Source organism: Adiantum capillus-veneris, chromosome 29, assembly GCF_014529385.1.
Source record: "Adiantum capillus-veneris isolate H3 chromosome 29, ASM1452938v2, whole genome shotgun sequence".
In the NCBI taxonomy this organism is placed as follows: Eukaryota; Viridiplantae; Streptophyta; class Polypodiopsida; order Polypodiales; family Pteridaceae; genus Adiantum; species Adiantum capillus-veneris.
Genome location: NC_140959.1, coordinates 65,106,247 through 65,178,335, shown reverse-complemented (window position 1 = coordinate 65,178,335; position 72,089 = coordinate 65,106,247). Strand labels below are relative to the sequence as shown.

Here is a 72,089-nt window from a genome sequence, read left to right as displayed (position 1 = left end):
CCAGTAGAGGGTGCATTTTACAATAAGGTTAGTGGTTAGTAATTATCACTAGAAAATATTTACAAAATTATTCACCAAATGGTGAGATATATGATGAGAAAAGTTAGAGAAGGGATGAGCTTGTAAAGAGAGGTTGAAGCTTTGGAGAAGTTAACATTCACCTCTTTACAGCACCGGAAGAAAAATCAGTCAGCATGACGAAGTAGAGCGTGTTGCTGAAGCTATGTTATCTTCAAACCTTGGAAAATTCATGATAAAAGCCTTCATTTACAGAGGTTATCCTTGGATTTTTGCTGATTCACCAAATGATATAGCGTGTCATAGTCTCTCAATGCTAGAACCACACAAAGATTAGTTCCAAACAATCATTTTCTCTCATGACATCAACTAACTACACAAAGTTTTGAAACTTTCAACATGAATTCTAGATTCTTATATGAAAATGTTTTTTTTCCTTTCTTATGTTATGCTAATCCAAACCATATTCTAGATCAATTTTTGTTGCCTTGAAATTAAACTCGCTCATACAAGTTCTCATGATTCATATAATCTACTTGATTACGCTAAAATTCTAGCATTCATGCAATACAACAACAATAAGCACAAAGTCAGTTCCTCCGTGGGGGGCACCAATTTGAGGCGGTTCGGGCCAGGCAACAAGAAGAGCGGCCTCTAAACACCCTTCGAGGCTCCCATGCTGCTCAATTGGGGCTGGGGCAAGCAAAATGAGAGACAACAACAACCCACGGTCAGAAACCAAACAAGAAAAGGGGCACCACCTAGTTGTAGATGCGAACTAGGACGCACGTGATATCTCCTTGTACTCAAACGCACAAAGAGAGGGGAATGCAAGATAGCCACACACACCAAACACAAATATTCACCACGCCAGAGAGAGGTAAAGAGCACAAATCAACTTGAACAACTCAGTCTTAGCTTTAAAGACTAGATGCACACAAAGCTTGATGAGAAATAGAGAGACAACACAAAAATTGACTTTGTTGCCAATACACAAATTGTCTTAGGGTCACGGGAGCCCTCTCACCGAGCACCCTCTTACAATTTACCTTTTAAGAAAACAATTCAACAAGCCCTCAAACAACCAAGCGTGAAATGGCACAACAAACCTCAAGGACAATATACCTTCAACCACCTGATGAGGTAACTTATCAAGTCAATTTGGAGAAAAGAGTCGTAGTTGCAGCATACAATTGCACCCAAAACTATGAATCTTATTTATGGACAAGGGTAGGCTACAAGTGTGATTTCAGAGTATAGTATCACTCCACTCCTCTAGATGGCATAACTAACTTGAAGCTTCTCTATGCACCTATGTGTAGTGATGGAATAGAGCACTCACAATGCACACACTCTACACAACTAGGCTTGAAGAGTGGTGTGTTATGTGTTGAGAATGGTGTGGTGTAGTGTGATCATGTGATGATTTACAAGGGAGAGAAGGGCTCTATTTATAGGTTTTAGAAGCCCCGATTTGGATTAGGCCTAATCAAGTTTATTTGAAGGAATAAAAGATTATGCATATATATATATATATATTTTAATGAGGGTGGGTCTCTCTTGTCCTTTGAGTCACATGGATGTGGGATCAAGGGAAGAGAATTATTGAGGATGAAAGGAGAGAGGATGGAGTGAATAATTTTGGAGTGCCTACTCTAGTAGAGGGTGCATTTTACAATAAGGTTAGTGGTTAGTAATTATCACTAGAAAATATTTACAAAATTATTCACCAAATGGTGAGATATATGATGAGAAAAGTTAGAGAAGGGATGAGCTTGTAAAGAGAGGTTGAAGCTTTGGAGAAGTTAACATTCACCTCTTTACAGCACCGAAAGAAAAAGCAGTCAGCATGACGAAGTAGAGCGTGTCGATGAAGCTATGTTATCTTCAAACCTTGGAAAATTCATGATAAAAGCCTTCATTTGCAGAGGTTATCCTTGGATTTTTGCTGATTTTTTTGAAGTTCTTTACAAAGTTGAAGAGAGTATGGTAATATGGATATATATGTAGAGAGAAAGGGGGACACAAAGGGTGTAGAAATGGAGGATGAAGGCTATGGAGGTGTGAGAGATGTGGCAATGGTGAAGAGGGTGAATTAGGACATGGGAGTTGCAGGTTTGGGAGTGGGAAGGAGAGGGAGGAGTGTGTGTGAAAGAGGAAAATGATAAAGTGGAAGAGGGAGTGTGGCTGCATAGCATGGGCAAACTGGGGTCCACCAATAAAATCATAGCTCACAGCTCGTAGCTCAAAAAAATATGAAAACATTTGAGGTGAATGTTCATCTCAGGAGCTACAACTTTTGTTTGTATCACCTTTTCAAATTCGGGGAGCATGTGATCTGTAAAAATTCAGCAAAACCGACTGTTCTTTCCACTACACAAAGTCCTTGTGAGGTCTTTCTTTGGATGATTCTTTTGAATACCTCCAAGAGTGAGCTCCCCATGGGGCATGCATGCATTCCACATACCCTTGACCTTATTTGGTAGGTCTATAATTGAAGATATTGTTGAGATCATGATATAAATGAATAGTACAACTAAGAAAATCAAATATTGAGGGGTCTAAAAAAATATGTACATGTCAAATATAAATAATATAGGTGGAAAAAATATAAAGGGGTCAAAATAAATCTCTCTCATTATAAGTCTACCATAAAAAGATGAATATTTTTTTGTGGTCTAATTTATGAGAGTAATAAAGAATAGATCGAGGAAGGAAAAAATCGCAATAGTGAAAAAATATACACATAAATAGAACTAGTTTTTTTGGATTTTTGTTAGGATGGAGTTACACCAAAAATAAGAGAAGCTTGCATGAACTATTTTTATATGGAATAAAAAGTATGCAAAATGGTAAGAAAAAATATGGTAATGGTGAGTCAATGTACATAGCATAAATAACACACCATAGGTAGAAATATTTAAATAAATATCAAAATAATTATGAAAAATCCTTTTATTTAGGCCCTATATACAATGAAATATTTACACACAAATGGGCCATAATATACTTATATATTTTGGCTCAACTAGCCCAGTGACTAGCTAATTAAGGGTTTTTAAGAAAATATGGAGAAAGTTCCCTAACTCACACACGCCTATGTACAGTGAAATGGTAGGGATAACCAAAATGTTTGAGTGATTTGATAGGGTGAGGTAGCTTACTATGGCAATTATGGAAAGCCGAAAAACGGCTATCATTAGTCCCCCCCTTAGATAATGGTACATTCATGTACCATTTATCCGATCATACAACATGTAGATTGTGTAACCTCTGTCTTTGTCTGCTCTCATCTTTGAAGAACCTTTGTTGTATGATTAAGAAACCTTGTGTGATATGAAAGGTTCTCAGAGCCAATAGCAGAATGTAATGAAGTGACTGAGTAAACCTCCTCCATTGAGAAAGTTTCCATAAGCACCCCCCAGGATCAAAGATCTTGAAATAGATTTCCCAAAGAGAGATGTATGGTATGGAATCACTTACAGATTTCGGTTGAAGAAACTTGTAGATTTTATTGTTGTCCATCATTGCATCTATCACTACGAATGTGATATAAAAGATTGGTTGCTCTTCCTCCTGTGTAAAGTTGATGTATCTGCTACGATCTTCAAGAGCTTGTATGAGCAAATTCCTGAACTGTAGCTCATAAAATTCATTCAACCTGGGTAGGCTCATCAAGTCAAAAAATTCTATGACCTTCATGATTTATGAAAGCTTGATCCATGCTTCCAACCGCTATTGGAAGATATTGCAAATAGTTTACCACATAAGTAGATAATAGACGAAGGTTTCTATTGCTTCCAACACATTGGAAGAGAATAGATTTTGGTACTGATCGATGAAATATCCACATGTAGCAATCAACAAGTTTTTCATCTATGATGAAGACCAGAAGCATCACAATGTGTGACCTCCATACACCAAAGAACCAAATGTAGAAGGTCTGGAAACATCTGTTCATCACCAAGTATTCATGTCCTCTTCCACTTAAGAAGGTATGGTGCCCTCGATGAAAGGTATATGTGAAGAGGGGAGAAGTTGACTTTGAAGAGGTGAAACCCAATGTGAAGATGATTGGGGCATCAAAAGCTTGGATTTTCTTGCTAAGAGATTGTCCCATGAATGGAGAGCCACCCACTAAAACACCATTGGAGAGAATGATACCCTTCTGATAGTTTCCTTTTATGATTTTATTTTTAACTACTCTCCCATGTTCTTCATCCCCTTCTAAGCCCCCCCTTTGGCAAGGTTGTAACTCCTCACATTGTACCACCTCAAAGGTTGATGAATTACTGTTTGATTTTGTGAAAACTTTGGCTTCTTGCATGATAGGTTCCTCCATGCTTAACATACATGGGTCATACCAATGCTTTTCAACATCCTCAAACACTTCTTGAAGATTATCCTCACATGGATTCAACTCACACTCTTCTACTTTGTTTTGGAGTTGGCATTCCATGTACACAATCATCTCTTTATGATCAATGTGGTATATGATCTCTTCACCTATGATTTCATCTTCTTCTTCACTCTCTTCTTTTAGACAAGATACACTCTCAGAACATTCCATAAGATCAAGGTTACCTTCAAGGTCTTCATTCTCCATAGAGTCATGTTGCACAAAAGCTTCGTTTGCTCGGACTAGAAATTGATCCTCCGCCAAAAGGTTGGATGTATCCATTATTGAATCATCAATGCCATTTGAGATATCTTGTGTCGATTTTTGCATGCTTGTGATAAAGGTAGAAGAAAAAGATTCCACATTTGAATCTTGGCCACACACTTTAGCACTTGAATAATCAGATGGCATGTAAGTAACTTCTTCAACATTTGTCGGAGTAGAAGGAGACAAGTATGGCAAAGGAGATGACTCCTTGATAGAAACACTTTCATGATGGTTGGTTCTTCCAGCATGATGGAAACCATGTTTGATGTAGAAGTACTTGTGGAACTTCCTTCGGGCAATAGTGACCGCTTCTTCAAAGGTAGAGGGTCCACTACAAGTAACCTTAGTCTTTAACAAAGGAGACAAACCCGAAATAAATTGCTCCATTTTTACATAATCAGGAAATGTAGAACTAAACCCATATCCTCCCCATTGGCGAGAAACAATATCCTCATAAGCATAGTAGTCTTCACCATGTTGTTGAAGTCTCCCTAATGAAGCCCATGCTTTCTCCGTTGTTGGAAAGTTAGAGAATCTGGTCTTCAAAGCTTTGGAAATTTGGGTATACCCATATTCAATCTGAGAAGACATACTCCAAAACCATTGCTCAGCGTTGCCTCTAAGGCATAGCAATAGAAAATCCCCATTTTCAATGTCATCCCTTTTACCAAGGATACGACAAACCATTCTAAAATCAGCAAGAAAATCATCAACATCTTCTTCTAGATTCCCGAAGAAGATTGGGATATCATCAAAGGTATAGCGTGTCATAGTCTCTCAATGCTAGAACCACACAAAGATTAGTTCCAAACAATCATTTTCTCTCATGACATCAGCTAACTACACAAAGTTTTGAAACTTTCAACATGAATTTTAGATTCTTATATGAAAATGTTTTTTTTCCTTTCTTATGTTATGCTAATCCAAACCATATTCTAGATCAATTTTTGTTGCCTTGAAATTAAACTCGCTCATACAAGTTTTCATGATTCATATAATCTACTTGATTACGCTAAAATTCTAGCATTCATGCAATACAACAACAATCAGCACAAAGTCAGTTCCTCCGTGGGGGGCACCAATTTGAGGCGGTTCGGGCCAGGCAACAAGAAGAGCGGCCTCTAAACACCCTTCGAGGCTCCCGTGCTGCTCAATTGGGGCTGGGGCAAGCAAAATGAGAGACAACAACAACCCACGGCCAGAAACCAAACAAGAAAAGGGGCACCACCTAGTTGTAGATGCGAACTAGGACGCACGTGATATCTCCTTGTACTCAAACGCACAAAGAGAGGGGAATGCAAGATAGCCACACACACCAAACACAAATATTCACCACGCCAGAGAGAGATAAAGAGCACAAATCAACTTGAACAACTCAGTCTTAGCTTTAAAGACTAGATGCACACAAAGCTTGATGAGAAATAGAGAGACAACACAAAACTTGACCTTGTTGCCAATACACAAATTGTCTTAGGGTCACGGGAGCCCTCTCACCGAGCACCCTCTTACAATTTACCTTTTAGGCAAACAATTCAACAAGCCCTCAAACCACCAAGCGTGAAATGGCACAACAAACTTCAAGGACAATATACCTTCAACCACCTGATGAGCCAACTTATCAAGTCAATTTGCAGAGAAGAGTTGTAGCCCAAAACTATGAATCTTATTTATGGACAAGGGTAGGCTACAAGTGTGATTTCAGAGTATAGTATCACTCCACTCCTCTAGATGGCATAACTAACTTGAAGCTTCTCTATGCACCTATGTGTAGCGATGGAATAGAGCACTCACAATGCACACACTCTACACAACTAGGCTTGAAGAGTGGTGTGTTATGTGTTGAGAATGGTGTGGTGTAGTGTGATCATGTGATGATTTACAAGGGAGAGAAAGGCTCTATTTATAGGTTTTAGAAGCCCCGATTTGGATTAGGCCTAATCAAGTTTATTTGAAGGAATAAAAGATTATGCATATATATATATATATTTTAATGAGGGTGGGTCTCTCTTGTCCTTTGAGTCACATGGATGTGGGCTCAAGGGAAGAGAATTATTGAGGATGAAAGGAGAGAGGATGGAGTGAATAATTTGGGAGTGCCTACTCTAGTAGAGGGTGCATTTTACAATAAGGTTAGTGGTTAGTAATTATCACTAGAAAATATTTACAAAATTATTCACCAAATGGTGAGATATATGATGAGAAAAGTTAGAGAAGGGATGAGCTTGTAAAGAGAGGTTGAAGCTTTGGAGAAGTTGACATTCACCTCTTTACAGCACCGGAAGAAAAAGCAGTCAGCATGACGAAGTAGCGCGTGTCGATGAAGCTATGTTATCTTCAAACCTTGGAAAATTCATGATAAAAGCCTTCATTTGCAGAGGTTATCCTTGGATTTTTGCTGATTTTTTTGAAGTTCTTTACAAAGTTGAAGAGAGTATGGTAATATGGATATATATGTAGAGAGAAAGGGGGACACAAAGGGTGTAGAAATGGAGGATGAAGGCTATGGAGGTGTGAGAGATGTGGCAATGGTGAAGAGGGTGAATTAGGACATGGGAGTTGCAGGTTTGGGAGTGGGAAGGAGAGGGAGGAGTGTGTGTGAAAGAGGAAAATGATAAAGTGGAAGAGGGAGTGTGGCTGCATAGCATGGGCAAACTGGGGTCCACCAATAAAATCATAGCTCACAGCTCGTAGCTCAAAAAAATATGAAAACATTTGAGGTGAATGTTCATCTCAGGAGCTACAACTTTTGTTTGTATCACCTTTTCAAATTCGGGGAGCATGTGATCTTTAAAAATTCAGCAAAACCGACTGTTCTTTCCACTGCACAAAGTCCTTGTGAGGTCTTTCTTTGGATGATTCTTTTGAATACCTCCAAGAGTGAGCTCCCCATGGTGCATGCATGCATTCCACATACCCTTGACCTTATTTGGTAGGTCTATAATTGAAGATATTGTTGAGATCATGATATAAATGAATAGTACAACTAAGAAAATCAAATATTGAGGGGTCTAAAAAAATATGTACATGTCAAATATAAATAATATAGGTGGAAAAAATATAAAGGGGTCAAAATAAATCTCTCTCATTATAAGTCTACCATAAAAAGATGAATATTTTTTTGTGGTCTAATTTATGAGAGTAATAAAGAATAGATCGAGGAAGGAAAAAATCGCAATAGTGAAAAAATATACACATAAATAGAACTAGTGTTTTTGGATTTTTGTTAGGATGGAGTTACACCAAAAATAAGAGAAGCTTGCATGAACTATTTTTATATGGAATAAACAGTATGCAAAATGGTAAGAAAAAATATGGTAATGGTGAGTCAATGTACATAGCATAAATAACACACCATAGGTAGAAATATTTAAATAAATGTCAAAATAATTATGAAAAATCCTTTTATTTAGGCCCTATATACAATGAAATATTTACACACAAATGGGCCATAATATACTTATATTTTTTATTATTTTTATTTTTTTGGCTCAACTAGCCCAGTGACTAGTTAATTAAGGGTTTTTAAGAAAATATGGAGAAAGTTCCCTAACTCACACACGCCTATGTACAGTGAAATGGTAGGGATAACCAAAATGTTTGAGTGATTCGATAGGGTGAGGTAGCTTACTATGGCAATTATGGAAAGCCGAAAAATGGCTATCAGTACCATGCAATGTAGAGAATTTGGTAATGGGGATCATGTTTGGTACTATGAATTCAGGTTGTTACCATGCAATGTACAGAATTTGGTATTAGGGATCCTGTTTGGTACTATGAATTCAGGCTGGTACCATGCAACGTACAAAATTTGGTACGAGAGATCCTGCTTGGTACTATGAACTCAGGCTAGTACCATGCAATGTACGAAACTTGGTACTAGGGATCCTGTTTGGTACTCTGAATTCAGGCTGGTACCATGCAATGTACAGAATTTGGTAGTAGGGACCCTGTTTTGTACTATGGATTCGGTTGGTACTATGCAATGTACATAATTTGGTATTATGGACCCTGCTTGGTCCTATGAATACAGGCTGGTTCTGTGCAATGTATAGAAATATACCTACTTTGGTACTATGAATCTAGTTTGGTACTATCAATCCAGTTTGGTGCTTTTCTGCACTAAATTTGGTTTTATAGGCTGAAATCTGGCAATATAGTGCCAAATTTGGTATTTTAGAATGAGTTGGTGGTTTACATTACTAATTTTGGTACTGTAAACTACTTTGGTGCTTTGCTGTTTTATAGTAATATTCTGAGCTCTAATGTGGATCAAATTTTGTATATAGGTGGAGCTCTACAGAAGATTCAAAAGCACGTATCCTACGGTGGAGTTGTCACTTAGGTCCTTTGAGACACTCACATTAGGAGAAACTTGCACTCAATTTTGGGCCCTGTAAGAAACGCCAACTCAACATAGAGAGAGGTAATTATGAAAAATGCAAATTTTTTTTTTTGGAATTCTATTTCTCATAGTACATACATAAAAGTTTGCTCAATCACTTAAATGCATGCTCGTACAAAAGGCTTTTCGAGAGCCCAACTTAAGTGTACACAAAATTCCATGTCTGTGAATCTTAATGAGTGATTTGATGTGAGATGAGAGAAAACACATAAGAGTTGTTTTCAAAATACAAAAATAATGCCACGGAATAGAGGCACAAGTATCAATCACCTTTTTATGAAGTACTCGCAATTTAAATTCGAACAGATTGTACTTGATAGTGATTGATAGGTACTATTTAAGACTATGAAGGAGTCAGAACCAAGCGAATGGAGGCGCTTGAGGGGTCTCTGGGACCTCTATTCGCTTGGTTCTGACCTTATGAGGCCCTGGGATTAAGATATAGCACTTTTTAAGCCCACTTTTTAAGGCCCTTATGCATCCGTGGGCTTAAAAAGTGCTATATCTTAATCCCAGGGCCTCATAAGGTCAGAACCAAGAGAATAGAGGTCCCAGAGACCCCTCAAGCGCCTCTATTCGCTTGGTTCTGACTCCTTCATAGTCTTAAATAGTACCTATCAATCACTATCAAGTACAATCTGTTCGAATTTAAATTGCGAGTACTTCATAAAAAGGTGATTGATACTTGTGCGAGATGCACAAGTACAAGTACTTCACTTTATATGATAGCAACAACGGGTCATAAAAAGGCATTCGGCGCTTGTGCCAAATGTCATTATCAAGTGCCTTACTTTTCTGATGATAGTGACAATTTCACCAAAATGGTTTTCATGGACATTTTCAAAATGAGAAAAAATGTTTTTTCAGCATAATGTTAGCCTTCTTCCTATTGGCTAAGGAGCATTCTCTCATTAGAGTTAAAAGGCCCAAAAATGAGTCCATTTCTTTCCTAATGAGCCATTCTTTGTCCGAAATTTAAAGGATCGCTATACTTGCTGCTGTATTTACCATATCCAAATGGTATACTTCAGGGATGCTTTCAATCAAATGCGCCAGAACAAGTTTGGGAATCACGTAAAGGAACATCCATGTACATGCTCCACTTGTGGTACACAGTGTGAAGTAGGTGAGTGTTCTGCAAACCAGGCAGTTTTTCAGCACATAAGTATCTTGCTGGATTTCATATTGTGCCCTCGCCCTAAGGATCATGAATATCATGCACAGAGGTGCTTGCTGGGAGAGTGCCCTAGACGTGGTGTAAGGAAGTTGTCATTCTGCCCATACGAGATTGCAGCAGATAGCAGGGAGGTGATTGTTAAGATATTTAAGGATGTGGGTATTGGACAGGTTAATGCTAAAGGAAACAAGAAGAAGAGAAAAGAGTTAGTCGTGGAAAGGATGAAAAGTGCAACTTTCATTCATCTTTTTTCAGATCATCTGAAAAGCTTTGTCAAGCACAACTTTGTTTTTAGGTGGCAGGCCCAGCAATTTAAAGACTGCTTGCTAAAGTTTCCAAGCGATGTTGTGGTTTCTGTTGTTGATTTTGCAGAGAATTACAGCTTTAAAGTGCAGAATGAGATTCAGTCCATGCATTGGTGGTCAACATAGGTCACAATACACATCTCTTATATCAGAAATTTAGTAGGAGCCATTGAGAAGAATCTGCATTTTTACATATCAGACGATAAGCTCCATGACACGCTCGTTGTTCATCATTGTTTTCTCTTGCATGATAGTTGGATGAAACAACAAGGACAATGTTTTCGTTATCATTGGGTTTGGTCAGATGGTGCCGCTTAATAGATCAAGGCACAACGACCATACTATTTTGTAGCCAGGTATTATCAGTTGACAGGATTGCATATGATGCACAACTTCTCCGCTTCAGGACATGGAAAAGGAGAGCATGATGGTGCAGGTGCTGTTATCAAGAGAACCTTGATGCATGAGGAGCTAAAGCCCGATGACTGGCCCATGAAGTGTGTGGCTGATGTGGTCAATTTTCTAAACGCGAGGTTTAACACAGCGAGGGAAGATGGGGGTGCCAGCACAAGAAGGGTCTTCTGGTTGGTTTCATCAAATGATGTGTTGCGTTCTCCACTATGGGACTGCAAACCAATTGCAACGTCTCGCTCATTCCATTGTGTTGACGGCTACTCAACACACAATCCATGTGATGTGCATTTTCGGACGCTGTCTTGCTTTTGTGATCCTTGTGTGCATGGGCAATGGAGGAGATGCAATAATAAACAATGCACTGAAGAATGGAAATATCTCTCCATTGAGCCATTGACAGAGTCTGTACAAGTAGGTAGAGATGAGGACGAGGATGATGAGGAGAACTACAATGATCTGCTTTCCTCCCAAGTGAGTGTGGATTTAACCATGCCTATGTATTAAGGAGACCCTAAGGTGCTGAGCCAATTACTGTCCATTAGGGATAACTTTGCAGTGAAAGCAGCCGAGGAGAAAGAGGACTTCTACCTTCTAAAGTGCACCAAAACCATGTACCAGGCACCAAGAGTACTGAAGGACCTTTGGCATAACAAGATTGTAAAGGGTGGAATTCTCGTTGAGGGTTTGTACTATGCCCTGGTTGAGGGCAAAGTTAATACTTATACCCTATTGAATGAGAAGCCACCGGTCATGATCTACTCCCATCTTGTCAGAGCCATACGGTTCCCCATGGAGGTCAAACCGGGCCTGCATAACCATTTTAAACTATCCTCAAAGATATGAAAATATCTACAATAGTATGCCATATGACGAAGGGAGTGACCACGAGGGGAGCCATACAACGTAAACCCCAACTACAAGTCTAGCCACTGGCAGCAACAATTGTAATTCTCTTGAATAGAATCTTACTTGTGATCAGTAGTGTGTACTTGCTAATTTGTTTTCAGCGACTCTTGTAGTACCAAATTTGATAGCCAGACTGCCTAATCCTTGTTTGATAGCAGGATACTTTAATATGGTTGAAAATATCTTATGTAGGTGCAAGAATCCGGGTTTAGTTATCAATGGGACAGAAATTAAAGTGGGAAGGAGTAATCAATGCTCGTGGGTTATTTGACATTTCTGCTGATTCAGGTTTCACATGCAAATAGCAACAGAAAAATTACCAAAGAAGTGGCAAGAAAAAGATCATGTGCTGAAAAATTAAGTGCATGTGTAAAACTTTTGCAGATAAAGGTTCATGCCCAGCAATAATTTGTTATTACACGAAAATGCTAGTCTTTTATAGAATCTTTTACACATTAGGGGGGTCAAACCGATACGAGTACCCTTCCAAAGATACAAAGTAGTCAGCAACATACAGGGAGATGTCATCCTCTACATCAAATAGGGGTGTGCGCCAGCTATAAGCGGTGGGGAACTTCTCATCTAGCCATCCTGTGATCCATGGTAGAATGACATCCATGAGATACTTCGGCTTGTTCGGATCGTAATAGTTTGGCTCATATGTCCGAATGCAGTAGCACGACTCATAATCGTTCTTCAATGATTTGTATCTTGTGTCGTCCACAAGGAGCGTGCTGGCTTTATTAAATTGAGGATGCTTGCACCAAACTATTCGCAGGAGCTTCAGGAAAATGGGCTTGCCCCAAAAGGCCTGCCACATTCTTCATAGAGGAAGCCCATTTTTCACAATGGGACTGGTAAAAAATATATGTGTCAAGTAAACAAAGTTGTTAGAGCAGGTATACAGTTCAGAGTACCAAAGTCTGAAAAACAACAACAAGTTTTGTACATAACAGTACCAAAGCACCAAATTACTTAAGTACCAAAAGTACCAAAGGACTTAATCACCAAAGTCTGAAAAATAGCAAGTTTTATACATAACAGTACCAAAGTACCAAAGGACTTAAATTACCAAAAAAAAAAAACAGCAAGTTCTGTACATATCAGTACGAAAGTACCAAAGGAGTTAAATCACCACAGTCTGAAAAACAGCAAGTTTTGTACATAACAGTACCAAAGTACCAAAGGACTTAAATCACCAAAAAAAGAAAAACAGCAAGTTCTGTACATAACAATACCAAAGTACCAAAGTACCAAAGTAAGTTGTGCAAATAGTACCGGGTTTTATGGACAATATCAAGTTGTGCAAACAGTACCAAACGTACCAAATGTACCAAATGTACCAAATGTACCAAAGGACCAAAATGAATAAAAATAACCAAAAAGAACCAAAAGAAACAAATAGTACCCAATTGTGCAAGCAATACCAAATTGTGCTAACATTACCAAAATTGTGTGGACAGTATCAATTTGTACAAACAATACCAAATCCTATAGACGATAGTACTAACCAGTACAAAAAGAACCAATAGTACTAGAATATGTACAAATCAGTAGCAAAGGTAGATACAATACCAAAATCAGCCAAACCAGTTTGGAAGTTAAGGGATTCATACCTAAAAAGAGACTTTGCATCTTCATCAACTTAGGGAGGCAAGCATGCAATATGGTCATCAGATTGTGTCTTTGGCTGCAGGACCAAAGCATCACGTAGCATCGCCTCCTCAGGCTAAGGATGAAATCCTCTGCATCAGGTCTGACCACGCAGTATTTGTGCCGGGAGACCTCCACGCATCGGGGCCTACATCCCTCTGGAAATGGGATTTTCCACAAATCTTCGGGTTCTTTTTGACAATCCTTCAACAGAACTCCATTCACATCCAGAATGACAAGGCGCTTAGTGCTCGCCTTTACGTCCAGCGGCATTGATGTATCCGGTCGCTTTTCATTCAGCCACCACCTGTCCCTCACTGAAGTACCATGAAGCAAAATGAGTAAAGGAACACCCAGCCTTTTGGCAATAGAAAGTGTGGACATTTAGCACCATTAAAGGTTACTAATTGTTGACAGCATGACATAACAAGAACGGACACATTAACATCTGACTGACATGACACCAAACATTGACAAACGCAAAATGGGATCGTATTTCATGATAAGCCAGAAGCAAGTACAAAATGCTGTTAAATAGCTAATTCTTGGAGGGTCGTGGCTTGAGACCACGACCTTTGGGGCGCTTTTTACATTTCATATGGAAGAGTTCGGAGAGTGTGGCACAGTCAATGCTATAACCTGTTTCTAAGGTTGTCGCCTGCCCTGCACCTTCGGCCTCCTCCATGGCTTTCGTCTCCTCTGCAAAATAAGCTGCCTCCTCTGTGCCATACTCCTTCTCACCCTCCTTCGCACCCTCGGCAGGTTCCGCCTCCTTCGCACTGTCAGCAAGTTCCACCTCACTCTTTGCCTGCTGCCTCATCTTTCTGCCTACCTTCTCCTCTACATACTTTGGAGATGCATCCAAACACTCGGCCGCCGAGGGAACTTCCACTGTCACCTCCTCATCAGCCTGAATTTCTGCGTTGTTCTCCTTGCCTAGCTCTATCTCTATGTCATCAACTTCCTCAATCTGTTCACTTTCCTGTTTATCCTTCTCCTGCACTTCAGTTTTCAGTTTAGCTTGTGCCATACCAGAGCCCACACCAGCCTCATACCATTTCCCTTCCACTTTGCTGGCATTAGGGCCTTGATGGATTTCCTGCACTTCAGCTTTAGTGTTATCTTCCTCCAAAATGGAGTCTAGAGCAGGCTCACCCTTTTTGCCTTCCATCGTGTTGGCACCAATGTCATGCAGTACTTCATGCACTGACTTATAAGGATCTTCCTGGAACATGTGACTGGCATCTGACTTGCCATATCCAGGAAGATCCTTTCGATCCACAGGGGTGTTGGTGTTGTCATGGGTGTCCGCACCGAAAGATCCTCTCCCTACATATACACAAAGATGAAAGAGAAGATTAGATAATAAATTCAACTGATATTATAAGCATGTAGTGTCCAACACAAACACCTGACTTACTCTTCAATAATGACATCCCTGAAATCCAGGCCTTTGCCTCCAAAGGGATTGCAGTGTTGCAAAGTGCCTTCACACACGTATCTTCCATTCTCAATACACGTGCAAAACAGAGCGGATGGTACTGATGCCTGCAGGGAAGCATGAAGGTACCAACCACGTAAGAAGCCTCCAAAGCCTCCCCACAAGCAACACAAGAACCAAACACATGTATTATGTTTTCAGGGTCCACAACATGAGGCCTTGGAGTCAACGTGTGAGTCATCCCTCTCTTCACATCAGCAGAGAGATTGCTTACAAATTTGTATTGGGCTTGGGTTTTTAGGGACTCGTTGTAGAGCCTGGCATACTCTCTCTGCAAAACAGAATGCTCTCGTAATTTACTTACCAAAACAACCAAGATGCATGGAACAACACATGCAATAGCAATAAATTATTGAAAGAGTACCAAAATAGAACAAAACAGTACCCAACAGGCACCAAAACAGTACCAAAATTGACTGCTAGCAAGGAATAACACATGCAGTACCAAAATATTATTGCAACAGTTACAAAATAGAACCAAAACAGTACCAAATCAAACAATTAGCAAAGAAAACATTATTAGAAGAAAATACCAATGTAGTATCAACGTACTAGAAATACCAAAAGTACCTAAAGTTTCAACAGTACTAGAGCAGTTTCAAGCACCAAAAGTACCCAAGTCATACTCAACATTACAGTATAAGACAATAACTAGAAAGTACCAAAATAAGTAATCAGACTACCCAAAGAGTAGATAAATACCCAGAGTACCAAGGATTGTGCCACATAGCACCCAAGGAAAATATGTAACCTATATGAGTACCAAAATTCTCAAGGCAGTGCCAAAATGGTCAAAGAGAGAACCAAATAAAATAAATAAGCACAAAAGGTTACAAGGAAAGTACCAAAATAGGTTGAAGTACCAAATGTTTCAACAGTACCAAATCAGTATCAAGCACCAAAAGTACTCAAGTCATACTCACCATTACAGTATAAGAATGTAACTAGAAAGTACCAAACTAAGTAATTAGACTACCCAATGAACAGTAAGCATCCAGAGTACCAAAGATTGTGCCACATAGCACCCAAGGCAAATCTGTAGACTATATGAGTACCAAAAATTCTCAAGGCAGTACCAAAATGGTCAAAGAGAGAACCAAATAAAATAAAGAAGCACAAAAGGTTACAAGGGAAGTACTAAAAGTACGAAAATAGGTTGAAGTACCAAATGTTTCAAGAGTACTAAAGCAGTATCAAGCACCAAAAGTACCCAAGTCAAACTCAACATTACAGTATAAGACTGTAACTAGAAAGTTACAAAATAAATAATGAGAGTACCCAATGAACAGAAAAGCACCCAGAGTACCAAAGATTGTGCCACATAGCACCCAAGACAATATCTGTAAACTATATGAGTACCAAAAATTCTCAAGCCAATACCAGAATGATCGAAGAGAGAACCAATTAAAATAACTAAGCACCAAAAGGTTACAAGGGAAGTACGAACATAGCAGTTAGTGTTCGATTAAATACCCAAATCAGTTTGAAAAGTACCAAAACAGTCCAAAAATAAGCAAGCCACTTTCAAAAAAAAAAAGAAAAGTACCAAGACATTTAAAGAAGATACCAAAGCACTAAGTAGCATGTACCATAGCAGTCCCAAAAATAGAATTGAAAAAGACCAAATGATCAGAAAAGCACCAAAAGTACCATGGATTGTGCCATTATAGAATCCAAAACAAAACAAATAGTACAGTGTAAGACTCAAAAATTAGAAACAAGGAAGTACCAATATAGTACCAAGTAGTTCAAATGAGTACCAAATGAAAGGAAGGAGCAACACAAAGTACTAAGGAAAGTTCCAGCACTGTCCTTAGTGTTAAATAAAAGTACCAAAACAGTTGAGAGAGTACCAAACCAGTCCAAGATAGTTCTAAAACCCATAAAAATGTCAGCAAATAAACCAATCAAGAAGTGAAACATGCCAAATCACCAAACCTTGTGCATAATAAAAACTTTCAACAGCTGTACACAATGCAATAAGCCAGAAATACGATACCTCATGCTATTCAACCTCAGCTTGGAGCTTCTTGATATTTTCGAAAACCCCGTGCCATCGTAACAAGCGCCGACAGCTCAGCCTCCACCTCTCTGATCTCTTCATCAGGGATAGGTATTTGCTGCCGTAGCACACCGATGCGCACCTCCAGGGTATCAATATCCTCCATCAAACTTTTCGCCACGCCCTCTTTACCCTCATATACCAGTAGTAGCTGGTCCTTGTTTGCTTGAATAGAGGCCTTCAGGTCTATTAGTTTTGATGACCCTGGATGTGACACCTGCTTTTGGAGTCTTTGGAGCAATGCCTCTAAGTCAGGTAGGTAGTCAGCCACTGCCCCTCTGACACCTTGATCTGGTTCTGTGCAGATGTTGCTACCACTTTGAGTCATGTGGGCCTTCTTAACTGACTTCCGGACAGTTCCAGAGGAGGAAGCATTTTGCTTCCTCCATGTCTCAACTTTACGGTCAAGACCGCCAGTCCTAAATGATATCATCTGCAACACTCCTTCCCCAAACCGGGCCCATGCTATTCTATGCCCTGTTGGGTCTTTTCTCGCTGCATCACATTTCTCGAACGCATAACCCTTAGCAAATTTGGTGGTCAGTTCACCGCATGAAGGGGGTCCCTGATAAACTTTGAAGAATAGAAATCTGTAGTCATCCACCAGATGTGGCTGCAAATGATTTAAATAAATTTTGCTGTTCTTTTGGAACTTGTACTTGAAAACAGATAACCACTACTCGGATGGCAAGTCCTCATCCTTAGGGAGTTTGACTTCTAGCCTAAGGCCATACTCCTCATGCAAGTCCTCTGCTGTATAACAAAACCTGGTTTGTTGAGGGTACTTCTCCATTTTATTCTTACCTGAAATGTCAAACAAATCAGAAATTATTGTGAAACAAATCCAAAGTACCACATTTGTTACTGTACATTTAATAACTAATAACTAATGTGTTTACAATATGATTTATCCATACTCTATTTCCACGAAACCTCAACAATAGTTTGCAATAACTTCAGTTTTTATCCTTAGCATATGATATACAAAGCTCTAACATAAAGCAGGGAAACTATAGAATCATGTACATTGTCTCAACTAAACCTTTCTATCCACAAACATTGAATCTCCACAACCACTTTTCTAGAATATCCTAAAAAAATACACTTAATACTATAGAGCAAGCTAGATAATTAGCATGGTCCAAGTCAAATTTCTAATTTTTCTCTCATATGCATATGGATTACAAATGCGCTGCTCCAAGGTATCAATTTTACACTGAACATTTAAATTAATTTTACACCATCTAATTAACACAAGCCTGATTCCAATGAATAGCTTACCATGTCTTGACTTGTTGGCAGATTTTGATTCATCCTCATCGACACGGTGTGAGGTCCGTTCGAAGTCGATTTCAGAAGCCTTGAACTGTTTTGCACTAGCCCTTGTGTTGGGATTGCTTTTGTTCTCTAGCTCTGTTTCTTGAGAGACGGGGGTGGAAGAACCTTTGTTGTTGCTTCTCCCATGGGTGGGCATTCCCTCCTTGGCCTTCCCTTTCTGTTTGCATGTTGAAGGTGACGCTCTGCTGGCAGAAGCGCCCTTGGCCTTTGGGGTCCTCATGGTGGGAGAACTCACATGATAGCAGCTCTGCTACAATGCTGAGAGAGAGAGAGAGAGAGAGAGAGAGAGAGAGAGAGAGAGTAGCTCTGCTACGAGTTTGAGGGGGAGAGAGAGAGCCCTAGTGCTGGCAGAAAGCGCTCAATTCAAACGGACGCAATTCGGACCACTAAATCCACTAATTACACCACTACACTCACACGGGCTGGCCCATTGTGAAACTGCACGACTTGTACTTTTGAGATACAATTATAGCTAAAAAAGAAAAATTCCAAAACTTTTGGGCCTCAAAAATTTCCCTCCAAAGGACCAAACAGGTGGAAAAAAAATTGGCCCTTTTTTTGTACTACCATCCTTTACTTTCAGCCTGTTATGTGCATTGAAATTTGTATAAATTTTATTCTACGTAAAGTACAAAATCTGTAGACTTTAAAGTTGTATTCTATGCATAGTACAAGGTCTTTTCTTTTGACTTTATAGTTATTTCATGCAGCCCTATCCTTCACTTTTTCATTTTGAATTAAATGTTTTGAAAAGCTTTCTTTGAAGTGAACTTATGAGTGACACGTGGATGCCCTATCCTACCTTGAAAATTATATGTTCCACTAGCAAAACGGCGCCACCTTTGGCGGCGGCATGGCCCCTCTTACCCTCAAACCCTTGCCCTTGACAAATTTTATAAAATTAGATCAAGAAAAGTAATCTTTCTCTCTCTCTCTCTCTCTACCTACTTGAAGCACTCACACGAAGTAAATTTGAACGCCGTCCATCATTAGTTCTATCCATAAATTCCCTCTCTCTCACTTGCCGATTGCAACTCTTACTCTCACCCAATGCGGTCGTTGAAATTCGTACCACTCACCAAGTGCTCCTAAGAGTGCCGCATGTTAGGGGGGCAAGAATCACCCTCTCTATATCTCTTTTTCTTCTATCTATCTCTCTATTTCTCACTCACTCTCTCTCTCTCTCTATGTATCTATCTCTTTCCCAATATCACCATATCTATCCTCCTTCCATTCATTTCTCTCTCCATCCATATCCTTATTTCTCTCTTTCTATCCCTCTATTTCTCCCTTTCTTGCTACCCCTACCAGTGGGTCTCGCTGGCTCTTACCAATGGTACAATGGTGAGGCCTTCGACGATGGTCAACAACTCTCTCTATCTCTATGTGCCTCAATCTACAAACCATGTGACACCTCATGCTCTCTCTCTCTCTCTATGGGGTGAGTTGGTAAGAGCCACTCTAAAACACACTATGCCAACTACTCTCTCTGCCTCGACCTCCAAACCACACAACACATGACTCTCTCTCTCTCTCTCCATCCCCACTACCTCAGCTAGCCGCTGAGGTGCTCAGATCTCCATAGCTTTACCTGGTTAGCAAAGGATACTCACTAGTATTCAAGAAAAATGTGTGTTAGCCTACAATTGCACCACTTTGAAATTCAAAAATGCTTGTTGAGGTAGTGCTAAGCACAATGTCACATTTATTGAACATAACTGAGAGCTCATCGGCCCTGCCCAAGTTAGGCATATCCCGCAATCAATGAATTTCAAGAGACGACATCCTAGACAGGAAGCTCCTCGAGCATTTTTTGTGATAGAGTGTATGTGATTGCATCTGGAAGGACGCTCGTTTCACATCTGCTAAAAAACATCCAAAGCTCCTTGGCCTTGCCCAAGTTGGGCATATCCTGCAATTAGTGCATCCCTAGAAACAACATCCTAGATAAGAAGCTTCTCAAGCACTTTTTTTGCTTTATGAAGTGAAGCACATTTAGCAGGCATATTGACCAAGACAGCGCCAAGCACAATGGCGGCATCATGTTCGGCAATGCTACGTGGATTTTCTTAGCTTGGAAATGCCAACACTATCTACATGCCATTCCTCTGGGCAAGCTAGAGAAGCTGCCATGAAAGACATGGTTGTCATAAAAGCCCATGTGCCTAGGCTAGCTAACTTCCACTATGGGCTTTGATTGCAATTATCCGGTGGTGCTATGTGGACTTTCACCACCGACAAAGCTCTGTATCGATGTGGAACAATGCATCTGAGATTCTCTTTCCCCCCTCTTTATTCACCTATTTCTCTATTAATGATTAAGTTTCAGAATGATGCCTTGATTCCTCCTCCTCCTCCTCCTCCTAATTTTTAGAGCTAAGCCTGCTTTGTGTTTTCATGGCTCCAAGCCCATGCCACCCTGCCAAAAGATCGTTTTCACCACATGGGGGGAAGGGAACCGATGGTGGTAGTGGCAGGCACCTCTCTCTCTCTCTCTCTCACGCGCGTACATTGTTCGTCAGCTACATAGCTCACAAGTAAGAGCAAGTAGCTTGCAGCACATGGTAAGTGGGGATGGGGGGGGGGGATGATAGCAATGGTGGCCACCTCTCTCTTTCTCTGTCTCTCTCATGCCATTTTAAAGTTTTCCATTTCCTTCTTTCTACTCATGAATTGTTCTCTTTGTCGCTTCCCCTGCCAATCTCCGCCCCACCACTCTTCTCCAACCCAAGTTTATATGCTCCATATAGAGTTAGGCACCTTCCTTCTTCCCTTGTTTAAACCCTCAATTCTTGCTTGTTCTTGCCTCCAAAACTCTCTCGCAACATACATACATTGCATTTTGCATGCAGCTTAGCCCCCCCCCCCCCCCCCCCCCCCCCCCCCCCCCCTCTCTCTCTCTCTCTCTAAAGATTGTTATGGAGCACAAAGATCTTCTTCTACTCTCTCATATATGAGACTTGCGATCACTGTTCGGGAAAAATGTGTCTCGCCTTAATATCATGGCGTTTTCAATTTCAAAAATGCTGGTTGAGAGCGAGGGGAAGAGGTGAAATTCCACTCCAAAATAGAGAAAAATACTGCAAAAACCTTCAGTGATTGCATGATTTTCCATGCGGGGTCCTCGTTCAAGATGTATGAGTGAGAGATGCCAAGTGTATGATCATCGTCGATCAGAGAGAAAGTAGAAGCACATGGGCCATGGTCCAAACCCAACTCTATCACCATACCCATCTACAGTCTCTACACCACTGTAGAATTTCTCTCCCATCGTATTACAAAAATTTGCATCCTCTCTCTCTCTCTCTCTCTCTCTCTCTCATTCATCGAGTCCTACCAACTGGGCATTGCACGGAGCCATGGAACGTGTGACTATATATAGGAGCTACACAAAGGGGGGAGCAGCGCCATCCAAAGCACATGGAGGAGCCTGTAGCAAGGCAAGAAATCGTCGATGGGTAGGAAGGTAAGAATCTGCTCACATGTGCAATGTAGAAAAGGTTGTGTAAAGAGCTTATGTTTTTGGACCTTTGAGTTTATTGCCCTTCAATCCAAATCTATGCCAAGGTGGTGGTCTACCTGATCATAACCAACATACACATGCAGGGGTAGGCATTTCCTTTGGCACTGATGACACCTCTCTCTCTCTCTCTCTCTCTCTCTCTCTCTCTCTCTCTCTCTCTCTCACTGTGTGTCTGGGCTGTAGAAGAAACTTTTCGAAGCAAGGAGAGATCACCATGTGGAAAAGGGGGGGGGGGGGGGGGGGGGGGGGGGGGGGGGGGTATTTTTAACCGGCTAGATTTGCAAAATCCGAGCTAGATTTTGTGATTGCCTTGACACAAACCTGTGAATATTTAAAGATCTTAATGTAGAACAGACAAATCTTTAAGAATTTGACATAAAAACCGGCAAACTTTTAACTGTATCCTTAATTTCTTTGAAGTATTCAGGAAAAATATGTCTCAGCTTAATATCGTGCCATTTTCAATTTCAAAAGCGCTTGTTGAGGGCAAGGAAAAAAGGAGACATTGCCCCCCAAGATAGAGAAGAGTAGTGTTACAACCGGAAAAATAAACCTAATTTTCTTGAATTTCCTTTTGGCAAATTCAAGGAAATGAATTTTATATGTTTTACAAAATGATTTTTCCTGAACACTGTTTCTTTGGTTAGAAAAACGATTTTGGCAAGTCTCCTTCCTGCCCTTCTCTCTTGGCATATGAAACATACGATTGAGTTGCTTTCACATTTAAAAATGACAATCTAGAGCACAAGAAATGAGGAAAAATCTCCATGGATTCAGAGATTAAATAGTAGTTCAGATTTTTGGATTTTCATCTTTCAAAAGCCATGCACTTTATCTTCAATTCAAGAAGCACTGCAACCCAGTGACACAATAAGCGATTGCAAGCGACATAGAGAGAGACTCTCTCTCTCTCTCTCTCTCTCTCTCTCTCTCTCTCTCTCTCTCTCTCTCTCCCCTTCCTTTTGAATCACATTGGCATTCTAAAAAAATCTAACAAAAAAAAATTCGTTTGGTAAGATAATAAAATCAAAAGAAAGCTGTGGCATGTAAAGCTATGAGATGAAGTGACCCATTGAAAAACTAAAAAAAAAAAGGAAATAGAAAATTTCTATACTTCCCATTATATCACATGAAAAGGTAGGTCCAATCAACCAAAAAAAAAATTATGCCTAACTCTTTTCTTTAAATTAAAAAAAATGCTCACATGAACTTGAGTTGCATAAACATTAGAAGATTACAATATATCTAACTCTTTTGTTTTGGCTTTCTAAAAGAAAACCTTAGTGGGAGACTTTCATTGTTTTGTTTTTAGTGCACAATGGAGACATACCTTTCATTTCACATTCTGATATGTCTTTACTTTTCTTGCATTCTATAGAATGCTAAAGTGAAGCTTCACCTTTACTTTTCTTGCATTCTATAGAATGCTAAAGTGAAGCTTCACCGTGCATGATTTTAGTAAATTTTATACACACACTTCTGTGTGTTTTTTTGGCTTTGTTTTAGTGTTGTGTTGGGTTAGGGAGACTTTCATTGTTTTTAGTGCATGATGGAAACTTACCTTTTATTTCATATCCGGCATGTCTTTACTTTTCTTATTCTATTGTTTTAGAATGCTAAAGTGAAGCTTTATCTTTACTTTTCTTGCATTCTATTGTTTTAGAATACTAAAGTGAAGCTTTACCTTGCATAATTTTAGTAAATTTTACACACACACACACACATATGTTTTTTATACATTCTATTGCTAAAGTGAAGCTTCACCTTGCATAATTCTAATAAATTCTATACACACATATATTAATTAGTTCTTTTTATTTCACCTTTCATTTCACAACTTCACATGGCTTTACATTTCTTGCATTCTATAGCTTGATTTAAGTCAGTGTTAAAGTTCGAGAAAGTCTCTTTTATTAAGCGGCCGCCGTTGGTCGAGTTTTCTCCTCACAAAAAAGAAAATCGAAAATACTCGTAAATTTTTTGAGATTTGTAGAATTTTTGGATAACTTTCTCACATATTTCATCAGTGTTTCTTTCGTTTATCATGGTTTGTAGCTAACTAGTCTCGATTTTCAATCGGCTCAAGACTAAGCTGAGGCAATCCTTTTCCAAACACTGATACTAGTTTAATTCAACCTAACAATTTTATCACTTTCTTATTGTTTTTGAAAAGCCATCGTGACCCTTTCACTTATTTTTGCATTCTTTTGTTTTAGAATGCTAAAGTGAAGCTTCACCTTGCATTATTCTAATAAATTCTATACACACACACACACACACACACACACACACACACACACATATATATTTATTAATTAATTTTATTTCACCTTTCATTTCACAACTTCACATGGCTTTACATTTCTTGCATTTTATAGCTTGATTCCAGTCAGTGTTAACGTTTGAGAAAGTCTCTTTTATTAAGCGGTTGCTGATCGAGTTTCCTCTTTACAAAGAAGAAAATCGAAAATACTAGCACCAAATTTGAGATTTGAAAAATTTATGAACGACTTTTATCGATTTTTCTTCGTTTACCATGGTTTGCAGCTAGCTAGTCTTGATTTTCAATCAGCTCAAGACTAAGCTCAGATAATCCTTTTCCAAACACTCATACCAGTTTAATTCAACCTAAAATTTTTATCACTTTCTTATTGTTTTTGAAAGTTGTCGTGACCCTTTCGCTTGTTTAATTATAAAAAAACGCTCATATGAGCTTGAGTTGCATAAACATTAGAAGATTACAATCTGCCCTGGCATATCCTTGTTGGAATTAGGGTTGCAGAGAAACACACACAGGTTGGAGAAGATGAAGGAAGCTCAAGGCACACAATAGAGAGTATTACTTAGTATGCAATGGAAAGATAGATAGCCCTAGAGTGATGGGCGTATATACAATGCTCGGGGGAAAAAACCTCCTAAAGAGGGAAAAAATGCCCCGACGGTCCTAGTGTGCTCACACACATCACTACCACATGTATGGTAACAAATCCCCCCTGGAGTGATGCGGTGAATGAGAGCTCGCATATGAGTAAAGGGAAGTGCCATGCTCTGAGGACATGATCAGTCCACAAAGGGGAGTAACCCCAAATCTTTGCGGAAAGCTTCAAGCTTCTCACGAGACAATGCCTTTGTGAAAAGATCTGCAAGGTTGTCCTGTGTTGGCACATAAGCCAAGCTGATCTCTCCTGCTGAGAGCCTCTCCCTGACATAGTGGTAATGCACCTCAATGTGCTTTGTGCGAGCATGAAAAATTGGGTTTCTCGCAACTGCCAATGCACTTTGACTGTCAGTGTAGATAGTGTTGGTAGTGTCCTGTCCAACACCCAAATCAGCCATAAGGTGTCTGAGCCATACACACTTAACCATCGCTGTGAAGACTACCCTGTACTCAGCCTCACAACTTGAAGTGGCCACAGTAGGTTGCTTCTTGCTCAACCATGATATACATGAACTGCCAAGCATGAAACAAAAACCACTTGTGGACACTCGCATGTCAAAACAATCAGCCCAATCTGAGTCCGAAAAAGCATGTAAGTCTGGCGGCAATGATCCCCCCTTGAGATAAAACAAGCCAAGATGTAAAGTGCCACTAAGGTAGTGCAAAATCCTCTTGACAGCCTGCCAATGCTTAGACCCTGGGCTATGCATAAATCTGCTGACCTATGAGACTGCAAACTGAATATCTGGCCTCACGTTGCATACATAAATGAGGCAGTCAACAGCAGTTTGGTAAAGAGTGACATCAACAGGATCACCATCATCATGTAGAATCAACTTCAAACCTGTTTCCATGAGAGTGGCAATAGGTTTGCAATCCTCAAGTCCAAACTTACATAGCAATGTCTCTATGTAACTTTTCTGACACAAGGCAATACCACCATCACAATGCTTAAACTGTATACCCAAGTAATGATGCAACAACACCAAATCTTTCATCTTGAAAATAGCATTCAAATTAGCCTTAAATTCAGCAATATGTCTCTCATTTGGTCCAGTGATCAGCAAATCATCGACATAAAGAACCACAATGAGAAGTACATCACCCTCACACTTTACATACAATGTGCTTTCTATTGGACTGTTACGAAAGCCTCATTTAACCAAATGAGTGTCAGCTTTCTCATACCAAGCACGAGGAGATTGCTTCAACCCATACAAAGCCTTCTTTCATCTGCACACTTTGTCCTCTTGTCTTTTTATGACAAAATCGTGAGGTTGCATCTTCCTCAAATATGTCACCATTCAAGAAAGCAGTAACAATGTCTGATTGATGTACATCCCAACCAAAATGAGCTGCCAATGCACATACAAAAGGCACAGTAGTCATACGATAAGTGGGAGCAAAAGTCTCTTCATAATCTATGCCTTTTTGTTGTGCATAACCCTTTGCAACAAGTCGAGCCTTATGGCGATGGATCTCACCATCCAGCTTGCGTTTCAACTTGTAAACCCACTTCGTACCAATGGCGTTTTTGCCAGGAGGCAAATCACCGAAAGTCCATGTGTCATTTTCTATAAGTGCATCATATTTTGATTGCATGGTAGCCATCCAATTTTCTGAATTCTGTGCTTCATCAAAAGACAGAGGCTTCTCAACATCATGTACGCTAGACACAGCCAAAGCATAACAATCTGATGCATAAGATGCATGGCGAGATCCTGAACGAGTACGACTAGACAAAGGTGCATCCAATTTACTATCACGCAAAGTGTGCACGAGCCATTTTGGCATACCTCTAGCCTGCTCATTTTCAGCCCTTTCCTCATCAAGTACATCATGTACATCTGCATCAGTAATAGGCTGATCTGTAACATTTTTAAAAACCCCCATAGGATGTACATTTTCCTCATTAGAAATTACATTCGTATTTCCACCACTGAAAAGAGGCAACAAAGTGTCATAGATGTCCTGTGAGCTTACATTACTGTCTCTAGTAAATGACAGCAAGGGCTGAACATAATCTTCCACAAACACTACATCCCGTGAAACCAGAATACGCTTTTTTTGCGGATGATATAACCTGTAACCTTTGCTTTCAGCACTATAACCAACAAAAATAGATTTGACAGCCTTATCATCCAATTTTCTGTGGTGTGTTTGTGGCACCAAAGCATATGCCAAACAACCAAAAACACGCATGTGCTCAATAGAAGGCTTTCTATCATGCCATGCTTCATATGGAGTAATAGACTGCAAAGCTTTCGTAGGACACCTGTTAAGTACATAAGTGGCACACATGATGGCCTCAAGCCAAAAAGAATGTGGCAAAGCTTGACTTTTGACCATACGTCGTGCTATTTCCGTTAGTGACCTGTTTTTCCTCTCAGCAACACCATTTTGCTGAGGTGTATAAGGCACTGTACATTGGTGTTTTATCCCACGACTAGCGAGAAATGCGTTAAATTCATGAGACATATACTCCCCCCCTCGATCAGAATGGAGGGTGCCCATAGTACATTTCGAGACATTTTCAGCCATAGCCAGAAATTGTTTGAAGCACATAAAAACTTCAGACTTCTCTTTAAGCGGAAATACCCATGCATGCCTGGAGTAATCATCAATCAAAGTCACGAAGTAAAGGTAATTGCCCAAGGATGGAGTTTGCATGGGCCCACAAACATCACTATCCACAAGCTGCAACTTGCATGTGGCCCTAACTAAACGATCCTTTGGAAACCTCGAACGTTGAATCTTACCCAAAATACAACCTTCACAAACATGTTTGACAGGTGCTTCAAGAGGCGGCAAAGAAGCAACCATATCAGATTTTTGCAAACGCAGCAAATTGGCAAAATTCAGATGACCAAAACATGCATGCCAAAGTTTTGCATCCGAAATAGCCCTTGAATCTGCAACAGCATTTGCAAAATCTTGTCCACACTCGTCATACAAAGTGAGCTTATACAGCCCATGGCACAAAAGGCTAGATGCAACAATTTCATCACCAAAACTGAGATCATGAACTGTACATCTCTCATCCAGAAATTTGACTACAAGTCCAAGTCTAGCAAGTACGGATACAGACAAGAGATTCTTCTTGATCCCAGGTACATAAAGTGCATCAACAAGTGTGAAAGAACTTCCATTTGCAGCAATAAGCACAATCTTTCCAACTCTCTGAACCGGATAAGAGGCATTGTTGGCACAAGTGACTGAATTCCCATAAGGGATAGACTCAAGAGAGGTGAACAATTCACAATGTGAGGTAATGTGCTTTGTAGCACCACTGTCGAAATACCACACATGTGAATCTGCAGCAACTGAAAAGCATGCATCATGGACAGCAAGATTGTAAGTGCACTCTACGCTAAAATCCCATTCTGCATCAACATCAGCATTACAGTCTCCTTTTACAGAAGACTCAACAATGGTTGCATTTGTAGTGGAACCAGCATTTGCAGTGGAACCACCCTCTTTCTTCTTAGCCTCTTTGGCCTTGAACTTAGGACATGACTTGATCAAGTGATCATTAGCTTTACAATAATGGCAACGCATCTTCTTTTTGCCCTTATCACTAGAATTTCCAGACGAATTGCTGCTAGCAGAAGCATTAGGAACAAAATTTTTGCCACTCGCAGCAGAACCATAAGAAGTGGTTGCATTGCTGTTACCACCCTTTCTTTAAGAAGCAATAAAAGCCTATTCAAATGCACGCTGCCTAGTCGTTTTTTTTTCTGGAAAGTGACTCTTGCAACAGCAATGTGCATAATGCATCAAACTTGACAACTTCAGGATTTCCTTGGGTCATAAGTCTCCAAGTATTAGCAAAGTCTGGTAGGAATCTGGTAAGGCATCAAGAACTGTCTGCACAAGGGAACTCTCTGAAATGACTTCACCTGCAGAAATAAGTTGCTCATTGATATCCTTGACACCAGCAAGGAAAGTGTCCATATCATCTTCCTCATGCATAATCTTCGACTCCAGCTCTTTACGTAGCAAAGAAATTTTAGCCTCATTGCGGCTTGCATAAAGACCTGCTAGAATATCTCAAGCCTGTTTTGTAGATTTTGCTGAACGAATGTGAGAAACAATGGTGCGCTTCACAGACAACGCAATCAATGCATGAGCCTGTGCATCCTTTACATCTCAACGAGCTTGTTCTGCCGTAGGCAAAACGACTCTAATAGCAGCAATCTTTGCAGCAAGACCTGCAACATCCTCAACATCGCCTACATCCTCAGAACCAGGACGTACATCAATGCCTTGCACAATGTTGCAGACGCCCTTTGACACAAGAACATGTTGCATCATAAAAGCCCACATAGGGTAGTTGTCCCCATCCAAACTTTCCTCAGCAGCAAACATCTTGAACACATCTGTGTTGTTGTCAGCCATGGTAAATGCTGCACCGGATGTGAAAACTACCCGATAATAGGAGAAACGGAGAGAGAACAACACATGCTATATAGCACAAACCATAGAAGATTATGAGGCACCTGTTATGCAAAAAATGGCACTGACAAAAATTCTGCACAAAATGACAAATTAGCCAGTGCAATACTGCCTGTAGTGGAAACGGAGGCCGAAATGAGCCCGAATAAAAAATCTGAGCAGATTGAGCACTACGAGCATGTCCAAAATTTTTGTCGACCTGCGAACGCTTGCCAAAGCTCATTGAAATAGGAGAAAATGAGCAGGCGTGTGCTGGAGCAGCTGGCGACTAAGCCCAAGAGGATGCAACGTGCTCTGATACCAATTGTTGGAATTAGGGTTGCAGAGAAACGCACACAGCTTGGAGAAGACGAAGGAAGCTCAAGGCACACAATAGAGAGTGTGTTACTTAGTATACAATGGAAAGATAGATAGCCCTAGAGTGATGGGCGTATATACAATGCTCGGGGGAAAAAACCTCGTAAAGAGGGAAAAAATGTCCTAGCGGTCCTAGTGTGTTCGCACACATCACTACCACATGTATATGGTAACAATCCTTTGCATAGGGTACATCAACAGGAGAGTTCACTTACATTTACATACGAAGCTTACAACCAAAGCTCTCTCTCTCTCTCTCTCTCTCTCTCTCTCTCTCTCTCTCTCTCTCTCTCTCTCTCTCTCTCTCTCTTTCTTTTTACACAACAATTTTTACGAACACAATTCAAGTACTACATTGGGGTCCAGAGGACCCCCCTTCTTTTGAAAAAGAAATTCATTTTTGGAGATCCAAATTGCTCTCAACATAATAGCCTGGTTGTTTGAGAAAGAAAAAAATGCTCCTAGTTTAGGGTAAAAGTGATCAATTCATTTATGCTCCATACATAGCCTTCAATAGTCCGCTCCATAAAACTAGTCTGCTCCTCACGCTAGCAAGTGCAATTGGAAGGATTTCTTGAAACTAGTGAAAAGATTGTTATGGAAATATAACACCAAAGAAAATGCCTTGGTAGTGATCCAAATGGGATTCCATTTTGTGAGGCCAATAGAGCAAGGAGGCATCAAGATTCTCAACGTACAAAAGGAAGAACTCGGAGGAGTGGAACAGGGCCATGGAAGCTTTTTAACTAACATACATAGTTAAGGGGTGGACCCTCTCTTTGTCGCTCATCGTCGGTGGCTCCCTTGTCAGCCTTTGTACCTATGCTCTCTCAAAGATGCCATGGCTTGGTAGGAGCATGACAAGAAGTTGTAATTTCATAGGACAATGCCAATTAGCATAATTTTGAATGCGCCAAGTAGATTCTAGGATAGAGTAGATAAATAATGATATCTATTCTTTTTTTGCAAACCCACAGTACTTGGGTGATTGATTATATAATAAAATCCAAAAAAAATTACATCATCCTGTGTGCTCCACACGAGCCACAAATACCAACAGGATCAAAAGAGAAAAAGACTAGATACCGACAATAGACCCAACATCAATAGGTTGTCACCAACCCTACCCAGGCTATCACCCCAACCTAGGGTTTCCCTCAAGGTGAGAACCACATGGGGAAGCAAAGCTCAATAGACAACAACAACCGTACCAGGCTGGAAGAAGGGAGGCTAGCCCCGACAAAAGATACCAACACGACATACATACCATAAATTCGATAGGTGGGCCCCATGTCCCCATCATCAGAAGCAAATTCATGGGTTCCACCATGTCTCCACCCCTGCCACAAGTTGACGTCATGCTCGAAAAGAAGCTTCATAAAAGTCGAATAGAGATTCAGGATATTAGAGAATACCCAAAAAAGAAGCCGCTTGAACACTAGAGAGAGATGATGCCCAAGACCCCCAAGACAAGACTCGACATAGGGCTGCACCAAAACTGCCAATCTAAAAAAGCACCATCCTGAACCACTTTCCAACATCCAACAGGGGGATTAGAACCAACATGCAACACCTGAACGCCATTGATGATCGGGGGCTAGAGAAAGGGGAGCCTGGCCCCAACCACCCCAAGCCGACAGTGCTACAGATGGACTGCAGAGACCTCTCTTGTGAGAAATAAATGAGGGGGAGGTTAAGAAACTATATAACGAAAATAGCTAGGGATTCCCTCCCAAAGCACACCCAGCTCCTTGCACCTCGCCCTTCCCCCATCTCATCCCTAGCTCTGCATGCACAATAAACAAATCCGCCCTGCCACAAGACACCTGGAGCTCCCTGCTTAGGTGATCATCACAAGATTTCCCTCATGACTATTTACCTTAGATGGTGACAAGCTCGTTTGATGGCATCGGGGGTGCGCAAGTGGGGCATGAGGAGCGAGGGAATCTGGGCTGGATGCGTGGCAAGCGGCATGGCGGCTGTGGGGGGGGGGGGGGGGTTGCTCATTGCGGGATGTAAACTTGGGCATGTTGGGGGGCTGCGAAGTGTGCCGACATGGAGGGGTGACAAGGTAGGCCACAATGGACGAGGTTGTGGGGTAGGGGATGATGACGGGGTTGGCTGCCACATCATGCAATTTCAAAAATGACATGATTGGGGCTGTGGAGGTAGTTACACCATGGTATTACGAAGGTTCTCCATGCATGCTCCATAGGGGCGCGAAAGAAGAGCGTCGAGGGACAGGCATTGTGAGCCTTCTCTCCCCGTCTTCCAAATGGCATGAGCGGAAACAGGTAGAGTGGGTGATGTTGCAGCTCGCCATGGCCTTGTGTCGATGCATCTCTCCTCTCCCTCTCCTCTTCTGAAAGCGCTCGCCACTTTAGAGCCTTTGTCCCTGCTTACGATTGCCAAGGTCCCTGCTCTGGAGTGCCAAGCTGCATTCATTGTGGAGAATCGACATCTCTCCACAACCACCCACAATTGAGCTCTTTCATTGTAAACCCGGGCAAGTTAGGTTATTGCAATGCAAAAAATGGAGAAATATGATGCTTTCAGTAGGGCAACGGATCTTTCTTGTCATGGCTTCATGATTGGATAGTTGGGGAGATGTGAAAAAGTCTTTGTAAACCCAGGCAAGACAGGGAATAAGGGCAAAAATGGAAGGATATCTTGTCATTGGGACTTAAATGAACTTCCAACCGTTGAGCAACAACCACACTGGATAGACTCTTCAAACCAGATGCTTGGGCGACAAGTTCCTCTTGATATGTTTCTAATTTATAGCACCTCTAATAAGGAGATGGATGGGCGAGACTCTAGTGATAGCCGCAATATGCAAGATTTGTTTGAAATGGCTCAACAACCATGCATAGATGCTTTTACATTTACATCCAATTTGTATTTTGCCTTTGATAGACAAGCATACAACTTGATGATTGCTTCCATACAAAAAGGGCAAGGACCAACCATAGATTCTCTCAAAGTAGTGGACAAATGGGGCCTCCTGGACTTGAGAAAATGGGGAAGAATCCAAGCATCATTACACATGGTCCCCAATGAAGAAGGTGATATGTATCTTGTCAATAACATTGGAAAGAGGATTCCATGCATAGAAGATTGGGAAAGGATTGTGTTTTCATGCCACACAAGTGAACATCTTGATTGCATCGCAACCAAGACAACAATCGGAGAAACATGGTGCACCAACATTAGGATGCATGGTATTTCACTTGAATTTGGAAAAGAGGCCCTTGAACTTTGATCTTGTGGTACAGTTTTAGCTTTGGAGGATGGACATAGGCAGACACAAGATGTGACACAATTTTAGCTTTGGAGGATGGACATAGGCAGACACAAGATGTGACACATTGCCTGGGTTTACATGACAAGGGTGAGAGTGCTAGCAAGAGTGACATATGATTGAGAAGCACACAGTGGGCTTTGCTAATGTTCAAAAAACATTAAATAATGTAGTTGTCCACCACAAAGCTAGATTGGTTACACTAAATTGGGTAGTACAAACAAAATGGAAATTTGTGCGCCATTGATGGGGTGACGCGTATAGAAACGGCAAGGAGCATTGGTGACTCCGCACATCCAAGAAGTGTGGATGCCCCTTCATGGTTTCTGTGGTTTTTCCAAGACATGACACAGAGAAGGTCACCATACGGGTATTTGGAGGTCACAAAGGACATGTTCTAGGGTCGCGGAGTGATCTATATCACCTTCCTGTGCATCCTATGGTGAAAAAGTGATGGATGGAGGACTTGTTTGATGTTGATACATGTTGCCATGTTACAAGGATGAGTGTATCTAAATAATCCATCCACATCAACGTGGCATCTCTTGTAGAGCAAGTATCCTATAGATTCTTCATGATTCCAAAGGAAACCTAGATGATGTCCTACAAATTGTGCGTCAAAGGTATGACCTTTGTGTGGTTTTTCTTTTTGTGAAGTGAAATGAAACTGGGTTTACACTTGACCGGGTTTATATGTTGCCTACCTGGTTTATACTTACCTATGTTAACCATATTCATTACTGTAGGAAGGCTTGGAAGTGATGACTGGTCATCAATGTACATGGAGGCTCTTAAGTTGAAAGAGCAGAACAAGGTGCTACACTGTCAGCCCTACAACCTTGATGCACTTGAGGAGACATACCAACCCTTCATTCTAGTTATCCAAGATGATTGGATGCAATAGTTCCTGGGAAATAGACTAAACCTTCAAGAGAAATTAGCATGGTGCTGGCTTACCTGTGTGGCTCACGTGTTCTTGCAGGTCCCCAAAGAAATGAAGGACCAAGTGTATGGTGCAATGGAGAGTATGATGCAATGCCCGATGGAGGAAGAGTTCGACTTGAAGTACAACGAACTCCTTTGGGAATGCTCGAAGCATGATAACATTCTAAGATAGATTAGCAATGGATGGGCTGCAAAGACATGAACTTGGTGTTGATTGTGGCCAAATTTTGTCCGGCTCTTCCCTCATGGGCACGTTGACACCACAAACTTGGTGGAGAGACTTTGACAGTACATAAAGTACATCTTGTTGGATGCATGCATCAATTGATCAGCCTTGGAGTTGTTGCATGCCCTTATTGGCAATTCAAATACAGGGACCCGAATGGGTGGTACTGTTGTGGAGTTCTTTAGACAAAAACAGGAGATCGATAATGCCTCTTTATTTTTTGTATGCCATGGTCTACCTTTTGCCATTGCCTAGGTCTACATTTGGAGTATTATTGTCTTTATACTACAATCTGAGAAAATGTGTCCTTTTTTGTACTTGCCTGGGTTTACATTCTGAGTAACTGTGTCTCTATATTTCATTTTGAGTATCTGTGTCTTTGGTTTACGTCCTTGCGTGGGTTTACACACTCTGAGTAGCTGTATCTTTATACTGCATTTTGAGAAACTGTGTCCTTGGTTTAGTTCCTTGACTGGGTTTATGCTCTGAGTGATGGTATTTTTAGCGTGCATTTTGGGTAACTGTGTCTTTGGTTTAGGTCAGTAGCTTGGGTTTACATTCTAAGTAACTGTATCTTTATACTGCATGTTGAGTAACCGTGTCCTTGGTTTAGTTCCTTGACTGGGTTTACAATCTGAGTAACCGTATTTTTATCCTGCATTCTGGGTAACTGTGTCTTTGGTTTATGTCCTTGCCTGTGTTTACAGTCTGAGTAACCGAGTCTTTATACTGTCTTTCCTTTTGTAGTTGACTCAGGTAAACACAACATGTATGGGAATGACAAGGGGCAAACTAAATGCTTGTCAGGTGGAGAAAAAATGCTTTGCAGATATGTAAGTGACCCATCAACAGTTGAAGTGATTGAGGAAGCGGCCCTCCTTTTCAAGGTGTTGAGTATGTCATGCCACAAGATTTGGTATCATGTCAGCTTGCAATCCTCTTATTGTGATTCTGCAGATTGGGCAAGCATGTGCAAGCACCTACATGGCATGCGACTAGTAGTAAGAGACTTCTCCTCATTTGTGCCATATTCTCCCAGTTGTTGACACGGCTAGAGAAATGGCGATGGACAATACACAAGAGGACATAGGCTCCATAATTGAAGGGCCCGATGAGCCTCCCAATGACATGGTCATCCAATGGTCCTTTTTGTCACATATCCTCAACCAATGCATTCAAGATTTGAAGAGTAAGTTAAATGAGATTGAAAGACGTATCCCATCTTGTGATGAGGTGCAGGTACAATCATTGATAGGGCAGGTACGATTGGCTTATTCATGTCTTTTAGATGAAAGGGCTCCCAAGGAGAACAAATTTCCACAAAGGGGAAGCATTTCAAAAATTCAGGGGCATGTGAGAGCCACCCAACTTGGGCATGGACAACGAAGAGTTATAAATGATGAGCCAATCACAATGGTGCCCATTCAACCCTCGAGGATAACGGGCAAGCTTAAGAAGAAACATCAAAGGGGCTAAAAGCGAGTGCGCTTTGCAAAGAGAAATCAAGTGTATTTCCATCATTGTTGCACCAAGACCTTCTTGGTGGATCAAAGTGTGGAGTCATGCCAAACATGCCAAGCGATATTGCCACTCACTTCATGACGACATGGGGCACGAGTTACACGTGATGCTTTACTTGGTTGGAGAGTAGTCTTGTACGAGGACTCCAACTCTCATGAATGCCTTTTTGCATCAGTGTCGTGTAGCTCACATGAGGACAAAGAGCGTGCTTTCACACTAATCTTGTCAACTGGACATAGCCTTGAGAATGTGTGGGCATCAAAGCATCACATTGTACTTCTGTGCAAAATCTTTCTCAAGACTCACTCTGTGCTTTTATCTAAATATTGGGATTTAAGTTTTTTTGTAAATTTTTGTAAAGTTTTAAACAAACATTGTAAATTTTTGAAACCAAAAGATGCAATGTTACTCGTGTGTAGCCTAAAAACTTGTTTTTTTGCCTTAACTTTCCCTTTTGTGTGGACAATTGTACATATGCCAACAAAGAGAGAGAGAGAGAGAGAGAGAGAGAGAGAGAGAGAGAGAGAGAGAGAGAGAGAGAGAGAGAGAGAGATAGATTTTATTATCGTCCTCGGAGGTCAAATATGACCTATGGGACCAAAGTTACATGTGATGTAGTATGTGTATGGCTGATGAGTGACTCTGGATGCTCCAAAATTGTAGTGATGAGAGTCGCAATGGAGAGCCCACACTTTGGCTGGGAGAGGAAAGTGTGTAGGTCTAAGTTATGGCTGAAAATGTGTGTGTGTGTGTGTGTGTGTGTGTGTGTGTGAGAGAGAGAGAGAGAGAGAGAGAGAGAGAGAGAGAGAGAGAGAGAGAGAGAGAGAGAGAGAGAGAGAGAGAGAAAGAGAGAGAGAGAGAGTTTATCTTAATGAGGCTTTGTATCCCTGGGTTTATATCTTTTGTATTGAAATGTGAATTGGTTTGCTCCTACCCAAGTTTATGTCTAGCCTTCCTAGGCCTAGGATTATACCCTCGGCAAAATTGGGCATGCTTAGGAAGAAGCATCAAAGGGGCAATAGATTGTTGGTGGACCAAGAGTGCGGATTCGTGCCAAATGTGTCAAGCACTATTGCCACTAGCTTCACAACAAGGAGCACGAGTCTATGTAAATCATCCCAAGTTTTACTCTATGCTTCTCTCTAAAAATTAGGTTTCTTGTGTTTAGGTGTTTTGTTCCGTCAGACAACTCCAGTTTTCTAAAATTGAGAGATGTAAAGTTTCTTCAAGTTTACATAGACCAATGTTTCTGCTGGAACTTTCCCTTTTGTGAAGGCAGAGAGAGAGAGAGAGAGAGAGAGGAGAGAGAGAGAGAGAGAGAGAGAGAGAGAGAGAGAGAGAGAGGAGAGATGAGAGAGAGAGAGAGAGAGAGAGAGAGAGAGAGAGAAGAAGAAGAAGAAGAAGGAAGAAGAAGAAGAGAGTTTAATGTCGTAGGAAAACTATCTTAAGAGACCTTAAAAATCTAGCCGATGAGAGTGAGAGAGAGGAGAGACAGAGAGAGAGAGAGAGGAGAGAGAAGAGAGAGAGAGAGGAGAGGAGAGAGAGAGAGAGAGAGATTAAGTGCCAAAGAATTCAATATGGTCAATTTACCTCTCATTTACCACCCATGTGTACATTTCCGGTTCTTAGAAAAAAGTTCATCTCGATGTCATAGATGGGCAAGAAAAGGGAAATGCAAAGTGGAGAGCTAGTAGCTATGTTTGGTAACATTGGGACAGACATAGGGAAGAATGACATTGCCACAAACAGTGTCGAGTTTTCATATAAAAGCTAGCTTTATGCCATCTGGAAGAAGGGGGCACAAATAAAACAAACGTGGGCAATACACATCCTGTCACTCTTGTCAAGCATAACTAAGAAGTATTTCAGTTTGAAATTAATAGAATATTGCCTATCAATCTGAGAGAGAGAGAGAGAGAGAGAGAGAGAGAGAGAGAGAGAGAGAGAGAGAGAGAGAGAGAGAGAGAGAGAGAGAGAGAGAGAGAGAGAGAGAGAGAGAGAGAGAGAGAGCTTTTACCCAAAGCCATTGACAAAAACTCCTTAGCTCGTTAGAAGTTTCAACATAGTTAGGTACACCATTGGGGCAAAGACATTATCATTCAAAACATGGCAAAACTCATGTCATCCAAAATTTATATAACAATAAGTTGAGAGATGTGATACAAAAAAGCTCTATCAATGCATCGCGCCTAAACCGACCTCAGCAACACAAGGACAGTCGCTGTCCCAGTGGTGCCACCATCTCCACTCAAGTGTGATGTGGAATCCTCATCCATTGACACCTTCTCGCATGCCTCAGCTTCTCCATCCCCATCCGTTGATGCATCCTCGCCTTGAGTGTTACCATAAACATGTGGTAGTGATGTGTGTGAACGCACTAGGGCCGTCGGGGCATTTTTTCCCTCTTTAGGAGGTTTTTTCCCCCGTGCATTGTATATACACCCATCACTCTAGGGCTATCTGCCATTCCATTGCACACTAAGTAACATACTCTCTATTGTGTGCCTTGAGCTTCCTTCGTCTTCTCCAAGCTATGTGCGTTTCCTTGCAACCCTAATTCCAACAATTGGTATTAGAGGAGGTTGCATCCTCCTGGGCTTAGTCGCCAGTAGCTCCAGCACATGCCTGCTCATTTTCTTCGATTTCAGTGAGCTTTGGCAAGCATTTGCAGGCCGACAAAGCGTTTGGGTATGCTCATAGAGCTCCGTCTGCTCACATTTTTGATTTGGGATCATTTTGGCCTCCGTTTCCACTACAGGTAGTACTGCACATGCTATTTCGTCATTTTGTGTAGAATTTCTGTCAGTGCTATTTTTTGCATAACAGGTGCCTTACAGTCTTCTACCATTTGTGCTATATAGCACATGTTGTTCCTGCTTTGTTTCTCCTCTTTTCGGGCAGTTTGCACATCAGGTGCAGCATTTACCACGGCAACATGTGTCAAGGATAACAATGAGAAACTTATTTTTGTAGTCATTTTAGACAGTTCCCTTGTGCAGACTGTTCTTGATGCCTTACCAGATTCTTACCAAAATTTTGCTAGTACTTGGAGACTTATGACCCAAGGAACTCCTGAAGTTGTCAAGTTTGATGCATTATGCACATTGCTTTTGCAAGAGTCACTTTCCAAAAAAAGCAAGACTACCAGCGTGCAGTTGAACAGGCTTTTATTGTTCTCAAAGAAAGGGTGGTAGCAGCAATGCAGCCACTTCATATGGTTCTGCTGCGAGTGGCAAAAATTCTGTTCCTAATGCTTCTACTGGCAGCAATTTGTCTGGAAATTCTGGTGATAAGGGCAAAAAGAAGATGCGCTGCCATTATTGTAAAGCTAATGATCACTTGATCAAGCAGTGTCCTAAGTTGAAGGCCAAAGAGGCTAAGAAGAAAGAGGGTGGTTCCAATGCAAATGCTGGTTCCACTACAAATGTAGCCATTGTTGAGTCTTCTGTAAAAGGAGACTGTGATGCTGATGTTGATGCAGAATGGGCTTTTAGTGTAGAGTGCACTTACAATCTTGCTATCCATGATGCATGCATGTCAGTTGCTGAAGATTCACATGTGTGGTATTTTAACAGTGGTGCTACAAAGCACATTACCTCACATCGTGAATGGTTCATAATCACCTCTCTCGAGTCTGTCCCTCATGGGAATTCGGTCACTTGTGCCAACGATGCCTCATATCCGGTTTAGGGAGTTGGAAAGATTGTGCTTACTGCCGCAAATGACAATTCTTTCACACTTGTTGATGCACTTTATGTACCTGGGATCAAGAAGAATCTTTTATTTGTATCTGCACTTGCTAGACTTGGACTTGTAGTGAAATTTGTGGATGACAAATGTACAGTTTATGATCTCAGTTTTGGTGATGAAATTGTTGCATCTAGGCTTTTGTGCTGTGGGCTGTATAAGCTCACTTTGTATGACAAGTGTGGACAAAATTTTGCAAATGCAATTGCAAATTCAAGGGCTATTTCAGATGCAAAACTTTGGCATGCACGTTTTGGTCATCTGAATTTTGCCAGTTTGCTCCATTTGTAGAAATCTGATATGGTTGTTTCTTTGCCGCCTCTTGAAGCACTTGTTAAACATGTTTGCGAAGGTTGTATTTTGGGTAAGATTCAACGTTCGAGGTTTCCAAAGGATCGTTTAGTTAGGGCCACATGCAGAGTGCAACTTGTGCATAGTGATGTTTGTCGGCCCATGCAAACTCCGTCCTTGGGCAATTACCTTTACTTCATGACTTTCATTGATGATTACTCGAGGCATGCATGTGTATTTCCGCTTAAAGAGAAGTCTGAAGTTTTTATGTGCTTCAAACCATTTCTGGCTATGGGTGAAAATGTATCGAAATGTACTATAGGCACCCTCCATTCTGATCGAGGGGCAGAGTATATGTCTCATGAATTTAATGCATTTCTAGCTACTCGTGGGATAAAACACCAATGTACAGTGCCTTATACACCTCAGCAAAATGGTGTTGCTGAGAGGAAAAACAAGTCACTTATGGAAATGGCACAATATATGGTCAAAAGTCAAGCTTTACCGCATTGTTTTTGGCTTGAGGCCATCATGTGTGCCACTTATGTAGTAAACAGGTGTCCTACGAAAGCTTTGTGGTCTGTTACTCATATGAAACATGGCATGATAGAAAGCCTTCTATTGAGCACATGCGTATTTTTGGCTGTTTGGCATATGCTTTGGTGCCACAAACATAGCGAAAAAATTGGATGATAAGGCTGTCAAATCTATTTTTGTTGGTTATAGTGCTGAAAGCAAAGGTTACAGGTTGTATCAACTGCAAACAAAGCGTTCTGGTTTCACATGATGTAGTGTTTGTGGAAGATTCTGTTCAACCCTTGCTATCATGTGTACTAGAGACAATAGTAAGCTCACAAGACATTTATGACACTTTGTTGCCTCCTTTCAGTGGTGGAAGTTTGAATGTAAATTCCAATGAGGCAAATGTACAACCTATGGGGATTTCAGAAAATGTTACAGATCATCAAGCTTACATGATGTTGAGGAACCTTTGTCTTTTGATGAAGCATAGAATTCAAAAAATTTGATGGTTGCCATGCAATCAAAATATGATGCACTTATAGAAAACGACACATGGACTTTAGGTGATTTGCCTCCTGGCAAAAAGGCCATTGGTACAAACTGGGTTTACAAGATGAAACGCAAGCCGGATGGTGAGATCGATCGCCATAAGGCTCAACTTGTTGCAAAGGGTTATGCACATAAAAAAGGCATAGATTATGAAGAGACTTTTGCTCCCACTTGTTGTATGACTACTGTGCGTTTTCTATGTGCATTGGCAGCTCATTTTGGTTGGGATGTACAGACATTGTTACTGCTTTCTTGAATGGTGAATATTTGAGGAAGTTTTTGTAACGCAGCCTCATGATTTTGCCAAGAAAGGACAAGAGGACAAAGTGTGCAGATGTAAGAAGGCTTTGTATGGGTTGAAGCAATCTCATTGTGCTTGGTATGAGAAAGCTGACACTCATTTGGTCAAACAAGGCTTTTGTAACAGTCCAACAGAAGCACATTGTATGTAAAGCGTGAGGGTGATGTACTTCTCATTGTGGTTCTTTATGTCGATGATTTGTTGATCACTGAACCAAATGAGAGATATATTGATGAATTTAAGGCTGATTTGAATGCTACTTTCAAGACAAAAGATTTGGGGCTATTGCATCATTACTTGGGTATACTGTTTAAGCACTGTGATGGTGGTATTGCCTTGTGTCAGAAAAGTTACATAGAGACATTACTATGTAAGTTTGGACTTGAGGATTGCAAACCTATTGCCACTCCCATGGAAACAGGTTTGAAGTTAAATCTGTATGATGATGGTGATCCTAATGATGTCACTCTTTACCAAACTGTTGTTGGCTGCCTCATTTATGGATGCAACACGAGGCCGAATGTTTAGTTTGCAGTCTCACAGGTCAACAGATTTATGCATAGCCCAGGGTCTAAGCATTGGCAGGTTGTCAAGAGGATTTTTTGCTACCTTAGTGGCACTTTACATCTTGGCTTGGTTTATCCCAAGGGGGGATCATTGCCACCAGACTTACATGCTTTTTTGCACTCAGATTGGGCTGGTTGTTTTGACACAAGAGTGTCCACAAGTGGTTTTTGTTTCATGCTTGGCAGTTCGTGTATATCATGGTTGAGCAAGAAGCAACCTATTGTGGCCACCTCTAGTTGTGAGGCTGAGTACAGGGCAGTCTTCAGAGCTACTATTGTGTGTGTATGGCTCAGATGCCCTATGGCTGATTTGGGTGTTGGACAGGACACTACCAACACTATCTACACTGACAGTTAGAGCGCATTGGTAGTTGTGAGGAACCTAGTTTTTCATGTTCACACAAAGCACATTGAGGTGCATTACCACTATGTCAGGGAGAGGCTCACAACAGGAGAGATCAACTTGGCTGATGTGCCAACATAGGACAATGCAGATATTTTCACAAAGGGATTGTCTCATGAGAAGCTTGAAGCTTTCCACAAAGCTTTGGGGTTACTCCCCTTTGTAGACTAATCATGTCCTCAGGGCATGGCACTTCCCTTGAATCATGTGTCAACTCTTGTTCACCTCATCACTCCAGGGGGGATTTGTTACCATATACATGTGGTAGTGATGGGTGTGAACACATATACATGTGGTAGTGATGTGTGTGAACACACTAGGACCGGCGAGGCATTTTTCCCCTCTTTAGGAGGTTTTTCCCTCGTGCATTGTATATACGCCCATCACTCTAGGGCTATCTATCTTTTAATTGCATACTAAGTAAAATACTCTCTATTGTGTGCCTTGAGCTTCCTTTGTCTTCTCCAAGTTGTGTGCGTTTCCTTGCAACCCTAATTCCAACATTGAGCACCGGTAGCAGCCCCTTCTTTTCCATATGCATTGTCTGCATCATCCTTGCTATCCTCCCCATCATCCCCGCCATCATCTTGCTTTTACCACTCTCACTTTTACCACTCTCATTCCCGCCACTATCTCCATCATCCCCACTGCCCTCAGTCCCTTTGTCACTCCCGTCCCCATCTCCCCCTTCTTCATGATCCTCTTGACCTTCTTCGTCACTCCCTTGCTCACTTTCTTGGTCATCATCATCTTCTTCATCATCCTTGCCATCCGTGTACCATTTTCCTCACCTGTCTCTTCATCCTCACTTATATGACTCAAGCTTCAAACGCGACACTGCATAGACAAGTTATGTAAACCCGGGCAATGTTAGATAGTGTAGACCCGGACATTGATGGGCAACAAACAAAGAGAGAGAGAGAGAGAGAGAGAGAGAGAGAGAGAGAGAGAGAGAGAGAGAGAGAGAGAGAGAGAGAGAGAGAGAGAGAGAGAGAGAGAGAGAGAGTCACATGGCGTTCGTAGCCTTGCCGTATCTTCTTCATTAAAGCATTTTTCTTCATTTCTTGCACAACATCAGCCTTTCGCATACGAGTAGCCACAACGTCAAGGAGAAAGTCATCTTTGGTGCATATTACTTTCTTCTTGTTGATACAATACCAGGCTTCCAAGCCCCTTATGAGGGCCCTTGCTTGAATAGCCTTGCGACTCAACTCGTACTTGTGGTCCACATCTTCAAATCGCTCTATCGCACGTAACCTATCTCTCTGTGTAGACTTTGGAATGGGGTCACTAAAGAAGCACCAGTCACCCTCCCTACCACTCTATGTGGAATCTCTACCCTCAACCCATCTTACTTTCAAAGGTGGTCCACCATACGTTGCCGCTTGTCCATCTGTGTGTTTCTACTTGGACAAGCTAGATATGCTCGGCACATCTAGACGAGATTCCCATCAACATAAAGCTCTTCATATGGCCGGGATGACTTCAATGAGTCGGCTCTCCACACCTGTATAAACGAACATACCTGCATAACTTTAGAAATGGTAGGAAACCCTTGTTAGGCCAAATATAAACCCGGGCATGCCTGAGACTAAATGTAGACCCAGGTCAAAGAGGGACTCACAAGACAGACGCTCAATGCTTGGGAGGTTCCGGCCTTTGTTCACTTGGATATAGACCTTGAACTAGCCTCTTCTACTTCAAGAAGCTTTCTCTTACTACTTTCGGCTTCTTTTGCGGTGGCAATTACATCATTTTGCTTGGGCTTCTCTTGAAGTTGAAGCTTTCCCTTCCCCTTTTCACTCGCCACCTTGGATTGTTTCTCTACCTCACGACCCTTCAAGTGGACAATTGAGGGCTTTTGAACCACATCTGCACCTTTCTCCTTGGGCTTCACAAGAGACTTCTTTGCTTCAGAACCCTTCATTGGGACCTTCTCCTTGGGCTTCACAAGGGGCCTCTTCACATCGGAACCCTTCGTTTGGACATTTTCTTTGGGATTCACAAGCAGCCTCTTCCCATCCGGGCCTTCATCAACCTTCAGGTTTAACCTCTACCCACAAACAAAACCTTGGGATCAACCCACCTTATAAAGAGAGGCCATAAAATGCAACCTTTTAGCACCACAGACTTGACATATAAACCTAGACAATCTCGGCATGGCATGAAAATGTGGGCAAGCCCGATGTGCAAACATGGGCCTCACATGTAAACCCAAGCAAACCCGAGTTGGAGAAGGTGAAAATACCTGCATCCCTCCCTTTGTCACCAACTACACAACAACGGGATCCTCATGTGGCATTTGAGACCCGTCCTTGTCTGGAGGTATGGCTGTCTTCTTGCCCTTCTCAACACACTACATAAAGAGCAACAGTTAGAGTGCACCCCAATGGCCATGATTAGGCGTAAACCCGGACATACCTACATTTTCTTGGAAGTGGTCTCGTGCAATACTTGGACCTCTGTCTCCTTCTCAACACCCTACAGTAATCAGAAACATATTTCAATGAGCACTCCCATGGACATGCCTCTGTGCAAGTGTAAACCCAGACATATTTGATTTTGACGGACATTGGCCTTGATGTCATCTCCAGCATGCCTATCCTCACGAAACTTATATCTTTTTTCAGATTGCACCAAGCTTTGAGATCGCGTGTTTCTTTGTTGTGCAGGAGGTCGCTTCTCAACCTTACCCCCCTTGACAAGGAGCTTACTTGGGTTCTTTTTCATAGGAGGAGTGGGAGGGGAATCATCCTCCTCCCTTTCCTTGGACACCACCACCTCCGTCGTAACTTGCAATGTATTTTGTGCAAGGGTGAGAATCCCATGCCGGCGTCGTGCCCTAAATCCAGGCTAATTGAGAAGCACCCTAAACCCTTACTTGTTCACTATTTGGCATGCTTGCCTCCCCTCATTGTGAGGAAAGGTCCTCCTCCTCCTGGATCGTCACCTGCAAAAAGGGAGTCCATGTCAAAGGCCAAGCCTTAATAGCAACCCCATGCCTGTGAACCCCCTCCCCATTACCTACGATCGGGCTTTGCTTCTCCCAATGCGGGTTCCTCCTTTTGCAGCCTTGTGGGGGGGGGGGGGATAAGCACCCCGCATGCCGCCACCCTTCCCCTTCCTTTTCGTCTTTCCACCCGCCATGTGAAGTTGCACTCAGCCTTTGGCGACAACCTCCCACCCCCTGGCCTTGCCTTGTGCCTAGCTTGCAACCCCACTTTGAGCAGGGGAGCCCCGAGATGAGGAGAAGAGCTAGCGAGCGCCTTAGAGAGCATCAAAAAGAGAGGCAAAAAGAGCGAGACTAAATGTAGGCCCCATCTCCAAGGGTATGAGGTACTAACTAAGGTACCAACCTCGAGGAGCAAGTAGCCATCCCATACATCCCCTAATGATGTCCAGACACGTGGATGCGGACCCCACCTCGTCCATCATGGCCTGCCTCATAACCCCTCCATGTTGGCACTCCGTAGCCCTCCGACGTGCCTGGGTTTATATCCCACAGTGGGCAACCCCGCCCCCCTGCCGCCATGCGGCTCACCACACGTCTTGCCCATATTCCCTCGCTCCCCACGACCCACTTGTGGACCCTCGATGCCATCAAACGAGCTTGTCACCATCCAAGGCAAATAGTCCTGAGACAAGCCTTTCGACACAAGCCGATTTGTAATAATTCTACCAGATGTCCCATTTTTCTTACCCTAAACTTGCTATTAGGCAGAATTTATAGACATTTTTTTTTAAAAAAAGTGCTCAATCAAGCTTAATTGTATAAAATTTAGAAGGTTACAAACTGCTCTGGCATATCCTTTGCAAAGGGTTCTCAAGAAAATAATACATCAAAGGGGGTCGCGACAGCTTGATTACAATTACAAACGAAGCTTACATTTTAAGCTTCTTTTTTTTGCACAATAGCTTCCACTAATACAATTTTAAATCAACATTGGGGTCCAGAGGCTCCCCCTTCTTTTGAAAAAGTAGTTCATTTTTGGAATTCCAAATTGCCCTCAACACAGTAGCTCTTACAATGCAAATGTTTGTCAGTAGATCCATATTGTTGATTTGTCTAGACCCCATAGCATGGTCACGTCTAAAGAAGGCAGTTCCCAAATGAGTGTACACCCACTTGTAAATAGAGCTCGTGAAAGCTTTGATTTTCAAACAACCCCAGAACATGTGCTTGAGGCATTTGTTCGGGTGATTGCATCTGACACATATAACTTCGGCTAGACCTTTAGCTTTAGCTTTGTCCCCGGTGGGGATGAAACCGAAAAGAAGTCGCCAAAGGAACACTTTATCTTTCTCATCGCATTTGACCTTCCAAATGTTACCAATCACTTGGGAAAAAAATCGACGCTCTTAATGTGTTTTCACCTAAAAGCTCAACTTATTTAAAAGAGCGACTTTCACTTTTTACTTGTTAATGAAGGGTTGAGTGTAATTGCAACCAAAAAAAGGCTCAATTAGATATCCTAGATCCCTCAAATAATATTTATTTCCCCAACCTCATAATAATAGTGAGTGTATGTATTATATTCATCAAAATAATATACAAAGATATCTCAAGCTCGTGCCTTCAGATTATATAGGATTGTACCCAAAACAATTTCAATACCAGGATTGTACCCACAAGAAGTTCAATACCAGACTCCTTACATTCAAGAAGTTGCTATGTAAGGGATTGTATGCTCCCTTACATAGCAACTCCCTCAATTTATGCTTACTTCCACATGAAGTGTGAAAAAGAGATAGTATGGGCAATATCTAAAAATTATAGATACCCCCAATCTATGGGGGATACCTTGTGTATATAAATAAATAAATAAATAAATATATTTGTTTATTTAGAGAGAGAGAGAGAGAGAGAGAGAGAGAGAGAGAATGAGTTTATTATTGTCCTCCTCTGAAGCCAAGTATGTCATACTGGATCAAAGATACATGTGATGTATTATGTGGGGTTGATGTGTGTGTGTGTGTGTGTGTGTGTGAGAGAGAGAGAGAGAGAGAGAGAGAGAGAGAGAGAGAGAGTGCCTCGCAATGATTGTCATCAGGTACCTTGACATGAGATGAGGTAGAGATGTGATGTATTATATGGGTTTGACATGTGAAGTATTGTGTGGGGTTGATATGCTCCCCTCATCACTATCTCACACAAGGTCGGCCAGGGGGATCTAGGGCCCAAATTCGGGGGCGTTGAGTAGCTTTGACTTGAGCTATCTGATCACTTGGAGAACTAGGGGTGAATTTGGGGACAAAAATGGTGCCCCAAGTTCTCCCTCCTCGCAGGGTGAGGGTCAAATCCGAGACATCCTTGTAGCCACACGAAAGCCCTACCATCATGCTACCGCATGTCGCTATCCATGTGGGCATTGCACACAATCACACTTAGCTCATCTGACCCTAGTTCTCCCTAGTTCAGGGCATGATCTGACGGCCTAGATTATAGCCGTTTCACCTCCCAAATTTTTTGCCCTAGATCCCCTTTGAGCCACATCCCCGTGCCGTATAGTGACGAGGGGGTTGATATGTGTGTGTATGTGTGTGTGTGTGTGTGTGTGTGTGAGAGAGAGAGAGAGAGAGAGAGAGAGAGAGAGAGAGAGAGAGAGAGAGAGAGAGATACCCTCCCAATGATTCTTGAGAGAGGCCTTGGCAATCATCATAAGGCACCGTCGACATGAGATAAGGTAGAAATGGGAAAAGTTGATGTAGGACTTTAATGTGACTACTCTCACGAGACTCAAATTGAAACGTGATTGGGGTGGGGCATGTGGGTACCACATATATATACACAATGGAAGGAAGAAAGAGGGGTTTCTTTAGCATGCCTAAGAGAGCCATTAAATATTGGTTTAGTCATTATTGGCTTTCTCAAAGAAACCCTTAGTGTTGTGTTCGGTTAGCGAGACTCCTTTCATTTCACATCCTCACACGATGGAGACTTACCATTCATTTCACATCTTGAGATGTCTTTACATTCCTTGAATTTTATTGTTTTAGAATACTAAAGTGAAGCTTCACCTTGCATAAATTTTCGTAAATTTTACACACACACGTAATTTTTTCTTTTTTGCATTCTATTGTTTTACAATCCTAAAGTGAAGCTTCACTTTGCATAATTCTAATAAATTCTATACACGTATATATATTAATTAGTTCTTTTGATTTCACCTTTCATTTCACAACTTCACATGGCTTTACATTTTTTGCATTTTATAGCTTGATTCCAATCAATGTTAACGTTCGAGAAAGTCTCTTTTATAAGTGGTTGTTTGCTGATCAAGTTTCTTCCTTACAAAGAAGAAAATCAGAAATACTAGAAATTTTTTTGAGATTTGTAAAATTTTTGGACGACTTTCTCACATATTTCATCGGTTTTTCTTCCGTTTACCATGGTTTGCAGTTAGCTAGTTTCAATTTTCAATCGGCTCAAGACTAAGCTGAGGCAATCCTTTCCCAAACAGTGATACCAATTTAGTTCAACCTAATAATTTTATCACTTTCTTATTGTTTTTGAAAGCCGTCGTGACCCTTTCACTTGTTTTTCATGCTTTTGAAATATATTGCAATCTAAATAAGTCATTGTTACAGTTATTTCCAAAAAGTATAAGCCAGACAGAGAAAAAATATTAAATGCTAGTGTCACTATCTCATTTTTCCTCTCACAAAGAACCCTCTTATTATTAAATTCTTCTTAATAACATTATGTTATAAGAACCCTCTTATTATTAAATTCTTCTTAATAACATTATGTTATTATTAAATTCCTCTTAATAGCATTATGTATGCCATAGTTTAGTCTATTTACAATACAAATTGACATTATCTACTCCATGTCTTCCAAAGAGGAAAACGTGTCAAGGATTTTCTTTCAAGATTTTCATGAAAAGAATTTGATATTTGTGTTGTCTAAATAATACGCAAAATAACACGTGGGCGAAAACAAGGACTGTTGACCAATAATAACATTTGAAAATTAAAAAGATTTTTTTTCTTTTTTTTGCCAATGCTTACATAGGTGAGCTAAGTTATATTAATAGATTAAAAGAAGAATTTCATCAAGGTCCATGCAAAAAGGTTGCCATGGGTAGCAACATGACACAAACATCATTCACCACCATAAGCTTTGACTAGTTTTACTAGCCAAGGCGATTAATAGGGGTCTACTACTCGATACAAGACACACACACTGATAATGGAGCCACCTTGCATTAAAAAAAAACCATCTACAAACAGAGATATAACCGCAATAAGGACGAAGTCTAAATCTCCATCTTATCTGGCCATAAATTAAACCAAGGGAAGATATCATAGCAGTCTTTTTTGTGGTGAGCCTTGCACCATCTTTACTATACGATTATTGCCACCAAAAACTAGAGTCTGCCACACACCACACTTGCTGGTCATGCACCAAACAGAACCATGAAGAGGGAAGATCTATGCCCCACCAAGTACTTCCCAAGTGGAAACATACCAAGAATAGGCAACTCACACTCGAGCCCACAAGAGATCACAAAACCATCAAATAGCTGCTTGCGCTAACCAAAGGATCAAGAAGCTCTTCTTCAAAATTTGATGGGCCCTGCCTTGGATGATCTCTGGTCACACATGCAAGGAGGGATCAGCCTAAACACAAAAACCCCCAAACTCTATGGGCATTGCTGGCTCTCTATGTCAAGCCACGAGCCCTTGGTTCAAGCTTCACCTAAAGATAGAATGCTGCCACACTACTAACAATGTAGAACAATTTCCCGCAGGTCTGTAGGGGCCCCCCAAGGCACCTGCGCTCCAAAAATGTAGTCAATACCATCAAAAATTGATATGCACAACCCGTAGACTATATTGTTTTTGCTACTTTATAAGGCCAAAAGCATAGTCAACACTATGGCCATGCCCTTTAAGTAGGCCAAACATTTGTATAGGGTAAAGGGGGTCAATAACAGGACAATCTTTCGATATAAACCTTACCCTCCAGTAAGTGGAAAATGCAATCCTACTTGGTGTCATTTGATTGGCAAGTTACGAGTTCAATACGTAAGTTAAAGTGTACTTATGTTGCAGTAGGATAGTCCCATTTGCTTTTATCCAATATTTTTGCATCATTTTTTGTGAACGCCTATCAAAGTCCATATATAGTGTGTTGCAAGTGAGGATCATCTTACTGTCGCGCACGTGAGAAACCCAATTTTCTTAAATCTATCAAGCATTGCTCGTCACCATCTGTGCACAATTTTGGTGTCCTTAAGTTGGCATCTTTACCCTATGACTAAAAGTAAAGGTGCTCTCTCTAAGGAAAGAGAGAGACCATTCGAACCACAAGGGCATAAAATTCAATATCTAGTGTTTTTGAGGGTATGAGAGGGGTTTGTCTTTTACCATGCATGACAAAAACTTTCTTTCTGATTGTGAGGGGTTTGTTTTGGAGAAGAAAGAGAGGGCCCTGCAATCACAATCACGAAAATATAATATCTTTCAAGTCTTTTTCTTTTTTTTTTGTTTTCAAACATCAACGAAAAGGCTTGATAAGAAAGATGGCTTGAATGGTTCTCGTGGTTGTGGTGCCCATAAGTATGAAGATATATATAATGTGGTTGTGGTGCCCATAAGTATGAAGATATATATAATGCAGCTTAAAATTGTTGAGGAAAGCACTTGTAACTAAGCTCAGCTGTAACCCCTTGTCCCTTTGTAACCCCTTGTCCCTCAGGGCTCGGCTTGAGTTTGAGGCTGATTTGTAATCTATTAGTGACCTTATAATACAATCACTCACAATTGTGAGTTTTGCTTCTTGAAAAAAAAAGTTGAGAATCCCTCAAGGTTAGGCTTGAGTTTGAGGCTGATTTGTAATCTATTGGTGACGTTATAATACAATCACTCACAATTGTGAGTTTTGCTTTAAAAAAAAAAAAAAAAAGCTGAGAAAAGACATAGACTCCACATGTCACTCATTGGTTCACTTCATATGTCACTCATTGGTTCACTTCGTAGAAAACTTTACAAAACATCTACTCTAAAGTACAAAAGTGAACGGGTAACACCTAATAATGAAAAGCCTCTTGACAATGAAAATTCAAAAGACTTACTTTTTTTTTCCTGATACTTTCTACTTTGCACAGTGTAAATGTATCAATATAAATATTTCCAATTAAAAAAGGTAAAAACCTGAAGGGGGATTTTAGTCTTCAATGAAAATTTGACTTTTGAAGATATACTTGGATTTTTTTTGAGGACCTTTTTTAAAGACCAATGTTGATATTATTTTAATAAATTGTGTAATTTTGTTTTTTAAAATTTTAAAAAATCACTCTAAAGAGGCACTCCTATACTCTTTTTTTAAGTTCTTGAATAATTGACGCCTCCACGAATCGTGAGCAAATGTGTTGCCCTCCTCCCCTCTCCCACCAAGTTGTTGATTGTTGCGATGAGTGTGTGTATGCATGCGTGCACAAGAGTATGTTTCTTCAAATAGAGGGGGGATCGTTTGCTTATGGAAAAGCTCTGCCATCCACTTGTCAACTCCAAATGTAGCTCAAGTTTGGATCGAAGGTTGAGTACATTTCTACAAATAGAGCGAGGATTTCTTGCTTATGGAAAAGCTAAGCCGGCTACATGCCAGCTCCAAATGTAGCTCAAGTTTGTCACTAGAGAGAGAGAGAGAGAGAGAGAGAGAGAGAGAGAGAGAGAGAGTTGGTAAAGAGAGAGAGTTGGTAAAGATAGGAGGTTAGTGGAAAGCCCATTCTCAAATTTGACAAGAGTATATTTTCTTGTGTGAATGGTCTTCAAAGATCATGGTTAGGCTGCTGCCAACACACGGGCATGCATAGATGTGTGTGTGTGTGTGTGTGTGTGTGTGAGAGAGAGAGAGAGAGAGAGAGAGAGAGAAAGAGAGAGAGGGATGAGAGGGCACCGCTCAACAAGAAGAAGAGAGTAGAGAGAGGTTGTATGTGCTGAAAAAGAGATGCAATCAACTAGAAGAAGAGAGCAAAGAGAGGTTGTGTGTGTGTGTGTGTGTGTGATGTTAAGTATGGAGCCTGATTTACCCCTTGTAAATTTTTTGTATTAAAAATGCACAAATGTAAAGCCCCCATTATGAGGAGAAGCCATCGTGCGTGAAGAAAAATCACCGAAAACCAAAATTTCATGACCGGTCGGCGACCGAAAAGTGATCAGAAAACGGCCAATCGTTTGGCCGGTTGGCCGCTAGTCAATGGCCGGTGGCTGCTAGTCGGAAATCAATGGCCGAAGGCCAGTGGTCAATTTTAAAGGCGGACTTGTCTTCTTAAGGGTAGCCACACATGGACGGATTAGAGGGTCTATTTGGACTTGTCTACACGAGGGCGGCTACACACAACTGCCTCTCATGAGAGTGGTCAACCCTTTTGGCCTATAAAAGGAGGCCATTTCTGCACACATTTTGGAGTGTGAAGTTGATGCAACAAGGTGGGTGTGAGGTGGTGACAGTGAAGCAAGGCGGAAGCTCTATTAAGGGTATAATCCCTTTGTAACCTACTTCTTGTTTGAAGTACTAAAGCCATTGAGTGGCTGCTTTCCCATGGATGTAGCTCACATTGGGTGAACCACGGATATCGTGTCTGCTCTCTCTCTCTCTCTCTCTCTCTCTCTCTCTCTCTCTCTACTCTACTCTATAATCTATCTTGTGTGTGAAAATTATCTCTCTCTATTAAGTAATCTATCGAATTATTTACTTAGCTACGTCCTATTTCCTAACTACTAGTATCACAGCAAGGTTTGCTCGTAGCTAAAGTATCTCAAGGAAAGGATTCATTGAATTAAGTGGGAGTAATGGCGGAGGAAGGAAGCTCAACATCAAGAAGTTCAATGGAAAGAACTACCAACATTGGAAGATGCAGATTGAAGACTATCTGTACCAGAAGGACCTCTATTTGCCACTAGGCGGTCTTGCACAGAAGCCCGCAACGATGGTATATGAAGCATGGATTGTCCTTGACCGAAAGGCATTGGGAACAATCCGGTTAATCTTGACGTCAACGGTGGCATTCAATGTTTTGCAGATGAAGACCACAAAGGACTTGATGAAGTCAATTGACGGCCTCTAGGAGAAACCATCGACATCCAATAAGGTATTTCTCATGAAACGCTTGTTCAATCTAAAGATGGCTGAGAATGTTTCAGTTGCAGAACACTTAAATGACTTTAACACCAACATAAGTCAACTGAAATTTATCAAATATTTTCGATGACAAAGTGTAAGCTCTCCTTATACTATCGTCTCTACCTGATAGTTGGGACAGCCTTGTGATGGCTGTAAGTAATTTTATCTCTGGCACAAATACTCTTAAGTTTGATTATGTTGTGGATGTTCTCATAAGCAAGGAAATGCGAAGGAGAAGCATAGGAGTATCATCAAGTGCTGCAATGTCAATGGAAACAAGAGGAAGGCCTAAGGAGAGGTTTAAAAGCCAAAAGGGTCGTGATCGCTCAAGGTAGAGCAAGTGATGCACAAAGTCAGTTCTTGAATGGTTGAACTGCGACAAGAAGGGCCACATCAAGAAGGATTGCTGGTCCAAGAAGAAGAAGGAGTCAAAGTCTCAAGACAACAAGCCAACATCGGAGGCCAATGTGGCAGCTAAAGCAGAGCAAGATGCTCTAATTATCTCATTAGACAATGTGTCTAATTCCTAGATAGTAGATTTCGGGGCTTCATTCCATGCGACACCACACAAGCAACATTTCCAAGATTACACCAAAGGTAATTTTGGATATGTATACTTGGGAGATGATGAAGCTTGTGAAATTGTCGGCAAAGGTACGATTTGTGTCAAAATTGCTAACAAAAATGAATGGAAGCTTAAAGATGTTAGGCATGTTCCTTCTCTATGCAAGAATTTGATCTCTACAGGACAATTGGACGATGAAGGTCACAACATTGCATTTGGAAACAAACAGTGGAAGATCTTTTGGTGGTTGCAAAAGGAGAAAAGATTGGTACACTTTATTTGTACGTTGTGTACCGTTAGCTCGCAATCTTCAGCTTGTGCAACAACCGAGAAGTAGACAGTGCGGTGTGGCACTATCGACTTGTGCATATGAGTGCCAAAGGAATGCAAATCCTTCAAACAAAGAAGATTCTACCAGGTTTGAAAGAAGTGGAATTAAGAGTTCTGTGAAGATTGTGCTTATGGAAAACAAAAGAGGGTAAAGTTTCAATAATTTGAAAATGAAAGAGAAAATAAAAAACTTGAGTTGGCTCATTCTGATGTTTGGGGTCCTGCAAGTACACCATCACTTGGTGGCTCGTTGTACTATGTAACATTCATAGATGATGCGACTAGAAAAACATGGGTTTATGTAATGAAGAATAAATCCGATGTGTTTTTCATATTTCAAAGGTGGAAAGCCTTTGTGGAGAATGAAACATGTACTAAGATTAAATGCCTCATATCCGACAATGGAGGCGAATATTGCAGCTAAGCTTTTGAAAGCTTTTGGGCTAGCAATGACATTTGGAGGCAAAAGACAACCCCAATGACAACTCAACAAAATGGGATTTTGTAAAGGATGAACAAAACAATCATGGAGCGAGCATGAAGCATGCGGCTACATGTAGGTCTACTATTTGAGCTCTGGACATAAGCAGTAAGTACGTCTGTGTACTTAATCAATTGGTCACCCTCAACGACATTGGATGGGGGAGTTCCAGAGGAGGCGTGGACAGGTAACTGGTGAACTATTCATTTCTCAAAGTGTTTGGGTGCGAGACTTTCATGCACATAGATAGAAGCCTAAGGTCAAAGCTAGATGCAAAGTCCAAAAAGTGTTTCTTCATCGGCTATGGAGAAGGTGAATTTGGGTATTGCCTATGGAATTGTGAATATGGTAAAATCTTTACGAGTAGGGATGTAACTTTCAAGGAACAAAATATGTACAAATATTACTTGAAAAAAAAACAAACAAAAGAAACAGGTGATGAGTACATGGAGCTTGAGAACGGTGGAGACTCAAGGAGTGCAAACGGTGACAACGCACAACAACGTCAACCAAACGAGGAGCCTCAACCTATTCCCTAAAGTTCTACAAGAGTAAGTAGACCTTCAGAAAGGTTTATTCCTTCCTTCGACCATCTCTTGATCTCAAATTCTGGACAGCCAAAATCATACGAGGAAGCTATGCAGCACAAATCGAAAGAAGAATGGATAAAGAGCATGCAAGTGGAGATGGACTCATTACATCACTCACAAGATGCAACTCAGATCACTGTGTCTACACAAAGAATTTGGGAGATGGGAAGTTCATCATCCTAATGTTGTATGTTGAGGACATGTTGATTGCAAGTGCTAACATGCAGGACATCCAAGGCCTAAAAGAGGAGTTATCTAAATCTTTTTCAAAGAATTTGGGAGATGGGAAGTTCATCATCCTAATGTTGTATGTTGAGGACATGTTGATTGCAAGCGCTAACATGCAGGACATCAAAGGCCTAAAAGAGGAGTTATCTAAATCTTTTTCAATGAAAGATTTAGGTGCTACAAAGAGGAAAATTGGTATGAAGATATCAAGAGACAGGACGAAGAAGAAAATAAAGCTATCTCAAGAGGATTACATCAAGAAGGTACTAGAAAGGTTTGCAATGCTAAATGCAAAAATGGTTTCTACACCTTTGGCTGGTCACTTTAAACTAACCAAGGATATGTGTCCAAAGACACAAGAGGAGATAGCCTATATGTCTAAAGTTCCATATCCTAGAGCGGTAGGTTCTCTTATGTATGCTATGATATGGACAAGGCCAGACATTGCACATGCACTGGGAGTTATAAGTAGGTTCATGGACAACCTAGGTAAAGAGAACTGGGAAGCTATGAAGTGGATACTTAGGTATCTGAAAGGGACAACAACAAATGCTTTGTATTTTGGAGGAGCTGATATTTTTCTTCAAGGGTATGCTGATGCAGATATGACAGGTGACAAAGATACTCGAAGGAGAACTATTGGCTATGTCTTCACGGTTGGAGGCACAACAGTAAGCTAGGCTTCAAAGCTGCAGAAAATGGTATCACTTTCTACCACGAAAGCAGAGTATGTAGCAATGACAGAGGCAAGAAAAGACCTTCTGTGGCTTCGCAGATTCTTAGAAGAGTTTGGATTCAAACAAGACAATTGTGTCTTTTACAGTGATAGCCAAGCGCTATCCATCTTGCAAAGAACTCAACCTTTCATTCAAGGACAAAGCACATTGAGGTGAGATATCAATTTATATGCACTCTTTTGGAAGAGGGACATGTAAAGCTAGAAAAGGTGCATACAAGTGAAAATCCTGTAGACATGTTTACAAAGGTGGTCAACAAGGAGAAGTTGATCTTTTTCTCATCTTCAGTTGGCATTCAAGGATAAGAAGCTAGGATGGAAAGTAGTCACAGGTTTGGTTTGGAGATCAGTCTCCAAGTGGGAGATTGTTAAGTATGGAGCCTGATTTACCCCTTGTAATTTTTTGTATTAAAGACACACATATGTAAGGCCCCCATTATGAGGAGTAGCCATTGTGCATGAAAAAAATTACTCGCGGAAAACAAAAATTTTCACAGCCATTTACTAAAATATTCATTTTCGCCGGAATATTATGGCTAGACGGCGGTCGAAAAGTGATCAGAAAATGGCCGGTGGCCGATGGCTGATTTCAAAGGCGGACTTGTCTTCTCAAGGGTGACCACACATGGGCGGATTGGAGGGTCCATTTCGACTTGTCTACACAAGGGCGGCTACACACGACTGCCTCTCATGAGAGAGGGCAATCCTTTCAGCCTATAAAAGGAGGCCATTTTTACACACATTTTGGAGTGTGAAGTTGATGCAACAAGGTGGGTGTGAGGTGGTGAGAGTGAACCAAGGTGGGAGCTCTATTAAGGGTATAATCTTTGTAACCTACTTCTTGTTTGAAGTACTAAAGCAATTGAGTGGCTGCTTTCCCGTGGATGTAGCCCGCGTTCGGTGAACCACATATATTGTGTGTTCTCTCTCTCTCTCTCTCTCTCTCTAGTCTACTCTATAATTCTCTTGTGTGTGAAAATTATCTCTCTCCATTAAGAAATCTACTCAATTTTCTACTTAGCTACGTCCTATTTCCTAACATGAGAGAGAGAGAGAGAGAGAGAGAGAGAGAGAGAGAGAGAGAGAGAGATCACAAAGAGGTTGATTTTCAACAACTACTCACATCAAAGTATCCTTATATTTTAGTAAAATATGATTAATGAATTTTTCCTTGCAATGAGATAGCGGGTCAGGTACATGCACGCGTAAATAGAGAGAGAGAGAGAGAGAGAGAGAGAGAGAGAGAGAGAGAAATAACCTCCAATAAATCTGAGACTCTGAATCTATTCCTTATAAGAGAATTTGGATAACCAATCTACTACATCTAGGCAATAGGAATTTCTAACTGCCCTCCCTTGCCCCCCCCCCCTCTCTCTCTCTCTCTCTCTCTCTCTCTCGCTCTCTTTCTTTGCTTATTCATATTACTTAAAAAATCTCTAAGAATACCTAAACGAGGATGAGTTTGAGGTCACTAAAGAAACAAGTTGGAATTGTGGGAACTAAGTACAACTAGCTACATGTGTAAATTGCAAAAACCAAAAACTAGAAGAAAAGCCTCTTCTAAAGATAGTAAAATTTACCCTGGTAAGCTAAATGGAGAGAGGATGACATCTTTTGAAAGATAGGATGTTCCACCAGAACCAGGCTTTGCAAAAACTCTCTCTCTATATATATGTGTGTGTGTGTATGGTGTATTCATATATATATGTATAGATACACACACACACATGTGTGTGTGTATGTGTGGGTCTATATATATCTATATACACACACACATATATATAAATATATATATAAATATATAAATATATAAATAAATAAATATATATATATCAATGGCACATTATACAACTATGTGTATGTGTCTTCTTTTGTAAAGAACCGTGTCGTATGTGAACATCCCCTTTGAGAGAGAGAGAGAGAGAGACTCATGTATCCGATTTTTGATAATAGCAAAAGCCATTTCTTGGTTAATAAAAAATCAACAATCCTATAAATTATGATTGTAATATTATATGATATGCAAGTCTATAAATTATGATTGTAATATTATATGATATGCAAGTCTATAAATCTTGATAGATTATACACCATGTATACCAAGGTTCTACATTGTATCTATAGGTCCTAAAACAATTGGACCATGCTATGAGCAAAAAAATCTATTGCCTTTAAGTCACTTGCTAACCAATAGACATCAAACAATAGCCAGTTCAATGGAAGCATATGATAACTTAGAGCAATCGACAATTACTTTATGTTTCAAACATGTTATAAGGATTAGTTAAACACATTGATTTAGTTGGATCCTAATTGGATTTTCTTTTGAGAGGTTTTAGATGTCATCTCCTCCATTTTTCTACACAAGATGTCACTATTGATAGTTAGCTAGAGTTGCCTTATCATCCGTGGAAGTAAGGGAGGAGAGTGTCACATTTTCTTCTTCTTAGCTGCAAAGAGGGAGGAGGGGGGGTCAACACTATCTAACATGGGGTCTTGAATGAAGCTAAGGTGGTGGGATCAACAATCAAGAAGTGTGGGCACAAAACAAAAGGCACGCATAGATGTCGATTGCTGAAAAGTAAACAAGCTTGGGGGGGGGGGGGTTAAGCGTAAACTCACTTTATCATCAAGGGTGCTCGAAATGGTTTCAACAAACCACATGCACTTGCATGGTTAGCACATCAACCTTCCAACCACGAGGTCGTGGGTTCAAGTCTCGTGATGCTATCCGTGTGTTGAACTTTTTAGACCCTTCCCCTCCCTCAAGATGTGCGTGCTTCAAGCTCAGTCATCGACCCCAACGCTTTAGGGTCATTAAGTCCCCGTGTTAGATAGTGTGTGTGTGGGAGGGAGGGGGGGGGGGGGGGGGGGGGCGGAGGCGGGGGGGATGTTTTGGGTTGTTTGGATTTTCTTGGACTACATAAGTAGTCCTTAGTAATGGGCTGGATTTCAGGTGCATCTCTGGACCATTGGATAAAGCTTTCACATTTATGGCAAGCTAATAATAATAATAATTTTTAAATTGTTTCTTTTAGGCCCTTGTGAGAGGGTGTTGACATTTGTGTGTCTCTATCTTTAAGGAGGTGCATTTAGTATTGTATCAAATATTATTTTTTATGCTTTTGGAAAATATTGTAATTTAAATAGTTCATTGTTACACATTTTTCAAAAGACCTAATAGTTTATACTAATACCACATGTTTTAAAATACTAGTGTTACTGATGCTAGAAGAGGAGATCTTCATTGGAAGGCTCTTGGAAAGATTCTCTTACCTAATCTTGCCCCGCTGATCCACATTGCTTGATTGGAAAGCTTGGAAGTGGCTTGGTGAAAGACTATTTTTCTCGCCTAAGACAAAAGCCATCTATAAAGAGCTATGCTATTCGGAGGAGTGGATTGAGCATCTCAATAGGATTTGGTCCAAAAAGTGGGTTACACGCAAACAGAGCCAAGTAGTTGGTAATATCTGGAACGCCAAATGTGAAGAGAGAGACAAAGTCTGTTTTTAGAGAATACTTTTTGGTCTCATCCAACCGGAGATAAAGCCAAAGCTAGATGACGATGTCACCATTGAAGCCACTTAGGGACAACATCGCAATATCTTAGCCATCTCGTAAGTGTCCCTCGTTTGTCTAAAAATAATAGTTTGGTAGAAAAGAAGAAGAAAAAGAAGCATTGACTATCCCTTTGGTTTGTTAAGTTTATGACTAAGGGTTCCCGGCTCCTTGTAAAAGTTGGGTAATCACGGCAAGCTTGCATGGGTAATGTTTTTCTCGATATAAATATCTCACATAATGTGGGAATTGCTTAGAAAAGAAAGACATTATCTAATCTTTTGGGTGAAGGGACCCTTTACCATAAAGGATGGAAATTTTCTTATGATTGTGAGTGTCCTCTCTTAAAAGAAGAGACATACCCTCACAATTATAAATGTGTAAATTGTAAATGCAATAATTTGAGAGAATTCTAATTGTTCACTCAACCTCTAAGGCGTCAAAGAGAAGACTGTAGATACATATAGATTATGGCAAGAACTAGGGAGAAATCTAATAGAGTTTCCCCTATAGATTAGAAAAATCTCACAAAGTTTCACCAAAAACTAGCGCCAAAGGTGATTTATTTTAGCATTATTGCTCCTACCAAGCTAGGGTTCCCACAATAGTCATGAAAAAAACACCTTACCTTGTTTCAAAAGGTTCCCTAAAGGGCTTTGAAGAGCTTGTCCCACCACCAAATCTCCACAAAGCTCAAATAAAGCAATGTTTGTAAGACTTAATCTGCAAGTTAGCGAAAGCCCCAATAGCACTTCACACCATGCATTCACACAACCTTGTTTCTGTATTTTTCACAAACTCTTTGTATTTTGCATGTATAAAAGACATGATCATAATTGGATTCATAAATAAAAAGCCTGTAGAAATATTAGACACTGCCCTACAATTTATAAGACAACCCTCACTTTATAAGACCATCCTCTCTTGCACACATTTGCACAAATTTTGTTTTCTATGCAATATCATCATCAACATCCACTTTGACCACTTTGATGACACACTTTGAGGGAAGGAAAAGTATCAATAACACCAACACTTTGCAATTGACACTGAAAACACAAAATATTGAAGATTTGTAATAGGCATTCACCTTTTGACCTTTGACATTGGAGGAAGCACCATTTGTATATGACCTATTACCTAGTTGCCTACCAATCTTTAGGGGAGGACCGAGGTGTATTTTGGCATGAAGCCTACCCGTAAATTGTCTAGGAAGAGGCCTTCATTCCTACATCCTGCTATTAAGTTCTCCAGGGGAGGAAAGTTTGTTCCATTTTGGTGGTACTATGACACATACGGGGAGTTGGGGTGTGTGACACATTTGCACCACCAACTAGTAGAAACTCCCTCTAGTTTGGAAGCCTACATCTCTGACGTCATTGATTATATCACTAGGTGCTCTCTTCCTACTCTATAAACAAAGTCTAAGCTACACAATTTGTATCCCACTCATTACTCATCATTTGCATCTAGTTTGTTATCAATATACTTCATGATTTGCTACTTCTATTAGTGCTAATCTCTCTCTATAATCTCTTGTTGTTAACTTAGTAATTACACCATGAATGGTTTATTGTCATTCTGCCATAGCCGATTCCTTTCAAGGTAAAGCTAAGTACCTGTTCCCAAGTCATTACAATAATTGGAAACAATATCATATGTCTTCCTTTACTCAAATTTACTAGTATGGTATACCAAAATAGTAGTAATTATGGGATAAACTACTTCGTGCCTAGTCCATTGGTCACATGTACACAGATTCACCAGTGTGGGCACTACACAATTGCCATCTTGGTGTAGACTCACTAATTTGGGCAACATCAAATTATTTTAAGTGCATATCTGTTGGTTTAGACAACACCAGTGTGGAGATTTTCCAATGTAAGCAGTGCAACAATTGATGCGTATTCACCAATTTTCAAAAGCAAAGGTGTAGATCCACCCATCTAGGGTCCAAAAGTGCACATCCATCGGTTTAGGCAACATGATCATAATTGCAGGTTTCTTGTAACAAAGGTGCAACTTCTTTATGCTTCCTAATGTGTATTTTGAAAGGTATCTAGACATTATAACTCTAATTTTATTTCTTGTAGCATTCAAATTATTCATTCATTTGTTTTGCTCACGTTTCCATTTGCTTAATAATTCTCTTGGATAATCAAGTGTTCACCATCGCAAAAGTGTTTCCTTAAACTATGCATTGACTCAATGGCTTAGTTTGCATGCTGATAGTGGTGGTTCGACACCTTAGGTTCTTGAAATATGTAAGTTTGGATCAATACATTTCTATTTCTTTCTTAAACTTAATTTTTTTCTCGTGCTTCACTTCCACTTCCCTTCGAGGATTTGCACATCCCAATAGATTGTTAGATGCTTCCCTTTCCATCTCATGCTGTTGCCAAAAGGGACATTTGTTTACTCAATGATTCGTGTCATTACAGTAAAAGCATTCCTTGGTATACCTATCAATGCACTTTTATTATGCTATATTTTTTTTGTCTTCCATTTCAAATTTATTTATGACTCAATGTTAGATAAAATAGAAAAATTCCCTTTCCTGTTTTAAAAATGGGCATGCGATAAAGCTTCCAAATCTTTTGTTAAAACCCCTAATGTGACCTATCATTGGAAAGTGCTCCAAAATTAGAATTTAAATCTACAATCTATGAAAAACTTGGAGTGTGGATGTTTGAGATACAACCAACTCAAATTAAAGTTCGTTCCAAACTAAAAGATATTCTCAATTTATGTAATATTGAATTGGCCATAGTGACAATGCACATTGATCAAATCTATTTTCGAGTTATTACCAATATCACCCTTTGATTATTCCTTCCCTCCTACTCTACAAGTGAGATTGACATAATAGCTTTAGTAGTTACAACCATGGACTAGAGATGGTTGTACTTGCACCAAGGACCGCATGCATGAGTTGATTGCAAGAGGTATGGTTGAATAGGTGCACTGGATACATATTGTCGCACATATTGCAGGATGTCCATTGGTTTTTGCAGCGAGTAATGCTATTGTGGCACTAATACTAGAAGTTTTTTCTCAATAAGAAAATTAGGATAGGGTTCAAGCAATGAGACCTAACTGAGTTAAAAAGTAAAAAAAATACATAGTTTCTTGGTTTCAACATATAAAGTCATTTGTAGTTGTCGAATTGCACTAGAATACCACCAATAGCATGAAAGGAACTTTGAAAGGCCAAAATTATGCTCCTAGTCAGCATGTGCTCAAGTATGAAATTATGTCTATAACTTGCAAGTGACTTGGAAACTTTTACTTGAAGGTCATCCCATTGTCTTGTAACTCTAAGTACTAACACTTGGCTTTTACAAACATTAAAAGGTCATTTGTACAACAAGATATAAGAATTTTATGAAATTTTTGGCAAAAGAGCTTGAAATTTTACTAAAATTTATGTCTTAGAACTTAACACAATTCTCTCCATAGGGCTTGTATTTTGGCATGAAGAAAAATCCCTTTCCCTCATAACCAACCTATGGTAGAAGCAAGGTGTAAAAAAACTTCTTTCTAGCTTGACAAATAAACCAAAACTTGGTAGGAAAATAGGAAACTTTAGTGTCTTAGGACAATTTTGTCCAGCTTCAACAACAACACCATCAAAAGCCCCAAAATCACCCGAAGTCCATGGGTTCACCTAATTCTAAGTTGCATTGTACATTATTTGGGATACATATATGCTTTAATTGAGCTTATTGTACAATCCCCTAGATAATGAAACGGATGTTTTATATAGTGAATCACATCAGCTTAATCATCATTTTGTATAATTTCTTAGCAACTTGATTGATTTGTAGTTTGATCAAACTATATTTGGATTGAAATAAGTTGTTCTTTATTTGAGCCATCCGTGAGCCTTTCACCATTGTGGACATTTCTAGTGAAAGATTTGACTTGAGTTCACCTGAAAGGTGAACTCTGAAACCCCACCTTTTGTACATTGAGCTATTAATTAGAAATAGAGTCTATTTTAGTAGAAAAAAAAGAAGTTCAATATTTAGTTAAAGTTTGATATTTAAGAATAATGTAGCGATTAAAAACGGTAATTAGAGTAGAGTTAGTGATTGCTTACCATGTGTAGAAAAATTTCACAATTGGAAGTGATTTAGTTTAACTTACATTAGTAGCTACTTCTTTGTCTAGAGCCATGCTCACACTTAGAAGTAACTTAGGTAGAATTACTTCTTGGTTGCTTGCCAAGTGTAGATTGACTCACACTGGAGGTAATTTAGGGAGATAGAATAGTAATCACTTGCTTTGTGCAGAGTACGACTCTTATTTGAAAGTGATTTAGGTAGGGTAAATCAAAATTATATGTCATGTGTAGAGATTAATCACATCGGAAGGCTATATAGATATAAATTAGGTGATTCCTCACAATGTGTAGAGTGAAAGTTGTTCACACTAAAGTTGAATTTTTAAGATTTAAATAACAATTTACTATGAAATGTGTAAGGGTAAGCCCAACTTGTGGCAACCATGTGGGAAATCCCTCTAGCCACCTAGGAAGGATAAAAGATGACTTGGTCCAATAGCCAGAGGGTGCAACCTCGCTAGCCATTCATTGTAAAGCACCAAGCCTATATTAGAGGCTATTTTTTAATAAGCATTGCACTTTGAACTCTATCATTGTGTCTATACTCTCTCTCTTACAATCAGTGTAACGTAGCCCTAATCCCCATATATCTAAACCTAACTCTAACACCATGGTTAAGCTAAGGCTTCATCCACCATAGCCTAATGCTAACGATCGGCAATTAGGGAGTACGCTTCTGCATCGACTAACCCATCAAGTTGTATCAAAGGCGACAGTTCCATACCTAGGCCTATTTGCATTAGCTTTTTTAATAATCTCACTCCCTAATCACCATTTGGGCATGAGCATGCTCCATTACCCTTTGGTGATTAGAGAAGGAGGAGATTGCATTTAAGTTTTTGATTGTTGCATAATCTTCCTTCAATTAGCCTTTGCACCTAGTATGATTTTTTGCATAATTTACATCTCCAATTAATCCCTTCATTTTCATAATCTCTTTGCATTAGAGGTGTGTGTGCATAGGCATTATCAAGAGCTATATGGAGACTATCTGTTTGCTCTAATTGGATCTCATACGAGCAACTAGTTGGCTAGTTAAAATTGCGAGATTATTGCATTTTTGCTCTGTTTTCTTTCCAATAACTCATAAGAATTGTGTGTGTGTGTGTGTGTGTGTGTGTGGAGAATTTAATTCTCAAAAGAATTTTTTGAGAGGAAGCTAGCTTCAAAAGTCTGCAATACCTACCAAAAAATATGGGACTCACCCTATATTTAAGGCTCAAAAGAATGAGGGTTATGTCTATTTGAAGGGGAAATTGGCAGACTCCAAAAGAAGCACTAACTCCATTGCATAGACATTGGGTCCACTAAGAGCACGTCAACCTCCTGTGCACTACCCTTTATCATCCAAGGCCAAGTGATTCTACCATTCAACACCACTGTAACCAATTCCTTGCAACTGCCCTCGCTCCCTCCTGCACCCGCCTCATCGTCACCTTGCTACTCATTCCATGCAAGCAAGTTGTACATCCTTGGCCTATTGCTACTCGTGCACACTCGTCTCCTAGTGTGCTCAAATTTACACTACCCTAGCGTTGCGCCAAGATTTGAATTCCTACCTCAGCATCATAGTTTTTAACTCTCACGAGTCGACCCAACCGTATCTTTGTTTGATACCTGCAATATGGCGCCAAGTTTTGAATTCCTACCTCAGCATCATAGTTTTTAACTCTCACGAGTTGGCCAACCGTATCTTTGTTTGATACTTGCGATAATTGCTACCCTTGCCATTGAGTACACACTACTATCATCTCTAGCTCTCATCTATGTGGCATGTTGCCATCACTATAGGATTAAGTTTCTATATGTGTGTACTACTACATTTGCTTGCTCAACATCATTTGTTGCGGCCTACAGAAGGGGGACTTTTTTTTTTTTTGCTATGCATACATCTCCATGCCTCTAGTATATTTTGCTTACCTTTCTGACCCTGAAGTTTTTTAATAGTAGGTGAGTAGTTGCCCTTCACATACAGAAGTCTTCGGGTCCATAGGGGGTTATCCCGCCCTTTGAGCTCACAACCGGTGGATGTGACAAGGAGCCTTCTAAACTGCCATATAAAGTCATTTTTGGGTCCACAAGGGACTGACTTTGTAAATATACGAATTTGTTTCCCACATTTGAAACCGAGCTCAAAGACACACTAAACTAGCCTTGCTTCTCATGGGCTACCTCCACACCAAGCACTATCGAGCTTCTTCTTCATAAAGTTGAGGGTCCTCTTCTCAACACTCAAGTAAGGCACTAAGCAATCAAGAAAAAGTCTTTTCTTTGCAAAGAGAATATTTTCAAAATGTATGTTCTATCTGTGTACAGAGACACCATGCACACAGGTTTAGATATCGCCTATATGATATGTATATGGTAAGACCACCCATCATGAAAAGCACACACACACACAAGCACCAATTTGGTATGCATGTGTATTCTTCACCGTTAGCCATGAAGGTTGCATTCCTTGACAAGCCGAACCAATGAAGATCGACATCAACATGAAGATCAACATATGAAGATGAAGATGACAACCAACATGAAGACAAATTTTGGAGGGGATACACATGTTTACCCCTTCACACAAAATGAATAAATGAATGATTAGTTTTTTTACTTTGGGACTACTAGTGAACCTACTAAGTCTCTTTTGTGAACCATAGTGATGAATCCAATTGAGAACCGCTACGATGTATCATGAGACATTGAACCATTTTGATGCATCAAATTGAACCGCCATCATGAATCAAGTAGATGAAGCATGTCATTCTAGGAGTACATAATGATATGAACACATGAAGGAAACCAAAACACATAAATTCTTTGTAAACAACCCAAGTTTGGCTTAAGGGGGCAAATGTAAGGGTAAGCCCAACTTGTGGTAACCATGTGGGAAAGTCCTCTAGCCTAGGAAGGATAAAAGATGACTTGGTCCAATAGCAAGAGGGTGCAACCTCTCTAGCCAATGATTGTAAAGCACCAAGACTATATTAGAGGCTATTTTATAATGAATCATTGCACTTTGATCTCTATCATTGTGTCTATACTCTCTCTCTTGCAATCGGTGTAACCTAACCCTAATCCCCATATTTATACCGCTAACTCTAGCACCATGGTTAAGCTAAGTCTTCATCCACCATAGCATAATTCTAAGCATTGGTGATTAGGGAATACGCTTCTGCATTGAGTTACCCATCAATTTGAAAAGCTGATGGGCCCAAAAATGTTGTTGCCATTGTCATAGACAATGCATCTAACTACAAAGGTGCAAGCCAAGCATTTGATGCCCACACTTTGAATTTTCTTCTCAAAGACATGGAAAAGTGTCGTCAGTGAGACAAACTTTAATGGATGCTAATTATGTCGTCAGGTTCATTATAGAGCATGCTTTTACTTATGCTCTATTTAGAACTAAATCACTCGACAAGAATTTGTAGATCTTGTGAGACATGGTTTGCAACTATGTACTACGCTCTTTAAGCATTGCAATAGGTTAAGCCAACCCTTTGTGAAACAGTCACAAATATGTGAGCTTTCTTTTTGTGGGATTTTTATCTTTCTTTAGCAAGCACATGTACATGCAATGCAAGTTGCTAGTGTAGTGTCAATTGACAAGTTACTATAAGAAGTGTCTATTAGTGAGTTTTTTAAGTATCACTTGTATGTAATTGAAACTATTGTATAAACATAAAAACAATTCATACCAATATCCAAATTTAAAATTTCTTGGTCATTTTGGCTTTGTCATGGATGTAGTTTTTAACCCCCGACTAGCCTTTCCTACATGTAATTGTGCCATTCTAGCTTACTGTTCGTGCCAATTTTTCATAATTTGTTGCATAGATTTGAGATTTTGTGTCTTCAAAACTTTTCTTTCAAAAGTTATAGAGAAATTTTTAAGTTTGAAATCATCCCATTTAAAGTTGTCTTTTGGAAGATGCAGTCTCTTCCCACACATTATAGGATATGGGAGCCTAGATGCAATTTGATCTAGGGTAACTGGCGAAGGTTTGCATCTTTTGTGTCATATGCACACTTTGAAGTTGTGGTTTTAAAGAATCAACTGTTGAAGAAGGAGCCTCTTTTACTCAAGTGCATTGATTGGCATGTGTTGTAATTCCATGGCCCTAGGGCAAGTGCTTCCTAGTTTCCATGATGGTCTTTTGGGTGGGTATGTGCTTGAAAGTTCCCAAGGGATCTCTTACTTTTTAATTTTGTTGTTGTGGGAGCTCTTTTGATACATGTTTTGGTGGTAAATTTGTATCCTAAGTGCTATTGGGAGACAATTTTATAGAGGAATTGTTTTCCCAACAGTGTTTTGGTGCCCACCATTGGAGAATTTTTTCAAGTTAGATTGAATTTATAGGTTTTGGGAGACATGGCATTTAGTTTTCCACATTTTCATGAAAAATCAAATGAGAATGCCAAAAGTTTCATTCAGCAAATGAATTTTGTCTACCTTCTTGTTGACAAGCAATACCCAACGTTGGTGCTATAACTCTTCCACTTCTGCTTCAAGAGAGATGCTAGAGAATGGTTAGAAGACTAAAAAAAGGAGCTTCAATTATCCAAACCTCCTCAAGTTATGACTTATGAATGGTAAGACATGTTTTTCTTACACACTTTCAACAAGTTGAAGACGCACAAAAGGTATGGTAGTCTATTCAAGGGCTTGGTACAGGGTGAGGGCCAGGCCACAAAAAACTTTGTGAAGGCAAATTGGACAAATTGGTTTACATCTTTGTGGATTGTAATTCATCCAGCCTTGTTAAGAAGAATAGGTTTCTTACAAGATTGAGAAGAGGCATACACTTGAAGATGAAGCTTAAGAAACCAAAAACCTTTGAAGAGGTAGCTGAAATTAAAAAGAATAAAGAGTGGAAAGCAGATCACCTTAGTCAACTTTGAATCAATTTGGAGCCAAAGATTGAAGTGAAAGTTGTAGAGAAACCAAGAGTCCTCGTCAAAGAGCCACATTCAACAAGCTTCTCATGATGTGAATGATTTTCACAAGGAGATGCAAGAGGTGGTAGGTCTTGAGAAGAATCTCAATGTACATGTGATGGGAGGTGGAAGAGGTAAAACCTATGGATATGGTTGTGGTTATGGAAATAATGAGGGATTTACAGGTGCTAGAGGAAGAGGCATGGTTCCAATGCTACAATTGTGATGAATGCAGTCATAAAATCCCTCAATGCGATAAGACAAAGATAATGGGTGGGGATATGTTTTCTCTTCCTTCACAGGCTCCTTCTCAAGCTCAATATTATGGTATTGTAATAAAAGGGCAAAATCAAGTGATTTGATAGTTGAAGAGAAGGGAAAGGCAAAGGTGGTAAGCATAATCTATTTGGAGAGAGAAAATGAAGATTCAAGACCTATGCTCATGCTTATAGGTAAGAGGTCTACAAGGTATCATGCTTATAGGTAAGAGGTCTACAAGGTATCATGACATAAGTGTTATACGTCCTAGCCATAAAAGATAAAAATAGGTTGAAACAAGTGCAGGAAAAGAGAAGAAAATTGAAGCAACATTACAATGGATTTGATTTTCTTTTGGGAAAAGGAAAATCAAATTATAATGTAAGGGATAATTTGGTGACTAGAAAGGCTAGTGTTACCTTTGTACAACTCATAGAAATGTGTCATAAGTTAAAGAGGCAATGATAGCATGTGGCCAACCATATGAAGGAGTTTGTTAGGGGGTCTATGAGAGTTCTATCTTTGAATGAGCTACCTCATTGTTAGCGTCACTGCGTCTGTAGCATAGATATCTAGCACTACCATAATGTCAATACTCAAGAAGTGACTCGAATGGGGCATGGATATTCTTCGAGGTTGTCAATCTCAAGAAGTGAACCTATCAAGCCAAAAAACCAACTCAGCAAGCAAACCACCACTCAATGATCGAAAAATGTGTCTATTGTCTTTCTCACCACTCTTGGTCATCACGCCATGTCGGCATTCAAACAAAGTCAAAATGCAACGAAACTTTACGAGGAGGTCTAACACATCTAGGGTCACTATCTTATTGAGTCTGGTTGCAATCCGACAGACAAGGTACCAAGATCACGATCCATCATGAAAAAGGTCCTAAAAACTGCAATAAAAATATCCAAAAAGGTCATCCTATGGTCTAGAAACACTCTCCTATGGTCAAAACATCAAAAAACAATGATTTGAGCACTCAAATCTAAATATTAGTCTCACTAACCCATAGTCATGAACCACAACAAAACTGACAATTCTTACTCTTGAATGAAAGAGCAAAGGATGCGGAACACAACGTAAGTCTTGGAATTGAAATCGGATTACCCAATCATTAGCTGCGAAGATTACAAGTTGGAGCTTCATAGTCTCTTGAGCGTACATACAATGGAGCTTCTGTATTCTTCAAAAGATAAGTCCCCTTTTTCACATTAAAATTATTGACCTTTATACCTAGGGCTTTCTAAATGGCTAGTGGCTGGCTCACATGGGCCTATAGATATCATGAAAGAATTACAACTCAAGAATTGTCCTGCTACACGGGAATCAAGATTTAGAGACAGAGTAGCTACACTAGCTAAAAAATATAACAGAGTACAAATGTGGTGTCCGACTACGTGTCCGACTAGGTGGACGTCCTTTTAGACAATCGGCTAACATTCTTTGTTCCTAGATCGTGTCATCCCTTGACACGACCATGTGCAAGATTGTTGTTAGGGTTGTTGTGAGATTTGTCTTCAAGGATGGTCTTTAGCCTTGTATGTAAGTCATTAATGATGCTCCCCCCTTCCTGAAGTTCTTCATATTTGTTGTGTTCTTGTTGATGCATGTGTTGGACTTTAATTGTCAACACAATTTTACATCCTTTTGCTCATTCTTCTCTTTGTTGATACTTTTGATTGTGAAGATGGCTTTTGATGTGCCTCCCTTTATCATTGACTTGATGATGGAATCGCTCTTGGTATCTTCTTGTAATACTTCATTAACTTTAGTACTAGTGAGCTCCTTATGCTTGTTGTTGAGAGCTTTCTTGCTAAAGTTGTCATTGTTTGTCCATTGTCTTTGCATGTCACTTTTTGTTTTTCTCGTGTTTGATGAAGCTTGGTTGTTGTCCTTATGTAAGATTTGCTCTTGATAAGTATGTTGGGATATGTAGCTGTAGCTCCAAGTTGTTGCCGATTGATTTGGGTAGTGATTTTCTTATTTCGGATGTAGAAATGTATAAGAAGATAATGATGAGGGTTTCTGGATTAGGGTCTAAAACTTGGATGACCAAAGGGAAAAAACCAGGTGGAAAAAAAGTGCCTTTGGTATACTCTCTTATTGGAGTTGAGCAACTTGACTTGAAGTACCTCTCATGCAAGATGAGTGCTTGGGAGAAACAAAGGAAGAGTGTCTAATGCGCCAATCATGGGATAGTCTATATGGATATGAAACATTTTTCAAACAAAAGCATGTAGTGAGAAAGATGGAGTTGATGGGTGATTTAAGGAACAAATGTAGTAAATGCGACCTGAAAGGATGTTGCAATAGCTTCCATGTTTCCAAGAAGTTTTTTTAATGAAGAAGCTTCTCCACTCATAGCTCACTGTGCTCAATGCGTGAGTGTCTTCTGGGCTTCCTCCTTCACTTCACCGGACATAAATTACATAGACTACGACTCTTATGCTCACGCGGAATTCGAAACTTCGAGAAAAACTTTTTGAGCAATCATAAAATCGAGCAGATCCGAACATGATTGATATTTTAAAAATATCATGAAAGGAATTTGCATAGCAAAATGGATACAATAGTTTAGCTATCCCTAAACACCTCTCCTCCCCCTTCTGTCTCTCTGTCCAACCACAACTTATTTGAAAATAGGAATATTCAGCTTTACTCTAAGGTATCCCTACATCATCATTTTAGATTGGCCACCATGGCTATCAATTTGTCACAGTCTTGAGCTTCCCCACTATTGCTACCCATCCACGAGTGTCAATACTAGTAAGAATGGAAGTAGCACCACCCATAGCCTCTCAGCTCGTTCCTCATTAGGATTTGCACTAGCACCAGTAATGAGATGCCTCGCGCCCTACCGTTGCTTTTCGTTGGCAGTGGTCTCTTTTGAAATGTGTCCCAAACAACACTACTTGCATCCACCCTATCGCTTGCATGTATCCACCACCTCATTAGCTTTTATATATAGGTGCACATATTCCCTTCGCTTGCATCCACCCTATCGCTTGCATGTATCCACCACCTCATTAGCTTTTATATATAGGTGCACAAGGGTGAT

The 72,089-nt window shown here is 40.4% G+C and overlaps 3 pseudogenes; 1 reads left to right on the top strand and 2 right to left on the bottom strand.

Moving 5' to 3' along the window:
* Positions 1 to 31,770: 31,770 nt before the first annotated feature.
* On the top strand, positions 31,771 to 33,302 carry LOC147419325 (uncharacterized; annotated as a pseudogene).
* A 4,606-nt stretch (positions 33,303 to 37,908) lies between these two features.
* On the bottom strand, positions 37,909 to 42,783 carry LOC147419324 (uncharacterized; annotated as a pseudogene).
* Positions 42,784 to 42,905: 122 nt separating this feature from the next.
* On the bottom strand, positions 42,906 to 44,449 carry LOC147419323 (uncharacterized; annotated as a pseudogene).
* Between the last annotated feature and the right edge of the window lie 27,640 nt (positions 44,450 to 72,089).